Consider the following 72,089-nt stretch of genomic DNA (forward strand, 5'->3'; position numbering starts at 1 on the left):
ATAGGTTTATAGTCGGAAAAATAAGTTACAAGTCATTTTTTTAAAGGTAGTCATTTCAGTCGAAAGAACGACGTCTAGATGACCATTTTAGAAAACATACTTCCACTTTGAGTTTAACCATAATTTTTGGATATAGTTTCATGTTCATAATAAAAATCATTTTCTCAGAATAACAACTTTTAAATCAAAGTTTATCATAGTTTTTAATTAACTAACCCAAAACAGCCCGCGGTGTTACTACGACGGCGTAAATCCGGTTTTACGGTGTTTTTCGTGTTTCCAGGTTTTAAATCATTAAGTTAGCATATCATATAGATATAGAACATGTGTTTAGTTGATTTTAAAAGTCAAGTTAGAAGGATTAACTTTTGTTTGCGAACAAGTTTAGAATTAACTAAACTATGTTCTAGTGATTACAAGTTTAAACCTTCGAATAAGATAGCTTTATATGTATGAATCGAATGATGTTATGAACATCATTACTACCTTAAGTTCCTTGGATAAACCTACTGGAAAAGAGAAAAATGGATCTAGCTTCAACGGATCCTTGGATGGCTCGAAGTTCTTGAAGCAGAATCATGACACGAAAACAAGTTCAAGTAAGATCATCACTTGAAATAAGATTGTTATAGTTATAGAAATTGAACCAAAGTTTGAATATGATTATTACCTTGTATTAGAATGATAACCTACTGTAAGAAACAAAGATTTCTTGAGGTTGGATGATCACCTTACAAGATTGGAAGTGAGCTAGCAAACTTGAAAGTATTCTTGATTTTATGTAACTAGAACTTGTAGAATATATGAAGAACACTTAGAACTTGAAGATAGAACTTGAGAGAGATCAATTAGATGAAGAAAATTGAAGAATGAAAGTGTTTGTAGGTGTTTTTGGTCGTTGGTGTATGGATTAGATATAAAGGATATGTAATTTTGTTTTCATGTAAATAAGTCATGAATGATTACTCATATTTTTGTAATTTTATGAGATATTTCATGCTAGTTGCCAAATGATGGTTCCCACATGTGTTAGGTGACTCACATGGGCTGCTAAGAGCTGATCATTGGAGTGTATATACCAATAGTACATACATCTAAAAGCTGTGTATTGTACGAGTACGAATACGGGTGCATACGAGTAGAATTGTTGATGAAACTGAACGAGGATGTAATTGTAAGCATTTTTGTTAAGTAGAAGTATTTTGATAAGTGTATTGAAGTCTTTCAAAAGTGTATAAATACATATTAAAACACTACATGTATATACATTTTAACTGAGTCGTTAAGTCATCGTTAGTCGTTACATGTAAATGTTGTTTTGAAACCTTTAGGTTAACGATCTTGTTGAATGTTGTTAACCCATTGTTTATTATAACAAATGAGATGTTAAATTGTTATATTATCATGATATTATGATATATAATATATCTTAGTATGATATATATACAGTTAAATGTCGTTACAACGATAATCGTTACATATATGTCTCGTTTCGAAATCAATAAGTTAGTAGTCTTATTTTTACATATGTATTTCATTGTTAATACACTTAATAATATATTTACTTATAATTTAAAATAATTAACCAAGTGTATCAATATCTTAATATGATTCATATGTACCTAGTAAGATGTTGTTATAACGATAATCGTTATATATATCGTTTTCGAGTTTCTTAAATTAATAGTCTCATTTTTATGTATATAACTCATTGTTAAAATACCTAATGAGATACATACTTATAATAAAATCATGTTAACTATATATATAACCATATATATGTCATCGTATAGTTTTTACAAGTTTTAACGTTCGTGAATCACCGGTCAACTTGGGTGGTCAATTGTCTATATGAAACCTATTTCAATTAATCAAGTCTTAACAAGTTTGATTGCTTAATATGTTGGAAACACTTAATCATGTAAGTATCAATTTCATTTAATATATATAAACATGGAAAAGTTCGGGTCACTACATTTATAACCCCCTGAAATATGACGACCCTCATTTTCCGATTTCTGTTTATACTATTTTACTGTTAAGACTTTGTGCGCGCGTAAACTTTATTTGATCAAACGTTGACTCAATAGTAAACTTTTAGTCGACATTCTCTGATAATTTAAAGTTTATGTTTTTCCGTAATATTATTAATATATAGTCTAGGTAATAAATAAAAAATGTGACAATTATGTAAATAACAACAATCAGGAATTAAAGAAAATGAATGTAAGCCTTGGACAAAAATTAAGAAGACTAAATAATACTGGTTTAAAATATATATATATATATATATATATATATATATATATATATATATATATATATATATATATATATATATATATAATTCATATTTATATAAATGAGCTGGAAAAAAAATATAGATATATAAAATAAATAAATAAAAAAAACTGGCCAAAGTTTTTTTTAAAAAAAAAAAAGAAATTTAATTAAACTTAATTACTTGGTCCATAAGCATTTTAGATCATTCCAAATTACTTGGTCCCTACTCTAAGTAATCCTAATCTAACCCTAATTACTCCCCTATAAATACCCCTAACTCCAACCCATTCATCTCATTCAACTCCCTACTCTTGTTTTCATCGAATCCCAAACCCAAAAAAAAAATAACCCATCGACTAAGCTACTGTTGTTGCTTCATTGGTTTTGTCAAAAAGGTATGAACAAAACTTCTAACTTTTACGTTTAATATTGTTAAGATTCTTAAATAATCAGTTTATAATTTTTAGAATTCAACCATGTAACACTCACGTATTAATTAAATTAATACGATGTAATAATATGGATGCATCACATGTTTGGATATAATGCATCGTACCACAAATATTAATACACCGTAATAAGATATAATGCAATGCATGTTGGATTTATAATACCTGCATGATGCGGCGCATCATGGATTGAGATGTTGCGCATCATATATTTTTTTTATGGTGCGTCGTATCGAATTCGTGTTGCGTCGTATCGTTTTATGTTTCGGTATAATTATTAAACTGTGTTTTATTCGAACGAGTATAGTAATATTATTTATTTTAAACTAATATAATTATACTAGAAAAAAAATATAGTTTTCATAACTAATTGGAGTATACACTTTTAATGGAGTGGGACTAAAGTATATGTTTAAGATAATGAATTGATTATGATCATTAATATTATGAATACTTGAAGATGTTAATAAAAATAAAAGGTTATGAATATGGTTTGAAAAGTTAAAGATGATTAAAAAGATTTAGAATTATTGACTATGATAAAGGTTATGAGATAAACGAGATGATAATAGTTAAAGGTTTACGTTTATGATTAAAGAGATTTAGTTGTTGAATATGATTAAGTATTGTAGTTAAAAATATAATAAACTTGAATAGGTTTAGTAAATAAAAAGTTATGATTTTATGTGATATTGATTAATGAATAATGATAATGATACATGCATGCATGCATACGTATGTACATGTCTATTGTAGGTATATGCTTGTGTATATATGTATATATATACATACGTGTATATGTATGGGTATATATGTATGTATATGTACGTGTGTGTGTGTATGTATGAGTGTGCATGTGTAGGAATATTAGGTTAGTAAACCATAAAAAGCAAAGTAGTAATAAGTGTATATATATGTACCACCTTTACATTAATGAATATATAACACTTACATATAATATATACATATATATCATATAGTTAAACATATACATAATATACTAATAAAGATTATATGTACATGTAACATAATAGCAGATTAATTAAATGATAATACTATTATTAGTATAACCTATACACTTATCTATATAGCAACACTTAGGTACACTAAGTATATTATCACTTATATAAATATAACTTTTCTCGGGAACGGTCACTGTTAATATAGTTTGCTATATTAATAAACAAACTTTATGTCTATTAGACATTAACTAATCGAACATAATATCTCTAGGTTGAGATCTTCGATTTCATACTCCGTTCATACTTCTTGCGTGGAATATCTATCTGCTATTAAGGTGAACTACATAGCCACACTTTTTACTATTTTTTATAACTTTGGGGTGAGACACATACTTGCTTTTAAACTGTTTTACGCTTAGACACAAGTACACGAAAACTTTCTTTTGATTAGTTCAAACTGTTGCTAACATGCTTTGATTCATGCTTAATCCCTACCATGATATCGTTAATTGCTACGTATAAAGGCAAGCTTAGTTATTGTGATAGGCCTATTGAGAGTGACATCTCTATCTGGATGACCGTTGGTCAATGGATACATAATAATGATGAACGACACGAACGTGATGTGTTTAGGGTAACTTATGGTTAGTATCGATATCATATACACCAGCACTACTACCGAACTAATTAAACCGCTTATTTAAATCTTGTGGTCTAAAACTTGTTTTAATTATTAAACCTATGTTGTTCACTCAACCATTTTGGTTGACACTTTAAGCATGTTTTGTCTCAGGTGAGGATTGCTAAAGATTATTTGCTATTTAGACTTTGGTGCTTTTGGAGTCCGCATTTATACAATCATGTTATTGCATTAGAACATTAAAGTTTACAATTGTAATGACTTAACACTTTCCGCTGCTTTAATATATTGGTTATTAAATAAAACGTCTCATATAGAGTCGTTCTCGTTTATACATGCTTGTGTTGTGATATTGTGAAGTCATATTTCCCCGGCCCTATTTTGGGGTATGACATGAAAGTACACTTGGCGAGTGCGTATGTTCACGAAGTATTAAACACCCGTTAAATGCTAGCGCGACTAGCCCGAGTGGGGATGTCAAACCCTATGGATCCATATCTAAGATTCGCATTCACCGGTTCAAAAACCAATGACTAAACGTTACCGTGCTAAGGGGAATGTTTATGCCGTTGTATAATCCACACACATATAAAGTTTAAGTACTCGTGCCTAGTATGTAAAACATAAAAAGTGCATGTATTCTCAGTCCCAAAATAGTTAAAGTAAAAAGGGATGCTATAACTCACAGTGATAAAAGCGGTAAAGTCGGTAATGAAAGTACGCAAGTAGTAAGTCGGTCCGAAAGGTCGTCAACCTAAATTAAAGGTTACTAGGTCAGTAGGTTGTCTTTATAAATTCTAATAGTGCATAAAATAAGTTTAAGTGTCATCATCATCATCATAAAAGCTAAGTAAGCTCGACAAGAATAGAGATCGAAACAATAGGCTGACTTCGGTCAGCTGCTACGACCTCTACGTAAATCAAAAAAACGCGTAGTCAGTGGCTATGGCTCCGTATATGAGTCCCCTAACAGCTGACCAATTTTTAGAACCTAACTCGTCTTCGTTTGACCGTGGCAACGGTTTAAGTGCGAGTAGGTCAGAAATTTCAGCACAACGTTAATAGGGTGTAGTGACTCTCGGAGGGCCATAAATCCTAAACCGTAACTCGGATTAAGACGAGGCCTAAACAGAAAATCATCTACTCGAACCGAACTAACTGAAAATCAAATTTCCAGTAGCTTAAGTGGCCTGATCAGATACAAAAATCAGTGGACAAGTGCTCCGGTGGGGTTCTTGGTGCTTGATGCTCATCACGGTTCTCATCCTTGATGCTTGTAGCTTCAAGTGTACAACTCGTTGATGGTTTAGCATCACTTTTGACCAAGATTCTACCATCAATACACAATATGTTAAAACCAAGTGGTAACACAACTCATTTAAGAGTCTTAGATGAATGATGAACCAAGGTTACATCATATCCTTAGTCTTAACACAATTACAAGTCCTATTTACAACAAAGTTACAAACTTTACATCAATCAAACAAGTATGAACATGATCTAAGTCAAATGAAGTGATGGAACCCTAAGCTAGAGAGCTTGGATCCATTTCACACAAGTTACAAGGTTACAAAGCTAGAAAGCTTGAACCTTTGAGTGTTCTTGAAGATCTTGAAGCATAAAGCTTGGATCTTGAAGATACATGAAGATTACAAACAAAAGTTTGAATCTTTTTCACAAAACAACATGATCAAAGCAAAAAGAACTTAGATCTAACAAAAAGACATGAAGATTCAAGCTAGAAAGCTTGCATCTTGATTGTTCTTGAAGATCTTGAAGCATAAAGCTTGGATCTTGAAGATGCATGAAGATTACAAATAAAAGTTTGAATCTTCATCATAAAATAACAAGATTAAAGTAAAAGAAAGATGAATATACAAAGTTGGTGAAGATTCAAAGCTAGAAAGCTTGAATCTTCAATGTTCTTGAAGGATTCATGCTTGAATCAACAAGATATAAGCAAGATCAAAGCTAAAAGGAACTTTGATCTCCATAATATGATGATGATGGCCACGAAAATGAAAGGAAAGGAAGAAGAAAAAGAAGACTTACAAGTAATGCTAGAAAGGAAAGAAAGAAAGAACAAGTGTGTGTGAAAACCAAATGAGCAAGTGTTTGAATGAGAGGCAAATGGCTAGTATTTATAAGCAAGGAAATTGACATGGATTGATGAGGTGGCCAAGGCCTCATGGGCCGTTGGTTTTGAGAGGGGAGGGGGAGACAATTTGTTACTTTTTAGCTAATGGTGTCTAAAGTGTGTCCTTATGCTAGAATCCCATGAGACAAAGTGGATAATCCTTATCCAAATAGCTAGTATGACTCATTAATTAATTAATTATTTATTTATTTATTATCATGGGTCACTAGTAATAATACTTGGGCTAATTAATTGGGTCACTAGCTAGAGTAGGGTGGGTTTGAGCCCATCAAGGTAGAAAGTCCAACAAGACTAATTATTGGGCTCTAGCAATTAAATAAATAAAATTAAGCATCCAAAGGCCCAAGTAATTATTATTATAAAATAATAATTAATATTTCGCTGTCCAAATATTCCGGTTCTGACAAAAGTCAAACGTGCGCGCAGTAACTGCAAGTAACACTAACGGTTATAAAGCATCCGGTGGACAAGTTAAGCATTCTACATACACCAAGAAACGTTTTAAAGTATATATATGAATATAAAACACGTGTGCCAAGGTTTCGGAGTAATAAAGTAACACAGTACGCACAAATACGCAGTTTCGCTAAAATACAAAGCATAAAAGCTAGTCGAAAAAGTCGGGTCGTTACACATAAGCAAATACTTTTTTGTTATATATATATATATATATAGTGAAAGGATCCCTGAAGAACTCTCCTATGGAGAGAACCCAGCGAACCACTATGTGATTTTACCAAACATCAAAATCAATAAAATTAAAAGTTAAAATTTATTGAAACAAGATCTTAAGGTAACGATTATCAACTTCCTTGAAGGATTATACTCCAAATCATCATCGAATTCCTCAATGATGAACAGTGTCGAATGATGAAGATGAACTGCAACTTTGATTTTTACGATTCAGTTGTTTTCAGACCTTGAATCCTTCACAAAATCTTCTAGTCGCTGCTAATGGAACAAGGTAACATTAATTTCAAACATTAATTCGATTGATTTAAGAATCTGCACATTCGATTGAGTAGGTGAATTTTGTAGATGAACTCAATCTCTGTGTAGATTAAACTCAATCTGTGTGCAGATTAGGTTCAATCTGTACGAAGATTGAGTTCAATCTGCATACAGATTGAAGATCAACCTGCAACAGATTGAATGTCATATGTTGATTTCATATGGTCGATCAATCTGCACATAAAATAAGCTCAATCTGCAAGCAGATTTGTAACGACCCGTCAAAATCGCTATTGACGCGGCACGTTAATCATTGATTCCACAGTGAGGTTTTGACCTCTATATGATACGTTTTGATAAAATATTGCATTCATTAAAATAAGTGACTTTCTAAACATAGAAAGTTATAAACATGTGGGCGAGTGCTTAGGTATAAGCAAAACCCCAAAATACATAAGTCTTTAATTTACAGGTTGACATCACAGTCCAATTATTTATTACACAACGCAGTTTTATTTTGAATGCAATAAACTTTGTACAAAGCATGAGAGACTCCATGCAGGCAATAAGCACATCACAGCGGAAGCAGTCTAAGGACCTGAGAATAAAACATGCTAAAAAGTCAACACGAATGTTGGTGAGTTATAGGTTTAATTGCTCGAGTCATAAACATATATAAAGATAGACCACAAGATTTCATCAAAAGTTTATCAATAGATTCTACGTAACAGAGCACCCTGGTAACTAAACTTAACGCTATAGTGATAATTACCCCATTCGTTTTAATACACGCAAACCAACATGTCTTAAACTCAAATAACATACGTCCGCTAAAAGGCTAGCGCTCTAGCTCGGACGGGGATGTCAAGCCCTATGGATCCATATACAATTATTCGCGCCCACCAGTCCATATCCTATGTACTGGCAGCTACTAGTTACCAAAGCTAAGGGATTTTCGGTTTAACTCAGTGTAGAATTTAGTATGTACTTGTGTCTTATTGCGTTTAAAATAAATTGCATGTATTCTCAGCCCAAAAATATTTAACGTATTTAAAAAGGGAGACTATAAACTCACGGTTCAATATTGAGACTCAATATTATAGGCAAATTGCGTAGACGTAATGATGGTAGACGACTGTATGGTTGGCCTTGGATTCAAGAACAATACCCAATATTTCCTTATTTTAAAACGGTTTGAAACCCGAATTAAAAACACCCTCGCATATAGCTTATTATTATTAAAATTAAATTTAAAATTATAATTATAATATAAATATAAATTTTGAGAGAAGAAAAAAAATTAAGTAAATACTTCGTCGAGTAAACTGCCTTTTATAGGCATGTTTCCTGATTTTGGTCCCCATGCGATCGCATGGGTTTTCAGTGCTTTTGCCATGCGATCGCATGGCGTTTTGTTTGCTAGTTCGTCGACATAATATTTACTGTAGCAAATAGTGTTTTTGGTCCCCATGCGATCGCATGGGTTTTCAGTGCTTTTGCCATGCGATCGCATGGCTAGGCTGAACAGCTCATTTCTACTTGTTTTCTAGTTCGTCGACATCAAATAGTGTTTACTGTAGCAAATAGTGTTTAATGTAGCAAATAGTGTGTTACTGTAGCAAATCACTGTAGCAAAGTCGTTTTCACTGTAGCACTTTAGCAAAATACGGTTTCACTGTAGCAAATAGTGTTTTACTGTAGTAAATAGTGTTTTACTGTAGCAAAGTCGTTTTTACAGTAGCAATTAGTGTTTTACTTGTACATCTTAATATATATATATATATATATATATATATATATATATATATATATATATATATATATATATATATATACATAATATTAAATCATATAGAGAATTGGTTTAAATAAGTCAAAATTTTCCGGGTCATTACAGTACCTCCCCGTTAAAGAAAATTTCGTCCCGAAATTTTGAGTAGTACCTGTTTCATGAGCGATATCAGTGAAAAATGTGGTTACTTTTGCTTCATTTGATCCTCACATTCCCAAGTAAACTCGGGTCCTCGTCTAGCATTCCAACGAACCCTAACTATCGGTATTTTGCTTTGTTTTAGTTGTTTGACCTCACGGTCCATGATTTCAACAGGTTCTTCGATAAAATAGAGTTTATCATTGATTCGTATTTCGTCAAGAGGAATTACGACATCCTCTTCAGCTAAACATTTCTTCAAATTTGACACGTGAAATGTGTCGTGAATACTACTAAGTTCTTGCGGTAGCTTTAATCGATAAGCAACTGCTCCAATTCTTTCGGTGATTTCAAAGGGTCCTACATACCTAGGACATAGCTTTCCTCGTTTACCAAATTGTACAACGCCTTTCCAGGGTGACACTTTCAACATGACTTTGTCTCCCACTTGAAATTCTAGCAGTTTTCTTCTTACATCAGCATAACTCTTTTGACGACTCATCGCCATTTTCAATCGTTGTTGTATTTGAATGATCTTTTCGGTGGTTTCATGAATAATTTCTGGTCCAGTAAGTTGTCTTTCTCCTACTTCACTCCAACAGATAGGAGATCTGCACTTTCTACCGTAAAGTGCTTCAAATGGCGCTGCGTTGATGCTCGTATGATAGCTGTTATTCTATGAAAATTCTGCCAACGGTAAGTGTCGATCCCAACTGGTTCCAAAGTCAATCACGCATGCCCGTAACATGTCTTCCAATGTTTTTATTGTTCTTTCACTTTGACCATCTGTCTGTGGGTGATAAGCGGTGCTCATATCTAATCGAGTTCCCAATGCTTTTTGTAATGACTGCCAAAAATGTGATGTGAATCGGGTGTCGCGATCAGATATGATAGAGATGGGTACACCATGTCTGGAAACTACTTCCTTCAAATATAGGCGTGCTAATTTCTCCATACTGTCTGTCTCCTTTATTGGTAGAAAGTGAGCTGATTTAGTAAGACGATCAACTATCACCCAAATAGTATCATGACTACTTGCAGTCTTTGGCAATTTCGTAATGAAATCCATGGTTATTCTTTCCCATTTCCACTGCGGAATTTCTGGTTGTTGCAGTAATCCTGACGGCTTTTGGTGCTCAGCTTTGACCTTTGCACACGTCAAACATTTGCTAACATAAGTAGCAATTTCTGTCTTCATATTAGGCCACCAATAGAACTTCTTGAGATAGTGGTGCATTTTCCCATTTTCTGGATGAATTGAGTACCTCGTTTTGTGTGCTTCATCCAGTACTAGTTGCCTTAGGTTACCATGTCTTGGTACCCATATCCTACCAGCAAAATACAGGGTTCCATCGGCTTTTACTTCAAGTTGTTTTTCTAACCCTTTGCTCATTTCGCCTTTTTTGGTTTCTGCTTTTAAAGCCTCTAACTGTGCTGCTTGAATTTGCTTTGTGAGATCAGTACGAATTGTAATGTTCAAAGCTCGGACCCTAAGAGGTTTTACTCTTTCTTTCCGACTTAGGGCATCAGCTACAACATTAGCCTTTCCGGGGTGGTAACGAATTTCACAATCTTAATCGTTTAACAACTCTACCCAGCGATGTTGTCTCATATTGAGTTGTTTTTGATCAAAAATATGCTAAAGACTCTTATGGTCGGTGTACACTGTACACTTGGTGCCATATAGATAGTGTCTCCATATTTTGAGTGCAAAAACTACTGCTCCAAGTTCCAAATCGTGCGTCGTATAGTTCTTTTCATGAATTTTTAGTTGTCGTGAGGCATATGCGATAACTTTAGTGCGTTGCATTAATACACATCCTAAACCTTGGTGCGAAGCGTCACAATAGATCACGAAATCATCATTTCCTTCCGGTAATGACAAAATGGGTGCAGACGTTAACTTCTTCTTTAATAACTGGAATGAGGATTCCTGTTCCGTGGACCAATCATACTTCTTTCCCTTTAGAGTTAATGTAGTTAAGGGTTTGGCGATTCTAGAGAAATCTTGAATGAATCTTCGGTAGTAACCAGCAAGACCTAAGAATTGGCGGATTTGTGTTGGAGTCTTCGGTGTTTCCCATTTACGAATGGCTTCGATCTTGGCAGGGTCAACTTTAATTCCATGTTTACTGACAACATGGCCCAAAAATTGTACTTCTTGTAACCAGAAATCACACTTCGAAAATTTTACGTACAATTCTTCTTTCTTGAGTATCTCTAGTACCAGTCTTAAGTGTTGCTCATGTTCTTCCTTGTTCTTCGAGTAAATCAATATGTCGTCGATAAAAACAATGAAAAATTTGTCTAAATACGGTCTACATATGCGATTCATTAGATCCATGAATACTGCTGGAGCATTAGTTAATCAAAAAGGCATGACTAGAAACTCATAGTGACCGTAACGGGTTCTGAACGCGGTTTTAGGAACATCTTCTTCCTTCACTCTCAGCTGATGATATCCGGAGCGTATATCAATCTTGGAATAAACACTTGATCCTTGTAATTGATCAAACAAATCATCAATCCTCGGTAATGGGTACCGATTCTTGATCGTTAATTTGTTTAATTCTCGGTAGTCTATGCACATTCTCATAGATCCATCCTTCTTCTTGACGAACAGAATAGGAGCACCCCAAGGTGAAAAACTGGGACGAATAAATCCATGGTCCGATAATTCTTGCAACTGGTCTTGTAATTCTTGCATTTCTGAAGGTGCAAGTCTATATGGGGATCGGGCTACAGGTGCAGCTCCTGGTATGAGATCAATCTGGAATTCTACACATCTGTGTGGAGGTAGCCCCGGTAATTCTTCTGGAAATACTCCGGGATATTCTCTTACAACCGGCATGTCATCAATGCTTCTTTCTTCAGTATCGATCTTCTTTACATGTGCCAGAATAGCATAACAACCTTTTCTTATAAGTTTTTGGGCCTTCATACAGCTGATAAGGTTCAGCTTCAAGTTACTTTTCTCCCCATAAATCATTAATGACGTTTCATCCTTTCGAGGGATGCGGATCTCTTTCTCAGCGCAAACAACTTTCGTTCTTGTTTTGGACATCCAGTCCATGCCAACGATTACGTCAAAACTTCCTAATTCTACGGGTATCAAATCAATTTTGAAGGTTTCACCAGCGAGATTTATTTCGCAACCATGGCAAATTTTATCAGCTTTTATCAGTTTACCATTAGCTAATTCAATAGTATATTTATCGTCTAGAGGCAATGATGCACATTTTAGTTTAGAACTAAAGTATTTACACATATAACTTCTATCAGCACCCGTATCAAACATAATAGAAGCTAGTTGATTATTAACGGTAAACGTACCCGTGACAAGATTAGGATCCTCACGTGCTTCACTGGTACTAACATTAAATGGCCTCCCATGTGCGGGTTCTTTGTTCTTCTCCTTAGCAGGGCATTGATTTATAAAGTGACCAGACTTCCCGCATCCAAAACATTTCTTGACATCGGTCGGTTTTGTCTTTACTTCAGAAACGGTGGCATAACAATCTTTCGCCACATGTCCTTTCTTGTTGCACTTATCACAGACCACTTGGCAATAACCTGCATGATGTGTGTAACATCTTTTGCAGAACAGATGGGGTCCCTTATAGTTTGGACTTGCAGTTGCCTCATCTTGTTTACCTTTAAAAGTTTCTTGTTTCTTCAGTTGTGTACTTTTGCCCTTATAGTCTTCCCATTTCCTCTTTCCTTCAGTTGTCTTGACTTCGGTAATTGGTGCCTTAATCAAACTCTCTGTGATCTGGTCCATGAGTTGGTGTGCCATTGTCATGGCTTCCTACATCGTATTCGGTTTGGACGATGTAACATTTCCTTTGATATTGATCGATAAACCGTCAATATACATTTCTATTTTTCGTTTCTCGTTTGGTACCAATTCGGGACACAACAAGGCTAGTTCCATGAAACGCTTTTCATAGTTATTGAGATTCGCACCGAAAATCTTCAGATTACGTAACTCAGATTCCATTTTTCTGATCTCGTTTCGAGGACAGTACTCCTCGATTAGCATCTTTTTCAGTTCTTCCCAAGAGATATCATATGCCATATCTATTCCTTCTGCTTTAGTATAATTGTTCCACCAAGTAAGTGCACCGTCTTGCAACGTGCACGAAGCATACTTTGACTTGTCTCCGTTCGCACAATTACTGATTTTGAAAACGGACTCCATCTTTTCAAACCATCGGGTTAGACCAACTGGTCCCTCGGTTCCACTAAACGTCTGTGGTTTGCATCCTTGAAAAGTTTTGTATGAGCATCCGTTTTGTGAGTTTGTGTTCACAGCTGCTGCTTTGGCTACTGCTTCGGCTGCTGTTTTTGCTGCCTCGGCTGCAGCAATTCTTTCATTCACATGTTTCTCGACTAGTTCCTCGAACTCAGCATCCGACATTTGAGACATGTTTCTTCAATAAACACAACAGAGATAATTTAATCATATAGAATATTATAGGTAAAATGAGTTGTCAATAGTTAATCGTAGCATATTAATAATATGAACCAATTATTATAAAAGCCTTTTCTTCTTATTAGCATTTTATAATTATTTCTAGGGTATTACCTACCCGTTAAGTTCATACATAATAGCTAGTACAAGGAATTAACTACTAAAATCCTAATAATATTCCACTATGAAAAATTATAGCAAGTTACTACATTATTATGTAATAATAATAATAATAATAATAATAATAATAATAATAATAATAATAATAATAATAATAATAATAATAATAATAATAATAAGAAGTAGTAATAATACAAATAATCATTCCATGCATTTATTATTAATAAACCAAAATAATACAATACCATACAATACTGATATTTTACATATGCTTATTTTACATAACAAGATAGAGTAGCACACATAAGCAATAGAATAGCGCATGGAAGATTTATGGTTGCGAGGTCGTTTATTCAGAACTATCAGAAACTTCTTCCCATTTGGTTCTCTCTGCCAATTGTTTGTGTGCACATGGTCCGACAGACATTCTGGCAGTGTATTTAATTTTTGGTTGGGGTTTTGAGGTACCCATTGCCTCAGTGGGTTTAATACAATAAGGGTGGTTACGGATCGAATGGTCCTGTTCCTTTTTAATAATTAATGACATTTTATTGTTGTGGTTGTTTTTATTATCTATAGCAAGTTGGAATTTCTCCTTAGTGATTTCTTTTATTTCATTAGCGAAATCCTCTTCCTCACTGATATTGTCTGATTACGAACTGTCTGAGTCATGTGTAGGAGAATATGATGACGAACTATCTGCATCATGTGTACGAGAATATGTACCGGTGGTCATGAACCGAAATCTGCCAGGCAATATATTCACAACCCGCCCGTCGGCGGTGTATCTGGCCCAATGTCCATGTTCGTTTAGAAATGGACGATCCTCGTTTGCTCCAGGGATCATGGGTCCATGCCAACGATACTGTGGCTCCGAAAAACTAGAGTTGGGTGGAGCTGGGACCTCCTCTGGGTTTACCGGGATTTGAGATTCCCCGGCTAACACAATTTCTTCTTTAATAGGTATTGGAACGCCCTTTTCAGTTGTGGATAGAATAGATTCAGTGTCCGATTCCGAGTCGTACATAATGATAGGATTAGAAGAAGTCATCTATCACATAATTGAAACAACAATTACGTTAGCATATAAATATATCACATATAATATTTTTGATCAAATGATAAGCAAAAATCAGTAAAAACAGATATGGTCATAGTCCAGACTCACTAATGCATCCTAACAATTACCAGTTAAACACACTAATGTAATTTCTGGTTCCCTATGACCTCAAGCTCGGATACCAACTGTAACGACCCGTCAAAATCGCTATTGACGCGGCACGTTAATCATTGATTCCACAGTGAGGTTTTGACCTCTATATGATACGTTTTGATAAAATATTGCATTCATTAAAATAAGTGACTTTCTAAACATAGAAAGTTATAAACATGTGGGCGAGTGCTTAGGTATAAGCAAAACCCCAAAATACATAAGTCTTTAATTTACAGGTTGACATCACAGTCCAATTATTTATTACACAACGCAGTTTTATTTTGAATGCAATAAACTTTGTACAAAGCATGAGAGACTCCATGCAGGCAACAAGCACATCACAGCGGAAGCAGTCTAAGGACCTGAGAATAAAACATGCTAAAAAGTCAACACGAATGTTGGTGAGTTATAGGTTTAATTGCTCGAGTCATAAACATATATAAAGATAGACCACAAGATTTCATCAAAAGTTTATCAATAGATTCTACGTAACAGAGCACCTTGGTAACTAAACTTAACGCTATAGTGATAATTACCCCATTCGTTTTAATACACGCAAACCAACGTGTCTTAAACTCAAATAACATACGTCCGTTAAAAGGCTAGCGCTCTAGCTCGGACGGGGATGTCAAGCCCTATGGATCCATATACAATTATTCGCGCCCACCAGTCCATATCCTATGTACTGGCAGCTACTAGTTACCAAAGCTAAGGGATTTTCGGTTTAACTCAGTGTAGAATTTAGTATGTACTTGTGTCTTATTGCATTTAAAATAAATTGCATGTATTCTCAGCCCAAAAATATTTAAAGTATTTAAAAAGGGAGACTATAAACTCACGGTTCAATATTGAGACTCAATATTGTAGGCAAATTGCGTAGACGTAATGATGGTAGACGACTGTATGGTTGGCCTTGGATTCAAGAACAATACCCAATATTTTCTTATTTTAAAACGGTTTGAAACCCGAATTAAAAACACCCTCGTATATAGCTTATTATTATTAAAATTAAATTTAAAATTATAATTATAATATAAATATAAATTTTGAGAGAAGAAAAAAAAATTAAGTAAATACTTCGTCGAGTAAACTGCCTTTTATAGGCATGTTTCCTGATTTTGGTCGAGTAAAACACCCTCGTTTTCACTGTAGCACTGTAGCAAAATACGGTTCACTGTAGCAAATAGTGTTTTACTGTAGTAAATAGTGTTTTACTGTAGCAAAGTCATTTTTACAGTAGCAATTAGTGTTTTACTTGTACATCTTATTATATATATATATATATATATATATATATATATATATATATATATATATATATATATATATATATATATGTATATATATGTATATTTACATAATATTAAATCATATAGAGAATTGGTTTTAAATAAGTCGAAATTTTCCGGGTCATTACAAGATTGACTCAATCTGCAAGCAGATTGACTCAATCTGCATGCAGATTGACTCCATCTGCACGCAGATTGAAGGTTAGTCTGTGCAGATTGAACTCGATCTTCGCTGGTTCTCTTGGTTCTCTACTACCTTTGGTTCTCCATGGATCCTCACCCTATATATATATATATATATATATATATATATATATATATATATATATATATATATATATATATATACACACATTATTATAAAGCATGTGCCATTATGCTTATGTGTCATCTCCTCAATTAATCAAATTTAAATTTTCCTATGTGTCACTCTATTATTAAACCCGATTAAATATTAAATTAATAATTAATAAAATCTGGCAATGATCTTAAATTAATAGAAACTCGGTGATTGTTACCTTAAATAAAAGATAAAGATAAATATATAATAATCAAATTAATTTATTAATTAAAAAATACCCCGTGATTATCCATAAATAATACTTATAAGCAATGATTTAATACATGGAGTATAACAATATTTGTATGTAATAAGGATTGACAAAATAATCTAATAATAGTTATCTTTAGGTAATATATAATATTTTATCAATATAATACAGTATTACGTAATCAATGTTTTAATAGTAAGCTTTGTTGTTATTACAACATTTTATTTATTAAAACCATATAATATATCAAAATTTAAGATAATGATGATTATTATTGAAAAGTGAGAATTATTCTAAATATATATATTATTCTAAATATATATATATATATATATATATATATATATATATATATATATATATATATATATATATATATATATATATATATATATATATATATATATATATATATATATATATATATATATATATATATATATATATATATATATATATATATATATATATATATATATAATTGGCATAATATCTTATGTACTCATCCGTCCCATATTCAGTATTTTATTTTGAGTTGTTTCAGATTAATAACTCACTTCTATAAATTGATAAGAATAAAAAGGTGAAGTTATTTTATGGCATTAACTTTTGCATATAGTACAAAAAAGATAGGTAAAAGGTAAGAGGTAAAATTGTAAAGTAAATAAAAAGAACAATGTAATAACGAGATTTCTTAAACTATATTTTTTATATGTGGACTATTAATATGGGTTGGAGGGAGTAATATTTTTAATAAAATTTATTTTTCGATATAGATATATCACTTGACGTGTGAATTTATTTAATATATTATATAATAACTTACACTATATCAAATAATGTATAATATTAATTATCTAAATATTGGTATATCAAATACACAAATCCGATTCCTTACTTTAACTTTAAATTTGAAATTGAAGTCTCAAAACCCGCTTGGTATATATATAAGATACGATTTAATAATTATTTTATAATTAATTTAAATACCATGCAAAGTACGGGCTCTTCTACAAGAACTTCCATAAAAGATTATCATGTAACGTTTCTATTTTATTTACGTTTTATGTTCTTAATTATATTCTACATTTGATCGATAATATCTTTAATTATCGTCAATACTAACGATTTTAAATACTGAGATATAAAATTTCCGTCCAACGGACGGGCTCATAAAACTAGTATATATATATATATATATATATATATATATATATATATATATATATATATATATATATATATATAAAGTCATAATTTTGTATAGTCTATTCGTATATAAGTACACAATGTAACATATTTGAATGATCAGGGAATAAATTCTTTTGTCGACACTTTAAATCATATTTGAATTTGAATTTGAATTTGAATTTGAATTTGAACTATAATTATTTAATTTAAAAATTATATTTGTATTTCTAGAAGCAAAAAGCTAGGTTAAATTCTTTTCATATTTTTTTGGTGAAAAACAAAGGGTGCATGCATCCGTACAAATGCAACTTTCGTATCCATGTTTCTACATTATATTTATATTGTTTCATGCATGCTATTGCTTAATTGCTTATGTAAGTTATCGAAGTACGTAGCAACTAGCTTGTATTACTCTGAGCAGCAGTTGGAGACATGTTATGCAACTGCAAGGAGATGAACGCGTGAGTAGTTAAGTCCTCTGGTGATCCGTACTACTGTTAAAAGAAAAAAAAATAGCTTGTATTTCATAATTGCATTGTATCACTCCTCGGCAGATTTTAAATTATTTTCATGGGAGGGGCGAAATCGATCGATTCATATATTATTAACGAGGAAACTACCAAAAAAACACAAAATAAAACAATACGTGATAAAAACTACTCCGTACAAATTAGAACTATAAAAGGAAAAATGTACTTTATATATGAAACATAATGTCATTAGTTAGCAACTCAAAACAAATATAAAACAACCGAATAAGTGTAATTATGTGAAATCATATGACATACTAGCAATTTCATACTCCGTACTTCGCTGGTTAAGTTTTAGTTTTCTCGAAAAAATATACTAATTAGTTCATTATACCGCACAATTGGCAACATGATTGATTGGACAAAATTTGTAGTTAATTTACACTATTAGCTTTGTTCATGTTATAATTTCTAAATTTGTCTCTGGTAATGAAGTTTAGGCATCTACAAGATCTCATCAAGATATTCAAGATCATATCAAGAACATATTCATATTCACTCATAATATTTTCAGGGAGATGTACACCAAGAACACATACTCAAATGTAGGTTCACACTCAAATTAAGGAGCTTTAATGTACACCAAAGATATACTCCGTAATCTTTCTTGATTACAGATGATATATCGGATTAAACACACAAAAGGAATTAATTAATTAATTAACACACATGATAAGATACATTCCACACAAGCTTAAGTTAGGTATATTATCTTCATTTAGTTTCTTGGGCAGAAGCTTCCATCATCCATATGCGTATCTTATTTAAATTTTATTCGAAAAAGCAGCAAAATAATTACATCATCTATCTTTGTGTTATTAAGTGTTAATGACTCATACTTTTTTGTTAGAGGTTAGGAGTTCGATTTTCTGGTGTGACAACATTACATTCAAACTCTAATTAATTTGTTTAAAATTTAAAACTAACCATAACCATAAGAAAAAATTACTCCCGTCGTCCTTGAACTTATATTGAAATCACTGACGTCGTTCTTAAACTTTTTTTTTTGCTCACATCGTCACTGAACTTTCAAAAAATAACGTTCGTCGTCCTTCTGTTTAGTTTCCGTCTCTTTCCTCTGTTAACCTAAAACATGTGCCAAACATGTGAGGCCAATTCTGTCATTTTATCTCTTAAGGACGACCGACGTAATTTTGTTTTCTTCCCTGATCTTCATCTTCTCCCCAATTTTTCACAAACCCTATTTTCTTCTTCACCCAACATTCTCATGTTTTTCATTACAAAATTATAAATGCTAGTATCTTAACAAATTCAAATCCAAACTAAAATATAAAATCAAATATAAATCAAGGGGATAAACAATTGGCAACAGTATAATCAGTAAATGGAGGATAATTCTTATAATTAAAGAGAGAGAAAATCGTACAAAAATTGAAACAGGCCGGAATCGTAATCTCTCAAACACAAATTAAACAAAAATGAATTCGTAACCCAAAATTCAACACCAAACAATTTTAAGATCTGAAACTACATCAAAACAAATCGGATCTGACTTCCGTAATCTGAAACTACATCAAAATCAAACCCCAAATGAAGGTCACGATCGTTCGACGGGGTTAATAATGACACAGCCACCAAAATCCATTCGAAGAACAGGAACGTAATATTCATATGAACATGAAATCGGATTTTGAAATTCGAACACTTTCAGGTTACGGTTTCCACGTGAAAAACGTTGTAATATCACCACTGAGCATTCGTCAATCATCAACATCATCTGCAAAACACCAAATCAATTGAATTAAAACGTTGACCGAGGACCTTCGAACGTTGACTGTCAGATCTGGAATTTTTTGTTAAATTTCAATGAGATTTGAAGGTTTCTATAGTACAAACAAACATCAAGGAATCCAAATATGTGCCCGAATCGATCTGAGAGTTGCTATATTGTTCGGATCACCAAAAAGTTAAACGTTTTCGGTTTATGATGAACACGGAACAAATCTCAACGAATTCGTTGTTGTTAATCGCATCTGATGATGATCGAATGTTAGTTTGATGTTGAAGATCACGTTTTTGTGCTCAGATATCGTTTAGAAACACCAGATGAAGAAATCGAATTTGAGATTATGATGTATATGAACGTACAATAACAGTGGGAAGATATATTTATTTTGTGAATTTTGTATTATTTTTTTTTTTTTTTTTGAAAATGAAACTAATCTGATAATTAAAAGTGGAAAAAGGAATAAAGGGGTTAACAAGAATAAAAAGATGAAAATATCCTCATGTGCCTAGCACATGGGATGACTTTAACGGAAATAATAGACGGAAGTAGACAGAAGGACGTCGCACGTTATTTTTTCAAAGTTCAGTGACGACGTGAGCAAAAAAAAAAGTTTAAGGACGACGTCAGTGATTTCGATATAAGTTCAAGGACGACGGGAGTAATTTTGTCTAACCATAATAAACAAATGCACCCTTTCTTTTCAGATCTACATATCAAAATTAGAAAATGTTGGAGTTTTTAGATTTTCGTGTAGGGTAAAATGATCGATAACCGGATATATCACTGAATCGTGGTATCACTTTTCGAAAGTAATTATTCGACCTTAATTGATTGAGTTACACGAATATCACTTTGGGATAAGACAGAAATGATGTTATTGTTTTTGACAGAAAATAAGAACCCTTTGCAAAAGAGTATTTAGGGTTTTGTATTGTGTATCATCACATGAATAATCATCTATGTATTTATAGTCACCCGTAATTATAAAAGAAGATTTATTTGATTCAATTGGCCGATTGACTCTCCATAAATATCTTTCATAATATTCTTTGTGGTTAAGATAATAATCTTTTCCATAAATAAGAATAATCCTTGTCATAAGATAATAATCTTTTCTATAAAAAATAATTATCCTTTTCATAAGATAATAATTTTTTCCATAAATAAGAATTATCCTTTCTATATTTACTTTGACTTGGACAACAAGCTAAAACTAACTTGGACAACAAGCTATTACTTAACTTGAACAACAAGCTAAAATTAACTTGGACAACAGGCTAAAACTCAACTTGAAGAAACCACTTTTGGGTCCGGGTAATCTATCACTTAATAGGTGTACACTCCGCACCTTCTAACCCATTTACAAGTGTGTAAATTAAATCTCTCGATTACACTAAATTTTTTCAACAAATGACTCTAGATGTGACATTAAAACAAGTTTGCTAATGAATATGTTGAACTCGTATCTAAAACAAAAAACTTTAATATGGTTAAAGAAAATACACTTTATGCTTGTTTTGCTTAAACTCTTCCTCTTAGTTTTGTTTAAACAAAATACACTTAAACTCAAGTGAACCCTTTCCCCTTGTTTTGCTTAAGAAAAACGCTTAAACAAAATACACTTCAAGTATGCTTAAACAAAATACACTTCCAGAAATCAAATACTTCCATTTAGAAACTGAATTTGTAAAAATCAATAAAGAACAATGTCTCAAATACCTTATCGTTAACACAGATCTGAACGAATTTGCCTTGGATCTGAAGAAAAAAAACGGTGTCTAAACTGCTTGCTTCAAACAAATTTGTATCAAACGAATTTTTGTAGAAATCACTTTTTTTGCCTTGCATCAAGAAAATAATAACGCTGCTACAGCTTGCCTTAAGCCCTAATTGCTGTTACTGCTTGCTTCAATATTTTGCAGGTGAATTGATGATGATGACATCCTAATTGATGCTCGTAACATTCAATGTTACTTCATGCTCATAAACCACTTCAATTTGAAACGACGTTTGTTTGGGTTTTTCATTTTTGGGTTTCATGAATTTCATGGTTAGCAACCGTTGTTTAGGGTTTCGTAATTGAAACGACTCGTCCATATTACTATAAATGCGGTACGTTATTCATTGGTCCCATAGCGAGGTATTTGACCTCTATATGATACATTTTAGAAAATATTGCATTCGTTTCATAAAAAGACACACCCTTATTATACATAATGCATGTTTTAAACAAGTGAGCGATTATTTAAGAAATATTTCCCATAATACATCGGTTTTCAAATACTACACACGTGACATAACAGTCGAATATAATACATGACAAAGGTTTTATTGAATGCAACATTTCATTTAAACAAAAGCATGAAACTCCATGCACAGCTTGCTCAGATAATGCAACAGCGGAAGACTTTCTTAAGGACCTGAGAATAAACATGCTTAAACAGTCAACACAAAGGTTGGTGAGATATATAGGTTTAAAGCTAGCATCGATATAAATATAGACCACAAGATTTCATAGTTATAAATATTTCAATAAAGATATTCTATAAGTTGTTGAGCGCTTCGGTAACCATACTTAACCATAAATGTAGCATATTCCCTTTATTATTAAATCTCCCTACACTGTACCAAGTGTAGTAAAAATGAAGTACTATGCAACCGTTTACGATACTAGAGCGACTAGCCCGGTTGGGGTTGTCAAATCCGATAGATCTATCAATAGGATTCGCGCTTACATGTTCTTACAACATGTAAATATTAGTTACCAAGCTATTAGGGAAGATATGCAAGGTGGTACAACTCAACGTAGAATATATTTTAAGTACTTGTATCTATGGCGTAAAACATAAAATGCATGTATTCTAATCCCAAAATATTTTTAGAGTTTAAAAATGGGACTATATACTCACGGTAGTAAAAGTATATTAATAATAAGTTTTCAGCTTATTAAAAATATGGCCGTCGTCCTTGGCTTCACGAACCTATAACAATAATAATGATTCAGATAATAATACGACATGTGAATAAAATAAAACAAGTTCATAGAATACTTATATATTAATTTTTAACATTTTTATGTTAGTAGTCCTTTGTTAGTAGTCCAAAATAGTCTGAAATGTCCAACAGTCCAATAATCGGTATATATATAATCTTAGAATTACCCCACGACGTATTGTATACGTATTGTCTTTGCATCAACCCAGAGACGTATTGTATACGTATTGTCTTAGAATTTATCAAAACGTATTGTATACTTATTGTCTTAGGATTTATCAAAACGTATTGTATACTTATTGTCATGGAATGTACCAAGATTATTATATATATATATACAATCTCGGAATTAACTAAGATTATAATATTTTGTTATACTAATGATAACATGTCCAACTATATATAGGAAAAGTTAGCAAGGATATGGTTAATATAGTTTTTACAATATAAATTTCGTCCATACAACGTTAATTTTAGCAGATTTTGTTTTGCTCGCCAAATATTCATTACAACTCAGTTTAAAGTGAATCAAATTGCTATGGTTTCATAATGAACTGTAGTATTTAGAACTAAACTGAAAAATTAGTGGTTTATAGTCAGAGTTACAGGTTACAATTCATATTTGAAAGAGGTAGTCATTTCCGTCGAAAAACGACATCTTGATGACCATTTTGAAAAACATACTTCCACTTTGAGTTTAGCCATGATTTTTGGATATAGTTTCATGTTCATAAGAAATATCATTTTCTTAGAAGAACAACTTTTAAATCAAAGTTTATCATAGTTTTTAATTATCCAACCCAAAACAGCCCTCGGTTTTACTACGACGGCGTATGTCCGGTTTTACGGTGTTCTTCTTGTTTACAGGTTTTAAATCATTAAGTTAGCATATCATATAGATACAGAACATGTGTTTAGTGGATTTTAAAAGTTATGTTAGAAGGAATAACTTTGTTTGCGAACAAGTTTAGAATTAACTAAACTATGTTCTAGTGATTACAAGTTTAAATCTTCGAATAAGATAGTTATATATATATGAATCGAATGATGTTATGAACATCATTACTACCTCAAGTATAGTAGGTAAACCTACTGGAAATGATGAGAAAATAACTTGAGCTTTAAAGGATCTTTGATGGCTTGGAAGTTCTTGAAGCAGAATCATGACACGAAAACAAGTTCAAGTAAAATTACTACTTGATTTAAGGTAGTTATGTTTATAGGAATTAAACCAAAGCTTGGATATGATTATTACCTTGACTAAGAATGAAAATTTACTGAGATTATATGAAAGTTCTTGATCTTTGATGAGTTGTTGGATTGGATTAAAAAGATTGGAAGTAATCTTGCAACTTCTTGATTCTAGGTTGTTTTTATGATGATTAAAGCTTGTAATTGAAGCTAAATGATGGGGAAAATACTAGAAGATGATCAAGTATGAAGTTAGAAGTATTTTGAGAGAGAATTGGGAGAGTAAGTATGAGAAAATGGAATGAGGAAATGGTGTGTATGCATAAAAACGTTTTTAGTTTATAAAGAAAGAAAAGATTCCTAATTTTGTTTTCTTGCTAAATAATTCATGCTACTTGACAAATGGTTGGTTCCACATGTTCCTTAATCATTTAAGGCTGCTAAGGAGCAGATTTTTATTGGTATATACCAATAGTAAATATATCTAGAAGCTGAGTATAATACGAGTGCAAATACCGAGCGAATACGAGTAGAATTCTTGATGAAAACAAATGGGAATACAATTGTGATTATTTTTGTTAAGAGTGTTTTGATATATGTATTGAAGTCCTTCAAATGTGTATTAATACATCTTAATACACTATATATATATACATATATATATATATATATATATATATATATATATATATATATATATATATATATACATATATATATATATATATATATATATATATATATATATACACACACATTTTAACTGAGTCGTTAAATCATCGTTAGTCGTTACATGTAAGTGTTGTTTCGAAACCTTTAAGTTAATGACCTTGTTAAATGTAATTAATCCCATTGTTATTATATCTAATGGGATGTTAAATTGTTATATTATCATGATAACATAGTGTGTTAATATATCTTAATACGATATATAAATATTAAGACGTTATTACAACGATAATCCTTACGTGTATATATCGTTTCGAAATCCTTAAGTTAGTAGTCTCATTTTATGTATATAGTTCATTGTTAATATACTTAATGAGATACTTAATTATCATTTCATCATGTTAAATATATATATATATATATACTAGGTGCAATGCCCGTGCGTTGAACGAATACTTATACGGCGTGCTTATCGTAGTTCGAGTTTTCATATGGTGTTGAGGGTTGTGGACATTGAATAGTAAATGGAAGTTGTGTATATGAGATAAACAAACATAGTGTGCATTGAAAATAAAACAGTAATGTAGGAGCATTGTTTAGTAATAGTTTTTTACATTCCATATTATTAATGATACAGAGAAGCTTCGAATTTGATATAATAGTTGTTTCTTATTTTGTCGTGGATGGATGTTACAATAGCGTAGACATTTTTGCTCCTTTCCCTGAAAATAAATTCAATGATAATTGATATATTAGTAGTAGAGAAAGGTTTGAAAAATTATATACCATTAGTCAGTTGTTGGATTGTAAGAACAATTTACTACTAACCTTATAAGGTGTTGGTCAAGTTGAAAAAAGTCTCCTTGTAGACTACATTTTTTGTGTGATCTCTTAAGCGTTCTTCCCGATCATTCAGCATTACTATTTTGAGACCGGCGGGGTCGGTGACTCTTGAAAGGGCAACATATAATTGACCGTGACTGAAAACAGGTTTTGGCAGGTAGAGGCCGACAAATTTTAGTGATTGGCCTTGGCTTTTATTAATTGTCATTGCATAACAGGGCCTGACTGAAAATTGTATTCGTTGCATGATGAAGGGCCATTTTGATTCGGTGGAAGTGAGAACTATACGTGGGATGATCACAGATTTACCGACATGGGACCCAGTAATAATTCGAGCTTGGAGAAGAAAAAATTGAAATGCAGTTATGATAAGTCGGGTTCCGTTACACAGTCCTGCACTTGGACAGAGATTTCGTAACAACATTATTGGTTAGCCTATTTTGAGCTTTAGTTTGTGTGGGGGGGGGGGGGGGACTCCAGGGAAATTAAGTTTATTTAAGAATTCTACCGTGTATGAGTGTTGTTGTTCGATGGCGTCAGTTGAGCCCTTGTAAATTTCGTCAGAGCTTTTAAACGTCTTACTTGTACCCTGTAATTTCTTGAACATATGTTTGTTAATCTCATACGCATCGTCATTCCTTGGCGTTAAAATAGCCCGTTCACGCAAATACTCTTCATCCTCTTGCCTTTCGATATAATTTGGGAATATGACATCGACTATTGTGTCAATGGGAGGGTTTTCAGATTTCACAATGAATTCGTCCGGAATCTTTATCCATGTTGGTTCATCATCTCCTTCCTTAGAGGTTGTGGGGACTTTACCTTCTCCAATATCAAGTACCCATTTGTTGAATTCGTGTTTGCGAGTATCAAGTTGACCATCAGTAGTGTATTCGTTCACCCTCATGATGCGTGACAGGGTATGGAGGTGGCAATGCTGCCATAAATCAGATCTATTAATACATGCATGAACAATCTCCTGTCGCTTGCCCTTTGGTATCACTGGGAGGATCTGCCTAAAGTCCCCGCCTAGTAAAATAGGCATACCGCCAAATAGCTTGGCTCTATTTGTTTCATCTTTAGCACCTAAAATGTCTCTTAAAGTTTTGTCCAATGCTTCGAAATCAAATTTTTGAGTCATTGGCTCTTCATCCCAAATTATTAACCTCGCCTCTTTAAGTAGTGCGGCCAAATGTGTGTTATGTTTTATACCACATGTGCTATTTTCCATTAATTCGAGTGGGATCACGAATCTGCTATGGGATGTCCGCCCTCCAGGCAGAAGCAAGGAAGCAATACCTATGTGTAATGGTTATTAGTCAGGGATGTGCAGGTAGATGAAAGTTTTGTATTAAAATTGAAAATTAAAAATAAGTGTGGGTAGTATTTTTATAAATAACGTTGCAAGTAGTTAAATATACCTGATGATGCAACTGCCAGAACAATCATTTTTTCAGATCTTAATTTTGCAAGGACGGTATTGTATAAGAATGTTTTCCTAGTGCCACCGGGACCGTATAAGAAAAAAAGTCCGCCTTGTTTTGTAAGGACAGCATTCATAACTTGGTGATAAATTGCTAGTTGTTCTGGGTTGAGAGTGTTGAAAAGGGTGGCATGTAACGTTTGCAATTCTATTATGTTGTAGTTTAATTCCTCTCGAATCAAACGATTGTCCATCTGAGTTAGCAAAGATTGGTCGGGTTGTGGCAGATCTGGGTAATCAGCTAATGACTTTCCATTTTTATTTAAGATACTTTGTAGTTTGAAGTGACCCGTCCTAATCCATCCGGACGAAGTCCATATCGATTATAAACGATTCACAATAGTTGATTACATCGCGAGGTACTTGACCTCTATATGATACATTTTACAAACATTGCATTCGTTTTTAAAAGACAAACTTTCATTTACATTGAAAGTTGATGACATGCATACTCTTTCGTAATATATCCATCTATAATTGACTTAATAATAATCTTGATGAATTCGACGACTCGAATGCAACGTCTTTTGAAATATGTCATGAATGACTCCAAGTAATATCTCTAAGATGAGCAAATGCATAGCGGAAGATTTCTTTCGTACCTGAGAATAAACATGCTTTCAAGTGTCAACCAAAAAGGGTGGTGAGTTCATTAGTTTATCATAAATAATCATTTCATAATTTTAATAGACCACAAGATTTTCATTTCTCATAAATATACGTCCCATGCATAGAGACAAAAATCATTCATATGGATTGAACACCTGGTAACCGACATTAACAAGATGCATATAAGAATATCCCCTATCATTTCGGAAAATCCTTCGGACATGATATAAAACAACATCGAAGTACTAAAGCATCCGGTACTTTGGATGGGGTTCGTCGGGCCCATAGATCTATCTTTAGGATTCGCGTCAATTAGGCGTGCACTAATTCTCAAAATTAGTGATGTTCCCTAATTCTTAGGCTACCAAGCTAAAAAGGGCATATTCGGCTTCGATCATTCAACCATATAATGTAGTTTCGATTACTTGTGTCTATTTCGTAAAACGTTTATAAAAATTGCGCATGTATTCTCAGCCCAAAAATATAAAGGGTAAAAAGGCAAATGAAACTCACAATACTGTATTTTGTAGTAAAAATACATATGACGACATTGAACAACTGAACGATGCAGGGTTGGCCTCGGATTCACGAACCTATATCATTTGTATATATATATATATATATATATATATATATATATATATATATATATATATATATATATATATATATATATATATATATTATATTAAAACATATAATCGTAATCGAACAATTTATCATATCTTAATTTATATATTATATATTTAATTTGTGTTTATATCCAAAATCGTTAATATTTATATAGTTATATTAATGTATCCATACTTGTTTAATGTTATATTTAAAAATCGATAGTTTGTTATTTGTAAGTATTTATATAAATAATATTAGTAATAACAATAATAATAACAATAATTATAATTGTAACTAGGGTTATGATAATGATAATAATAGTTGGTAACTACTACTTATATTAGCAGTAATAACAATAATAACTAATATTCATAATACTAATACTAATAAAAATTTTATTACTTAATAATAATAATAATAACAAATAATGATAAGTGTAATAATAATAATAATAATAATAATAATAATAATAATAATAATAATAATAATAATAATAATAATAATAATAATAATAATAATAATAATAATAATCATAATAATAATAATAGTAATAATTCTTAAATGATAAAATTGGTAGTATTATTATTAATACTTATAATAATAATATGATAAATTTAATAATAATTTTAATAACGATAATAATAATAATAATACTTAAGGACAATACTAAAATGATAATATTATCAATGATAATAATATTTATAAGGCTAGTAATAATAATGCTAATAATATATACTAGTAATAATGATAATGATAATAATAATTATATTAATGATAATCATAATATTAATGTTAATAATAGCATTACTTATCATAACAATAACATTAATAATAACAATAACACAATAACAACAATAATTTATAATAATAATAATAATAATAATAATAATAATAATAATAATAACAATAATAATGATAATAAGGAAATAATAGATTAAAATGACTACCTCATAGTGTAAGTTCTTTTTTTTTTTAAAATTTGACGCAGCCTAGGTTCGAACCCGTGACCCCTCGCTGATGTGTGTAGCGTGGGGTTACGAAATATACTATATTTTTAATACGGAATGCTACAAAATTTAACAAGTTTTAATTAAATATTTACAAAATGGATATACCAAAACCTTGCTACAACACAATAGGCAGTGTACCTAGTCGCGGAGTAGTATAGTTTTTAGTAAGTTCGGTTCGTTCCACAGGGAGACGGGCTTATGAAACACTTATTTTTATATAATTATATTTGTACAAAAATATATAAATATATATATAATAATATATAAAAGTGGGGGTTTTACCGTTTAATGACCGGTTTGTCGATTTATATTTTAAGCGAAGCGTATAGTAAATGACGATATTTAAATAACAATATAAAATAAATAACAATAATTGAAATGACAATAAATAAAAGTACGAGAAAAAAAATGAAATAAAATATATTATGCTTATTTAAACTTCCGTAATCATGATGTTTGACGTGTTGATTTTAGTTTATTGCCCATGGGTTAATTGTCCTTTGTCCTGGATTATTTAATATGTCCGTCTGGTTTTTGTCCATAACAGTCCATCGGTCATAAATTTAAAGTGCGAGTGTCCTCGTCAAATTATCCTTATACCCGAAGTCAAATATTCCAACTAATTGGGGATTCGAATTGTAACAAGGTTTTAATACTTTGTTTAATGAATACACCAGGTTATCAACTGCGTGTAAACCAAGGTTTTACTACTTTGTTAGCAATTACACCAATTACCCTTGAATGTAATTTCACCCCTGTTTTAATTATTCTAGTGGCTATTAATCCATTCCCGTGTCCGGTTAAATGAACGATTATTCGTACATATAAATACTCCGCCCATCGTGTCCGATCGAGTGTAAATGGTAATTTATAGGGACGCCCAATTGTAAATCTTTATATTAAAATTAACAAACTATCATTTAGTTAAACAAATATAAAGCCCATTAATAGCCCATAGTCTAATTTCCATAAGTGTCGTTCTTTTATCCAAACCCCAATTATGGTACAAAGCCCAATTACCCCGTCTTTAATATTTAGTCCAACATCATGATTACTTTGGCTCAAATAAGCATAATAATAACTTAAGTACGAGACATTAATTTAAAAAGGAGAACATAACTTACATTGAGTATTTATCGCGTAGTGTTACACGGACAGAGCTCCGACTTTAAAAACCCGTAAAAATAACTTTTACATAACCCAAACTAATCTAATATAACACTAATCTATACTATATATATATATATATATTTATTTATTTATTACATTATTCTTACAGAGTATTATTATGTATTTGTGTGTGTGGTGTGTTTAAACTCGGACGAAAAATGGCAAATTTATAGACCAGGCCTGATTCTGATCCTCATGCGACTCGCATGGGAAATAGCCTTCTGGCCATGCGACTCGCATGGCCACCAGAATCCAGCTCAATCATTTTTGTTTTCTTGTTCGTCGACATAATTTAAAATAAATATAAATATATAAATAATTAATATAATTATTTATATATTATATTTTATTCTTGTGCATAGTAGACTAGATATTTTTGGTCCGTTGCGTCGGGCGTTTCTTCTTGGCTCGGGTCCCGGTTCCGGATTTTCGAACGTCCTCTCGTACTATTTTATATCGTGTACTTTGTGTTTCGCAACTTGTACTTTTGTAATTTTGAGACGTTCCTCATCAATAAATTGAACCTTTTTAATTGTATCTTGTACATTTGAGCATTTTGGACCTTTGCGTCTTCAATTCGTTGTTTTCGCCTTTTGTCTTCGCACTTATTAAATATAAACGAATATTACTTGAATATGGAACAATTACAACTAAAATCTTGTCTTTCTTGGGGGATAATGCTATGAAATATATGTTCCTTTTTAGTCTTATCAATATCCCCACACTTGAGCGTTGCTTGTCCTCAAGCAATACAGTCTTGAAATAAAAACATACAAATCACTTCTTTATTCTTCACACTTTGTACATCAGTGATTTTGATAGAGTGGTATAAACAATGATAGTAACAATATGATTAAAGGTGGGTGTGTCTTTTATAGTTGCCTCGGGTTTAGGTCAACGACACTGGCAATCAAATAGCCGATTTACTTTCGGTTTCCAAAGCAAAGTGCACATTTGAAAGGCGGTTTACAGTCCCACATGACTATAAAAATTTAGATCCTTTAGGAAATTGGATCTTTATGAAAACATTTGATCTTTTGAAAATTCAAGCTAGATTTTACCCTGAACAAGTTTTCTGATTTGACCCACCATTGTTGTTGCAAAATATATTTGTGGATCAATATTTTGGCTAAAACTTTTAGGCTCGTGTAATCCACTGCTATCCCGGTATCGGAAAGCACACATCCAGTTTACTTGTTCCGTATATTACCTTTCGGTAAACTACCGTCCGGTTGTAAAGGAAAGCGATGAACAAGAAACTGTTAAGGCAATGTCTAATGACATGCAAATTTTCATGGTCTTTTTAACGTGTCGGATGCTAGAACTATCCTTGGTAGGAGCAATAGTAAAGATCATCCTATAATTTTTCGGTCTGGCACAAGGTCCTGTCTCCGACCATGCTATGCAACCACCGTTCTTACGGTTGACACCCGATTTGGTTCAGGTGACCTAATGAATTCCAGGTGAATTCCTAGGATTTTACGTTCAATGGTAATGAACGCATTGAAAATGGGTTTTCAGAAAACAAATCGGTTTGTAATTTTGATCAAAATATTTTCTCGTTCAAGCTCGAGTTTAGATTTCATTGAATTCCATGAGTTTGAATTCTCAATCTTTAAGGTCAATCTCAAGGATTGAGTAATATCAGGCTTAAAAGCTGATTTTTAATCTTTAAGGAGATTATCCTTTCTGGGGATCTGATTCATTAGTCTTATCAAGCTAATTTGCACGGTGCCTCCCCATTGTACGAGATAAATCCTTCTCATGGTTAGGATAAATCTGACCACTTGGCGACCCTGTTTGATGCTGAGGTCCGTGGATTTCCTGCTGATTTTAGAGATGACTTTACTAGATTTTTCGTCAACCTACAGCTGGTCTGGACGACAACTTCCTGACCTAAATCAAGAAGCGCGTGTCTTTTTCGGAAGACTTTACTTCCTTCTAATGATGGAATTGATTCATCGTGTAGATCCATCTTTCTTTCAAAAGTATCACAATAAACCGGGTAAAACTATTAATTTAGTTCAAAACAAAAACACCTGTAATAACTTTACAGAAACATGTGATAGATATTTTTGAATAACTTGGTACATTCTCCCCACACTTAGTTTCTTTCTTTGCCTTTTTATTCTCCTTTATTTCATTTTAAATGAATTCAAGCGTTTTGGGTTGTTTCTCAATTTATGTCCTTTTCGAGGTAACGATAATTTCGGTATTAACACCTAGTTTTCATCGTTCATAAATATGTATAAACATGATTTTGAGTTCATTTAATTGAAATTTTTTCAAATTTTCACAAAATTTCGGCAAATAAACCAAGTATAAACCCAAGAGAATTTATAACCCTTCCCCACACTTGAGATCATGCAATGCCCTCATTTGCATGAAATCAGACTATAATTATAAATTCATGAGGGTGATTAGTGTAGAAAAGTGATTAAGAATACCTGGTTTGTACTTACAAAGCTCGTCGAATGATAGATGGCGCGCCTCACCGTTCATTCCTTCTTGTTTTATCACACATGTTTTTCTTCAAAAATGGTTACTTTTCTGAACTATTTGCTAATCTTTGAAAATGCGTATTTTACCCTAAGTTATCATGCATGTTTATTAACGAGTTATGCACTAACCCGAACCCCTAATTTAACGTTAAGTGGGGTTAGACTTCCCTACACTTTAGCTGACGATATGTGAAGTCGGTGGAATAAGTTCCTCGAATTAAAATAGTGAGCCAGTTATTTATATCTCGGGTGGTGTATAATATATCAATGGGTTTAAAGTTTAGACTCACCCGATCGTCACTACTTAATTCTTTTTTAAGTGTAGCTTTTAGTAAATGGATATGTCTCTTTTCTGGTTCTTGGTCAAATGGATCGATATACACCGACATACCTATTATAGGGCGGACAATTCCTAATATTTCCTTCCGTTTATTCTTGGGATCAAAGTTTTCACCTCTATTACCTAATTGGGTAAAATCCGAGGTGTCATTATCTATTACATCTCGTGGTTCATCTTCAGTAGATGACTCCTCTATTGAGAATATTGGGTTGGAAGGTTGTGGAATGGTGAAGTTCGGTTTGGTCTCGAGGGTAAAATTTTCAACGTTATCGTTTTCCCAATAGTACCAATTTGTCTCCCTTACTTCATCTTTATCCATTGATGGACTGATGATTTCGTCGGTAGAGGCTAATGTGTCGATATGTTGTGAATTTGGTAAGACTGAATAAAAAGTATCATCGGGATAGTTGGTGATTTCGGAGCTCTCGAATTCATCAAAATTCGATGATTTGAGATTTTCTTGCACACGACTCCTCAGATCAACAGGTGTGTAATCTGATAGAGTTTCAGCTTGCCGGTTTACAAACTCTCTCATTTGTTCCTTTTGAGCATCAAGTTCTTCGAGTTTGATTTTCATATTGTCTAAAGAATTTTCGGACACGTAATTTTCCTCGTCTTCTGGTTGTTGAGTTTGGATATATTCTTGGGAATAATCCCAGTTTGAATTGCGTTCTTCATAATCGTTCCATTCAGGTTCTGTGGGTACGTAATTTTCCATAGGAACGTAATAATAACATTCCCATGTTGAGTGATAATCTCCACAAATTTCACAACCAGTTATTGTTTCGTCATTTGTGATCCAAGATTGACTGAACGAATTATCATCAACACTCGGTTGAGAGTATTGATTTAATTGATTTTGGAGTTCAAAAAGAGTTTCCAAGGCCTTGTTTTCAAAATTTTCCATTTTATTGCGACGGCCAAATTTTAGCTACATTCACAAATGATCCTATTAGTTATAAAAATAGAAAAACTTATATAAGTTGTCCAATTAATAGACTTTTCTGATTTTTGCCCACGTTTCGAATAGCCAAAAGATGCAGCAGGTAGCCAGGACCCTTTAAATCGGAAGCCCACAACTAGCCACTAACAAATCCAACTATTACTACGAACCAGAAAAATGTCAACGTCCATTAATTTAACCACTTAAATAATTTTTCTTTCCGTTTGAGATATTAGATAAGAAATAGAGAAAATTCTAGGTCCTAAAAATTAGAGTGTCGAGAAAATAGAAAGAAATAGATTGCGCGTCGAAAAGTGTCGAAAAATAAAAATAAGAAAGAAAAACGTCGAAACACGGCGTCGCAAAATTCTAAAGCACCTAAATCTTAGTCTAAGGAATGAGCACTTAAGGGATTTTACGGCAAAGCCTAAAAATTCTAGAAATAAAAATTAAAACTACGACAAAAACTAGACTTAAAACTAAGCACGAACGAATAAAAATACACAAATTACGCTAAAACGATAAAAAGATACAAAATATAAAAATATATAAAAAAAAATGGTAAAAAGTACAATTTTTATAAAAATATAATTTTTATATTATTTTTATTAAAGATATCAATTTATATATTAATAAAACTAATTAAAAGTAAAATACAAATAAAACTAAAAACTAATTATATTAAACAAATAAACTAACTAGGGTTAAATATAATAAAATTAAATAATATACCGTATTTAATGCAAAAGTAGGGTTGTATGTGGCCCTGTCAGACCCCTCATGCGACTCGCATGGGGTTCAGGCTAAGGGTCATGCGAGTCGCATGACCTCCAGAGCCGGTTCAAATGAGGGGGGTCAAATGACAGGTTCAACCGTATTATTTATATTTATTTATATTTTCTATTTTATATATTAAATAAAATATATATATAATTTAAATAAAAACTTAATATTTTTATAAAACTAAAAATAGAAATATTTGATAATTTTATAAATAAAAATCTTAAAACTATATAAAAATATATATATTTTTTTTCGGTTTTTTTTTTTTTTTTTTTAAGTTTTTTAATTTTTAGGATTTTATATTGTTTTTCTAAAAATGATATAAATATTTCGCCGACTCCCCGGCAGCGGCGCCAAAAACTTGATGTGTGTAGCGTGGGGTTACGAAATATACTATATTTTTAATACGGAATGCTACAAAATTTAACAAGTTTTAATTAAATATTTACAAAATGGATATACCAAAACCTTGCTACAACACAATAGGCAGTGTACCTAGTCGCGGAGTAGTATAGTTTTTAGTAAGTTCGGTTCGTTCCACAGGGAGACGGGCTTATGAAACACTTATTTTTATATAATTATATTTGTACAAAAATATATAAATATATATATAATAATATATAAAAGTGGGGGTTTTACCGTTTAATGACCGGTTTGTCGATTTATATTTTAAGCGAAGCGTATAGTAAATGACGATATTTAAATAACAATATAAAATAAATAACAATAATTGAAATGACAATAAATAAAAGTACGAGAAAAAAAATGAAATAAAATATATTATGCTTATTTAAACTTCCGTAATCATGATGTTTGACGTGTTGATTTTAGTTTATTGCCCATGGGTTAATTGTCCTTTGTCCTGGATTATTTAATATGTCCGTCTGGTTTTTGTCCATAACAGTCCATCGGTCATAAATTTAAAGTGCGAGTGTCCTCGTCAAATTATCCTTATACCCGAAGTCAAATATTCCAACTAATTGGGGATTCGAATTGTAACAAGGTTTTAATACTTTGTTTAATGAATACACCAGGTTATCAACTGCGTGTAAACCAAGGTTTTACTACTTTGTTAGCAATTACACCAATTACCCTTGAATGTAATTTCACCCCTGTTTTAATTATTCTAGTGGCTATTAATCCATTCCCGTGTCCGGTTAAATGAACGATTATTCGTACATATAAATACTCCGCCCATCGTGTCCGATCGAGTGTAAATGGTAATTTATAGGGACGCCCAATTGTAAATCTTTATATTAAAATTAACAAACTATCATTTAGTTAAACAAATATAAAGCCCGTTAATAGCCCATAGTCTAATTTCCACAAGTGTCGTTCTTTTATCCAAACCCCAATTATGGTACAAAGCCCAATTACCCCGTCTTTAATATTTAGTCCAACATCATGATTACTTTGGCTCAAATAAGCATAATAATAACTTAAGTACGAGACATTAATTTAAAAAGGAGAACATAACTTACATTGAGTATTTATCGCGTAGTGTTACACGGACAGAGCTCCGACTTTAAAAACCCGTAAAAATAACTTTTACATAACCCAAACTAATCTAATATAAAATTGGTGTACGACCCTAATTGAATTTGGATTCATTCATATAATTCCACACTGATTGTACGAATTGGAGACTAAAAATGATTCCTTCACAGGTCTGAAAGTGATTTGAAACAGAATAATGTAATTTTCTGTATTTATTTATATAAGTAAGCGTATTTATATTTATATATATATTATATATATAATCAGTATATTTATATATATATCTGTATTATATGTATATATATATATATATATATATATATATATATATATATATATATGTATATATATATATATATATATATATATATATATATATATATATATATATATATATATATATATATATATATGTATATATGTATTTATATTTACCTGTTTATAATTTTGATTATATATATATAGTTCATAAATTTAATATTGATAATGTTATGAAATATTAATACTAATAAAATAATAAGTATTAATAATAATACTATCGAAATATTAATAATAATACTAATAATTATATTAGTAATAATAATAATAATAATATCAAAATAAATAACAATAATAATACAGATATGATGATATTAATAAATTTAATAATAACTAATAATAATGATGACAATATATAATAATAATCTTATTAATGATACTAATAATAATACTAGTTATAATAATATTATTAATGATAATAATAACATTAATAATAATAATAATAACACAACTCAAATTTTATATATATATATATATATATATACATATAAATATATTTTATTTTAGAAGTAATAATATTACTAATACAAATATTAATATGAATATTAACAATAATAATAATGATGAAATTAATGATAACAATATTAATATATCAATTATATTCAAACTTTTAATTAAATTTAATATAATAATAGTATTACATATTATTAGTTATGTAATACATATAATAATACATTTGAATATTTAATATTTTTATATTAGATATATTACAACATACATATAATATTAATTGAGTACAGAATTCATACATATATATTTATATATTTATTTTTATAACATTTTATTTATCTTGTATATTACTTTACATATTTAAATCAAATGATTAGATAGTATTACTTCAAATTAATATATACACACACACACACACACACACATATATATATATATATACATATATATATATATATACATATATATATATATATACATTTACATATATATATTTATTTACATATTTATTTACACACAATTGTTCGTGAATCGTCGGGAATAGTCAAAGGGTAATTGGTTACATAAAATAGTTCAAATATTTTGAGTCTCGATTTAATAGACTTTTCTTATCGTGTCAAAATTATATAAAGATCAAGTTTAAATTTAGTTGGAAATTTCCGGGTCGTCACATAGTTCTAGTAAGCAATAATTTCTTAGTTGAGAATCGGATAGGATTAAATCGGGGAAGTTATAAATTTTCCTTTTTTTTATGAAGAATGTTGTCCGACAAAGCTTCCCAATTTAGTTCCCATAATTTGAGTGGATTGCTTACATTGCAAAAGAGTAACATTGTGACAAATAACTCACGAAGTTGTGAACCTGATGCCCAGAGTTTTGCTTCAGAAATAGCTTCTGTCCATTCTTTATCGTCATTAACTAAACCATATGCGAAGCACGCATCTTTAAAAGTGGGATGTAATGTACCGTCTACCGTTCTAATTTCCTCAAAAGAGCGGGGGCCCTTTACTATATTCAACAACATACGCAGATAGTAACGTTCCCCTGATGCAGGATTTGAGTACATAATACGGCCAATGCAGGTTCTAACTTTTCTCGGGGTCCAGATTCTGGCGTCTTGATTCCATACATATTGTGTAGGGATTTTGACATTAGTTAATGTGCGTGCATTTGTATCTTGCTTGTTTAGCTCAAACCATTGTGTGAACATTGTTTCTTTGATGCTCTCCCTGCGAAGTAGAGCAGGCAGCTGTTGTGAATCACGTAACGTGATGGATTGTTGATTGGGTAGATTGAATGACAATTTGATCACAGAGGGTCTAGAGTAATGAATGTCGTATGAAAATAATCTCCAAACAGCTTCACATGGAGATAAATACCGGCAAACTAAATAATTCTTAATTTCGTCAACGGCAAGAACATTTGTGCCACTTGAGTGTTCCGTGGGAATCAAATTTTCTTGTATGACAATTGTTGCGTGGTCCGGCCCTTTGTTTAAGTATTTGAAAAGGTACTTTATCGCACGAGATCTGTTACACCACTCTACATTTATGTGCGCATTGTATTTCAATAGAAGATATCTGTTGTAGGGCACAACAAAACTGTTATCAAGGGCAATGTTGTTTTTTTGAAATTTCACGTTGTTGTTTCGGCGCCTGTAAATAACGTACCCTTCTTCATCAATTGTGGTTTCGGTGTAAAATGGTTTTGGAAAGTGTTTTGAACATTGTTTATCAATAATGCAAGGAGCATCCATATGTCGGTCACCACATGGACCATGCAACATATGTTCAGTAACCACTCTGAAACCTTCTGGGTCATGCATTTACGAGGGGATTTCTGCTGAAATTAGATCATCAATGTCCGATGGTGTTTTGCATTTGTAGGCACGTGTTAGCCATATTAGCATATGAACATGAGGTAAGCCACGCTTTTGGAATTCGATGATATATATACCTGTAACAATAAATTTGAGTTAGACAATTAAGGTGTGCGTGTATTGTAACAATAATGAAAAACATGAGAAAATATGGAATTATTATTCTTGTGATGATTTTTGATCACCCTACCTGCTTGACATGTGCCGAAAATGTGGGTCTTCATTATATCAGTCATGAGAGCATCCAGTTTTTGCTTGAATAATCTAGCGACAATATCAGGACGATCTGCAGCTCTTTGGACATCAATAAAGGAGAGCATATCTTCTATTTCAGGCCATTTGGGATTAGAAGTAAAGGTGATGAATAAATCGGGGTTATCGAACTCACGACATAAAGCCATTGCGTCTTGGTAATTTTGTACCATGTACCGTGGGCTACCTGTATGAGATGACGGCAAGATGATCCGCTTTCCAATTGAAGTGGCCAAGGTGTCACCCCTTGTAATAGCATCGCAAACGTTATTGTATAAGTCACTGCGTAGTTCATTTTGGTGGTGCCGGAGCCACTGTAGGCGTTGTTCTTCAACGGATGTATAAGCGTCGACCAAATATTATTGGAATAACCGGCCGCCTCTTAGGAGGGTTGTCCCATCGGCTTCACGTTGTTGAATTCTATAACAATAGTACTCTCGCATGGTAACGTATCCGCGGTTCGTTTGCCTTCTTCAACTATTATTTTGGTATGGTATCTCTTCATGATAGCCGGTCTCACCATATGGAAAGAGGAGAGGGTACTGTAATGCCATGTAAAGTTGGTGTAATTTGGATATCCTTTGTGGTGGACAATTCTTTTTTTTTGCACAATGAATTCACGTAAAGAATTACAATGACCAAAGTCAATTGTAATTAATGCCGCAACTTCAGCAACGTTTGGTGTATTATATTGGTGTGAGTTGGTTATCATAGCAAGTAAGCGCAGCTGACAGTTGGATGTTCTGTGGTTAGCGCACCAATCTCGTGCCATGCGGAAAGCTTGTGTAACAGCATTGCATTCATCAAACATGGTAATGAGATTGTGGGTGAGGTTTTTGTCTATTGAATCACGTGAATCGGAACCTAGAAAAGCAGACATGCGATTTCTAGCTTCGTTTTGTGTGTCATAAAAGTAAAGTTGTGCATATCTTGGTGGCCCTCCTTCCTGGGGCAAAAGTGAACCAATTTTATGATACGTTTGACCGCTTATTCTAAATGTATAAGGGCCTCGGCCCCGGTTCACAGAGTGGTCTATTTTTGCCCCGAAAGAAGTAAAAGAAAACATGCTGTTGTATATCCTTATTTGTTCTCTGAATTTTGCCGTAGATGGGTTGTTATAATCAAGTTATGTCCGCAACAACATTGGAGGTTCCATGAGTTTAGGAAGTTGAACTTTACCATTTTGGCAACACATTGAGAAGGACGGCTGTGTAGTGTTTTTAGGTTTGTTGTTCCTTTCTTCATACCACATTGTTGCTCCACAACTCTGGCACTTAAATGCAGGGGGACCTTGATTATGATAAGAGATGTTAACACCTGCACAATTAATAAACACATCAAATGGAAGGAACAGTGGGGATACGTCTGTAAAATATGACAATTTAAAAAAGATGAAAGGACCCGTTCATATACATTATAAACGATTCACAATAGTTGATTACATTGCGAGGTATTTGACCTCTATATGATACATTTTACAAACATTGCATTCGTTTTTAAAAGACAATCTTTCTTTACATCAAAAATTGACAGGCATGCATACCATTTCATAATATCCACTATCCAACTATAAATTGATTTAATAATAATCTTTGATGAACTCAATGACTCGAATGCAACATTCTTCGAAATATGCTATGAAAGACTCCAAGTAATATCTTTAAAATGAGCAAATGCACAGCGAAAGATTTCTTTAACACCTGAGAATAAACATGCTTTAAAGTGTCAACCAAAAGGTTGGTGAGTTCATTAGTTTATCATAATCATTTATTTCCATCATTTTAATAGACCACAAGAATTTCATTTCCAGTTCTCATTCATATGGTGAACACCTGGTAACCGACATTAACTAGATACATATAAGAATATCCCCTATCATTCCGGGATCCTCCTTCGGACATGATATAAATTTCGAAGTACTAAAGCATCCGGTACTTTGGATGGGGTTTGTTAGGCCCAATAGATCTATCTTTAGGATTCACGTCAATTAGGGTGTCTGTTCCCTAATTCTTAGATTACCAGACTTTAATAAAAAGGGGCATATTCGATTTCGATAATTCAACCATAGAATGTAGTTTCAATTACTTGTGTCTATTTCGTCAAACATTTATAAAAGCGCATGTATTCTCAGTCCCAAAAATATAAAGGGTAAAAAGGCAAATGAAACTCACCATACTGTATTTCGTAGTAAAAATACATATAACTTCATTGAACAAGTGCAAGGTTGGCCTCGGATTCACGAACCTAAATTAATTATATATATTTATGTGTTGGTCAATATTTGTCTAACAAATTAGGTCAAGTCATAGTGTACCACAATCCTAATGCTCGAGACTAATATGCAAAAGTCAAAAAAAGTAAATTTGACTCAAAATAATTTCCAAAAATCTATACATGATTAATATATAGTTTAAATATCGTCGTTTTATATTTTTAAATATTTTTAAAAGATTTATTAGAGTAAATAATATAATTTATTTATTAATAAATAAAATTTTATATTATATTTATATAATAAAATATACTTTTATATATATTAAGTAATAAAATTTATAGGGTTCATTTAATATTATAAAGATAATATGATAGGTATTATTAAAGTAAGTTATTACACGTAGTAAAATATGTTTGTAACAAATATTTATTTGATAAAATAATATCTATAATGATAGTAAGTAAAAGTTGTATTATTTTGTAATAATAATTATTATTATAAAAATATCAATATTTATAATTACTAAGATGACATTATGATAAAACGATAATTCTAATTATGATAACTTTAATATTTACGATAATTTTAAAATTATCTTTAAAATAATAATTCTATTTAAAATAATAATAATAATAATGATATTTTATAGTAACAATGACATTTCTATTAAAATGATAATTTTTGTTAAAATGATAGTTTTAATACTAATGATAATTTGAATAATAATAGTAATGATAAAAATAATAAGAACGATAATTTTATCTAAATCAATATCTTATAATATTTTAATTTCATCATGATACTCTTACCCATTATTTCCTTATCGTTTTGTTTAATTGCTTTTAATCGTCTTTTATATCGTGTTCGTAATAATGATAATAATAGTAATCAAAATAATTAGGTGTTACAAATATTTGTTTTAATTACACTAATATTAATAATGATAGTTACTATAACATTATTAACGATAATACTAATAATTATCTTAATGATAATATAGTAATAATAATATTAACAATAACAATAACCATTTTTAAATAATGATATATATATTAATAATGATAATAATAATAATAATACCAATAATAATAATAATAATAATAATAATAATAATAATAATAATAATAATAATAATTGGATAATAATAATAAAACTAATTATAACTTTAACGATAATAACGATAGTAATAATAAAAAAATAACAATTTTTTAATGATAAATCCTTTTATTGATAAAGATAATAATAATAATAATAATAATAAGATAAAACTAGAACGACGATAATAACGACGATAATAATAATCATTTTTAATAATAATACAAAAATTCGATGGACTATAACTTCAAATCCGTTCATCGAAATCATTCGATATCTAAATGAAAAGTTCTTAATTTTTTTGCTAGCTTTCCAACGACATGCATATCTTATACCTTATCTCAGTCGCATATATAACTAATTCAGGATTCAACATAACCTAACTAAAGGCAATATCAAAAGTATAAACATGCATAATCCTATATACTCGAGCACTAGTCAGGGATACACTATTAGTATGTAAAAGTTAAATTATGAGTACTCACGTATCAATATTGAGATTCAATATTGCAGGAAAGGTACGTAGACGCAACGGAGATGATAAACACTATATTGACCTCACGAGCATACCCATGAACCATACCCAATCACCTCCAAGCTATAACCCATAATTTCCTTAATCCAATCCCACTCGAAAAATAATTTCAAAATCACTCGGACAGCACTCTGACGTAATATTTTATGTATACTAATAATATCTTGAAATAATACGGAGTAAATATATATATGTAAATCGCTTGAGAGAGTTTAGAGAAAAATATTTTCAAGTTTCTATGAAATAATGAAACCTATTGAATTCTATTTATAATATATTTTTGAATTATTAAAGTGAATTATTAAAGTATGAATTATTAAAGTGAATTATTAAAGTATGAATTATTAAAGTGAATTATTAAAGTATGAATTATTAAAGTGAATTATTAAAGTATGAATTATTAAAGTGAATTATTAAAGTTAAAGTAAAGTAAAAATAAAGTAAAGGTAAAGTTTAAGTATAGTAAAAGTATAAAACTATGTACGTATAATACGCGTATAAATATATATAATATTAATTTAAATCTTTATATATATTTAATTAAATAAAATATAAATATCGTTATCTTTATCATACTGGTTAAGTAATGAGTTGTCAAAAGTGGTTCTAGATATTTATAAAAGTTATATACGTTTTAATAATAAAGTTCTTTTTAAACTGAAAACGTTTTTGTACGTTTGAAACTAAATCAAATAAATATAATAATTTTGTTTTCCAAAACCAAATATATTTTTAAGAATCATTTTGTTTAAAGGTTAAAATAATAGAAATCGTTATATCATAAAATGTTTTAGAAAAGTAGAATCATATATATTCATAATAGGTTTCAAGTTTTTAAATTACAGTTTGTTGGTGAAGCATGGGATAAAGTTCAAAGGTTAAATAAATGTATGAAATCATCTTAATGAAAAATGTCGAGTTACTTAACTTGTCGATATCCAGCATCTAAGTTATTTACACTTCACGTTCTTACTTATAAATCACTTTACCATTTTCCGAATGTTGTCAAAAAGAATAGATTTCTTAAATCACAGTGGACCTCATAACATAGACCCGTAATCATATCATAATGTATCTGATAAATCAATCATTTGATATTATCTTCTAATTCCATCGATAAACATATTGAAACAAATACGTTCATGTAAAGTATTATACGTTTAATACTTTATTAATATTCTCAAGTTATAATATATATATACATATATATACATATTTATTTATATATAACGGTTCGTGAATCGTCGAAATTTGGTCGAGGTTATAATGAATGTATGAACACAATTTAAAATTCTTGAGATTTAACTTAACAAACTTTGCTTATCATGTCGGAATAATATAAAGATAAAGTTTAAATTTGGTTGGAAATTTCCGGGTTGTCACAGTACCTACCCGTTAAAGAAATTTCGTCCCAAAATTTGAGTGGAAAGGTCATGAATGATAATAAGTATGTTTTCATGATGCATACAGGCTGAAAATTAGAGTTTTATCATCAGCGAATAATTTGGATAAACAATCCGTTTATATGAAGAGTACGAATGAAGCTAACATAGAAGAGTGAAATGAGTAAGTGTAGATTCATCTTATCATTTGACGTAGATATGATTGATTTCCAGATTTCAAGGGATTTGAAGAAAATCTTTGTAATAAGATTTGATTCTCCGGTAACAAAAGGAATTAGGATCCGCTTTAAATGCGATCGTCCATTTTAATTGTTCTGTCGGAGATTTTGTTATAAATTCACCTCCTTCATTTTCTTACAACTCACACCTTCTGTTGATGCATTTTATGCAAGTCCCTAGACATCTACCCACGTCCATTGCAGGTACAACAGTTTACAGGCCACCATGATCGTTCGTTATTATCCTATCCGTGTTTGTATGTGGTTACAGCAACTGCAGGAACGAGATTTGGATGTTTGACTATGTCCGAGTGAAGCCTCACTCGTACGGCTGATAGGCTCATACGCAATGTTGATACTGAGCTAAGTCACAATTACAACCTAAATGAGAAGACACGAGTGAGTGATCACCCGTACGGCTGATGAAGCCAACTCGTATGTGTGATGGATGAATCGTACGGGTGAGTCAACAGTAGGGGTATATAAAGTCTTATGTTCTTCATTTTAGGTTAAGCCTCTCATTTGTTACACACACTCAGATCTGGTGAGCTCCTCCGATTCTCTCTCAACCCAAATCACCCAGGTGGTGAATAATAGCTCTAGGTGTTGATCTAATCACACTTGATTTAGTTATGGTATGACTAAATTAATCCCAAAAAGCTTAACCTATTTAATAGAGGGTTTGATTCACTTATTTCGTCATTGTGTGAGTTACATCTGTTGATTTCTAAGTTCCTAGTCATGTTTCATCACCTTCTATTCTTTCCCCCTCAACTCATATTTTAAAGTGTTCATCAATATGCTCCATCCAGTTCTGATTCTCGATATACTTATAACTTTCATATCGGTCATTCTTCTTTTTCATCTACCGCCGGAAGAATCTATTTACTTCTACTATACTCTTGGGTTTATAGTGTTTCTAGTTCTTCCGTGTCTTTATATTGCTATTTGAATCGATATATATGGTTTATAATTTTTGGTTTGTCGTTGGGCTTTATATCTTCCCTTATATTTCAAAGTCTCTGTTTCTATCTTCTATAATCATTATCATCCACAGTTAATTCTCTCTTTTATTTGCTGCAATTTATACCCCAATTTCTATTTCAGAGTTTTGTCCTTTCGTTTCTTCTTCTTGCGATTAAGCACCGCTTGTAATGGTCCAGAATTCACAGATATGAATTTCGGAATGAACATTGTTAATGTTCTAGGAAGGAAATTGTGATGGCACGATCTTGACTTGTCAAATTACTAGAATACCTTGGAAAAGGCCGAATCATCAAGAAATATTTTCTTGATATTTTAGAAGTTAAATAGAATACAAGAGTCGTATAACATGGCACATGATGATGTTATAATCTGTGAATCATCACGTTCCATTTAGAAACTCAGCATGAATTACTGTAATATAATCACGTTGATCAAGTGTCATTATATTATACTAATTCATGCTTCAGTTTCCAACACTACTTCAAAAACATTCATATTTTAAACTCAAAGGTTTACAGAGTATAGGAACTAAACAGTTTCCTTTTTGATGTAATACAGATAGCGCAAAGAGATAAATGATTCCAGATAAGAATAGTTATGGAAATATCTTCAGAAATATGGAGGATATTTATAATGAAAGATACGATGATATCTTAGAATTTCTAATATCAGAGGATGATGAAGAATATTGTCTGTAAGGGTTTAGTGTGAGGAGCAAGGTATTCGTTAATGACTTCAGCAGACACTGAATTATTTGGATTCTTTGAAGGCAGGTTCAGTCTTTGTGATTTGTCCACAGCCTCCTTCATACTTTGCTCAATCCGTTTTCCAGTTCCAAAACTTCTTTATTTCTGAGCTTTGTTAATACACTAATCTTTATCATCAAACTTTTTACTGCTAAGGTCGTTTACAGTTTTTGTTGCTTCATTATCATTTCGAGAACTAGTTCGCGGTTCAGAGTGTTTTTCAGAAACTTCACATTCGAAGTATGTAAGCCTTAGAAATAGACGTTATGTATAACTGTTGGCGTCAACATGCTGTGAGATTTCAAAATACTGATTTGCTAATTCCCAATGATTCGTATGGAAATTCTCGTTACAAGAGGCAGATGAGTAAATGATGAGGTTTCGATAAATATAAAGATTCTTCGAAATGCCCAAGATCAGTGAAGTTGTTGGTAAGTTTATTGCTAATGTGGTGGAATATGAAAGGTTCTCCGGTAACAAAAGGGTAATCACATATATCAAAATTATGGTAAGGCTACTCCGAATGAAAAAATCGAAGTTGTCTTGCTGGAGCTGTGATATAATTTGCTACTTTGCAAAGGAATTGCAAGGTTATTTTTGCTAATAAATACCAAAAGATCTGACACAGATATGTGTTGAATTATGACTTTGGTTTCGAGAGCTTTTTAAGTACATAACTGTGGGTAATATGTGGTTAGATCATCATCTCGATTGCTCATTATTTGAAGTGTCTTCAGAGATTTTCGAAGGGTTTGAACACAGATTGTAATTGTTTGTATACATTTGATGTTCTAACACACTTTAGAAGTCAAAGTATAGCTTTGAAAGATGTAGGAATCTAAAAGTGATTGTACCAGTTATATCTCGAATTGAATTCTGAGATTTTAAAATCAGAATATGTAATTGGGTTTGAATGAGTATGGTTGTTTTGATTTCTATGAAAGAATGTATATTATTGTGAAAGTAGGAAGTATAATTGATAATTTGCTTAATCTGATTCGAAGAATGTAACATATTAATTGTGAATTTATATATATCTCTCGGGTATTACCTACCCGTTAAAAAAAATTTCACAATTAATACTTTGTACATAAGAATTTTATTACAGTCTTTATGAATATATATATATGTATATATTCTCCTCAGATGTAACATAGATTTTAATGAGTTAATACTAAATTAAACTCATTCGATTTACGGTTGGAACTAGAATTGGATAATTCCTTGAAGGCTTTAGAGGTTACATAAGTATTTCTTCAATAATATTGAAATTATGAATCAATACTTCGTTATTTGTTGAGATGTGATGTTGGTTTTCGTTAAATTCTCGTGAACTTCGCAAAGTACGAATGATGTTATCTGAAAAGTTTCGGTTACATCAATGATGAAGTGTAAAATCAAATATATACTTGATTTATTAGGAATTGGAATTTGTTGAATTGAGACAGAGATTGTAGTTAACGATGGTTAAGTCGCGGGCGAGGGACGTACATTATTGCATATTTGTAATATGAATTAACCGAGTAGTTAAGATTCACACACAATAGCTTAGCACGGAAAGATTTATTTTTTATTTCAAAATATATATATATATATATAAAATATATATATAATTTCTTCAGAGGGAATGAGTTAATTCTTCATAACTTGTTGATACAATATACACGTTATTGATTCGTAATGATGTCCACAGTGATTCTTGAACTGACGGAGTTTGTGATATTATAGGTGTTGTTGATTCTGATGTTGACTGTACTGACGATGCTGGTGACGTTGACGGTACTGTTGATGCTGTTGGTAAAACAAGTTTAACTTTTTAATCACACACCATTTTTGTCAGGGTTTCTACTCTTCCTTCTATCATTTTGGTTCGCTTAACTGATTTATGGTTAGGGCTAGATTAGATAATCTCTAAGACTTTAGAGATTATATAATCGCCGCAGAATGTTTCTCCAATGAAGTTATGAATTAATACTTCATCAGTTATTGTTGTTGGTACTCCTTGGTATCTATAGTGCGTATGACGTTGATGCTAGTGGCACAGATTGTGAAGTTGAGGTTTACAAACGCGGTTGTGGTTGGAGGTGGTAATGGTACTGTTGCCGTTGATGATGGTGGTACTGGTTATGCTGCTGGTGCTGCTGCTGGTGTTTGTAATCTCTGTACCATATTCTCCAAAGCCACTACCCGAGCGCGAAGTTCGTTGACTTCTTCTATTATTCCAGGATGATTGTCGGTCGGAACGAGTGGATAAATAAAATCTAGAATTTGATGTAGTATATAATCGTGACGAGATACCCTGGAAATGAGAGAGAAAATGGTGTCTCGAACAGGTTCCCCGGTAAGTGCTTCAGGTTCTTCGCCAAGAGGGCAATGTGGTGGATGGAAAGGATCGCCTTCTTCTTGTTTCCAATGATTGAGGAGGCTACGAACCCATCCCCAATTCATCCAGAATAGGTGATGACTGATTGGTTGATCCATTCCGGTCACACTGCTTTCGGAGCTTGAGTGAGATTCCATTTCGGAATCCGAGTGACTTGAACTGATGACAAATTCCATTTCGTACGATTGGATAAAGGATTTTCGAGATAAAATGATTTTTCAGCTATCGGGTGGTATTCTATTTACATAGGATATCTATATATAGAGATCAAAAGATTTCATAGATTATGAAGGAATTTGCGGGATATGTCAGGGAAAGTTTAAAGTAACAGATACGATAAGATATGATTTAGCAGATACGCTAAGATATGAATTTTGTCTATACACTACTCATGCAATTAATGTAGCAAGACGTGTCTAGACTAATAATGATAAGCAGGTAATTTCCTATGGATGATAAGCAGATGATTTCCGACTAGAAATGATAAGCAAAACTTTTGACATGCAGACACGGTCAAAGTCCAGACTCACTAATGCATCCTAACGACTTATCAGTTAGACACACTAATGCAGACCTGGTTCGCTAAGACCACCGCTCTGATACCAACTGAAAGGACCCGTTCATATACATTATAAACGATTCACAATAGTTGATTACATTGCGAGGTATTTGACCTCTATATGATACATTTTACAAACATTGCATTCGTTTTTAAAAGACAATCTTTCTTTACATCAAAAATTGACAGGCATGCATACCATTTCATAATATCCACTATCCAACTATAAATTGATTTAATAATAATCTTTGATGAACTCAATGACTCGAATGCAACGTTCTTCGAAATATGCTATGAAAGACTCCAAGTAATATCTTTAAAATGAGCAAATGCACAGCGAAAGATTTCTTTAACACCTGAGAATAAACATGCTTTAAAGTGTCAACCAAAAGGTTGGTGAGTTCATTAGTTTATCATAATCATTTATTTCCATCATTTTAATAGACCACAAGAATTTCATTTCCAGTTCTCATAAATATACGTCCCATTCATAGAGACAAAAATAATCATTCATATGGTGAACACCTGGTAACCGACATTAACTAGATACATATAAGAATATCCCCTATCATTCCGGGATCCTCCTTCGGACATGATATAAATTTCGAAGTACTAAAGCATCCGGTACTTTGGATGGGGTTTGTTAGGCCCAATAGATCTATCTTTAGAATTCGCGTCAATTAGGGTGTCTGTTCCCTAATTCTTAGATTACTAGACTTTAATAAAAAGGGGCATATTCGATTTCGATAATTCAACCATAGAATGTAGTTTCAATTACTTGTGTCTATTTCGTCAAACATTTATAAAAGCGCATGTATTCTCAGTCCCAAAAATATAAAGGGTAAAAAGGCAAATGAAACTCACCATACTGTATTTCGTAGTAAAAATACATATAACTTCATTGAACAAGTGCAAGGTTGGCCTCGGATTCACGAACCTAAATTAATTATATATATTTATGTGTTGGTCAATATTTGTCTAACAAATTAGGTCAAGTCATAGTGTACCACAATCCTAATGCTCGAGACTAATATGCAAAAGTCAAAAAAAGTAAATTTGACTCAAAATAATTTCCAAAAATCTATACATGATTAATATATAGTTTAAATATCGTCGTTTTATATTTTTAAATATTTTTAAAAGATTTATTAGAGTAAATAATATAATTTATTTATTAATAAATAAAATTTTATATTATATTTATATAATAAAATATATTTTTATATATATTAAGTAATAAAATTTATAGGGTTCATTTAATATTATAAAGATAATATGATAGGTATTATTAAAGTAAGTTATTACACGTAGTAAAATATGTTTGTATCAAATATTTATTTGATAAAATAATATCTATAATGATAGTAAGTAAAAGTTGTATTATTTTGTAATAATAATTATTATTATAAAAATATCAATATTTATAATTACTAAGATGACATTATGATAAAACGATAATTCTAATTATGATAACTTTAATATTTACGATAATTTTAAAATTATCTTTAAAATAATAATTCTATTTAAAATAATAATAATAATGATATTTTATAGTAACAATGACATTTCTATTAAAATGATAATTTTTGTTAAAATGATAGTTTTAATACTAACGATAATTTTAATAATAATAGTAATGATAAAAATAATAAGAACGATAATTTTATCTAAATCAATATCTTATAATATTTTAATTTCATCATGATACTCTTACCCATTATTTCCTTATCGTTTTGTTTAATTGCTTTTAATCGTCTTTTATATCGTGTTCGTAATAATGATAATAATAGTAATCAAAATAATTAGGTGTTACAAATATTTGTTTTAATTACACTAATATTAATAATGATAGTTACTATAACATTATTAACGATAATACTAATAATTATCTTAATGATAATATAGTAATAATAATATTAACAATAACAATAACCATTTTTAAATAATGATATATATATTAATAATGATAATAATAATAATAATAATACCAATAATAATAATAATAATAATAATAATAATAATAATAATAATAATAATAATAATAATTGGATAATAATAATAAAACTAATTATAACTTTAACGATAATAACGATAGTAATAATAAAAAAAATAACAATTTTTTAATGATAAATCCTTTTATTGATAAAGATAATAATAATAATAATAAGATAAAACTAGAACGACGATAATAACGACGATAATAATAATCATTTTTAATAATAATACAAAAATTCGATGGACTATAACTTCAAATCCGTTCATCGAAATCATTCGATATCTAAATGAAAAGTTCTTAATTTTTTTGCTAGCTTTCCAACGACATGCATATCTTATACCTTATCTCAGTCGCATATATAACTAATTCAGGATTCAACATAACCTAACTAAAGGCAATATCAAAAGTATAAACATGCATAATCCTATATACTCGAGCACTAGTCAGGGATACACTATTAGTATGTAAAAGTTAAATTATGAGTACTCACGTATCAATATTGAGATTCAATATTGCAGGAAAGGTACGTAGACGCAACGGAGATGATAAACACTATATTGACCTCACGAGCATACCTATGAACCATACCCAATCACCTCCATAGCTATAACCCATAATTTCCTTAATCCAATCCCACTCGAAAAACAATTTCGAAATCACTCGGACAGCACTCTGACGTAATATTTTATGTATACTAATAATATCTTGAAATAATACGGAGTAAATATATATATGTAAATCGATTGAGAGAGTTTAGAGAAAAATATTTTCAAGTTTCTATGAAATAATGAAACCTATTGAATTCTATTTATAATAGATTTTTGAATTATTAAAGTGAATTATTAAAGTATGAATTATTAAAGTGAATTATTAAAGTATGAATTATTAAAGTGAATTATTAAAGTATGAATTATTAAAATGAATTATTAAAGTGTGAATTATTAAAGTGAATTATTAAAGTATGAATTATTAAAGTGAATTATTAAAGTATGAATTATTAAAGTGAATTATTAAAGTTAAAGTAAAGTAAAAATAAAGTAAAGGTAAAGTTTAAATATAGTAAAAGTATAAAACTATGTACGTATAATACGCGTATAAATATATATAATATTAATTTAAATCTTTATATATATTTAATTAAATAAAATATAAATATCGTTATCTTTATCATACTGGTTAAGTAATGAGTTGTCAAAAGTGGTTCTAGATATTTATAAAAGGTATATACGTTTTAATAATAAAGTTCTTTTTAAACTGAAAACGTTTTTGTACGTTTGAAACTAAATCAAATAAATATAATAATTTTGTTTTCCAAAACCAAATATATTTTTAAGAATCATTTAGTTTAAAGGTTAAAATAATGGAAATCGTTATATCATAAAATATTTTAGAAAAGTAGAATCATATATATTCATAATAGGTTTCAAGTTTTTAAATTACAGTTTGTTGGTGAAGCATGGGATAAAGTTCAAAGGTTAAATAAATGTATGAAATCATCTTAATGAAAAATGTCGAGTTACTTAACTTGTCGATATCCAGCATCTAAGTTATTTACACTTCACGTTCTTACTTATAAATCACTTTACCATTTTCCGAATGTTGTCAAAAAGAATAGATTTCTTAAATCACAGTGGACCTCATAACATAGACCCTTGATCATATCATAATGTATCTGATAATCAATCATTTGATATTATCTTCTAATTCCATCGATAAACATATTGAAACAAATACGTTCATGTAAAGTATTATACGTTTAATACTTTATTAATATTCTCAAGTTATAATATATATATACATATATATACATATTTATTTATATATAACAGTTCGTGAATCGTCGAAATTTGGTCGAGGTTATAATGAATGTATGAACACAATTTAAAATTCTTGAGATTTAACTTAACAAACTTTGCTTATCGTGTCGGAATAATATAAAGATAAAGTTTAAATTTGGTTGGAAATTTCCGGGTTGTCACAAAAGAAAGATGGTAGATTCTAAAATCAATACTAAATAGAAATTTATAATACTAATACCAGGATAAAATCAATACTAATGACAATTTGAAATCAATACTAATGACAATTTAAAATCAATACTAATACCAGATTAAAAAAAACCAAGATGTCAGATTCTAAAATCAATACTAATGGGGATTTAAAATCAACACTAATACCAGGTTCTAAAAAAGCAAGACGTCAGATTCTAAAATCAATACTAATGACAATTTAAAAAAGCAAGATGTCATGAGAATATGACAATCTATAGAAATTAAAGTTAAAGTCAATACAAGGGAAAAAATCACAACCCTACCACGACTGAAATAACTCATATAGCATGAAAAGAAATTTAAATGCACAATCTACAAATTTCTAATACTAATGCCACAGCAAAATTTCCTAACAAACGGTAGGTAAAGCCCCGACTGATATTTCATATGTATTTCATATGACGCTTAATGGGAGTAAACTGCATGCTGTGGAAGAATGTAACGAATTTAACCAATGAGAATTACCTGAGGAGTAGGCTGTGCTCTGGACGACTGGTGTAGCACGGTGTTGTTTCTGCCAAACAACTGTTGCTGCAACATTTAAAGGAAACTGAGCAAGTATATCGGGCAAGTTTCAGGAGGTTATTAAGAAATGTGTGTTTTACCTGCCACTCTAGCTTCCAGGTTTCGGGAAGGAGGTGTGATACTTGCAGCTGCTGTGTCAAACAAAATCTAAGGTCAGGTGCCGGTAATATGGAGTAGGTCGTGGTCCATTATATTCAAAAATAGGGTTAGTAGAAATGCAGATGGTATTACAGGGCATTTCAGTAGTCTAAAAGTGAATTATATATTTGAACGAGAGTAACTTTAGATTAAAAAAAAACTTTCTTTATTTTTTGACCCAATTTTACCTGAGGAGGTGGAGGGGGTAAGTTTGACGGGTGTAAAACAGCAATCAACGCGGGCACCCAATGCTCCTGCAACAGTGAATACCAAGTGAGAAAACCCGTGGATCAATGTTTACAACGTCGTTAAGTTACATGATTCTGACCTGTCGATACAGCTGGATGGTTCTGGGAAGAAGACAACCGAGTGTGAGGACCTGCGGAAAGGTTCACGTGATGTCAAGGGTTAATTCGTTCAAGAGCAGGTCAGAGATCGAGTAACGTAGTGTTGTCATAGTGGGAAAACTGAACCTGCTTGTATTGAAGGGGAATTATTTAATTTGAGGCCACAATATCTCTGTGGTTGGCCATATGTAGTGTTTGTTGATGCCGAGTGAAGTGACAAAGGACCATTAAGCAGAGTAGAGAGGCCGAGTTGTGGCGGAGTAGTCACTAATGATAACAATATTAAAGTGATCATAACACATATGTAAGAAACCACAAAATGCTACAGTAGGACTCGATATTCCTTAGTTGGTGGCTTGTTTGGTTGTAGCGGCTAATGATAATAATATAAAAACGACCATGACAGAACCGTTTAAAATCTGAAAATGCATCAGCGGGTTGAGAAAAACAGTTGTTGGGTGGTCTGGATATTGTGGGGGGGGTTTTTTATTTTTTACTATTACCTGTGTTTTTGTGGAATTCAGAGATGGGATCGTATTTTCGGCCAAAGAAAATTCTGGAGCAGGTTAGTTACTGGGTTTGTATACGGGTTTTCTATCATGCCAATAAAATGAGTTGTAGGTGAAAGGACAAAAGAATGTGACAACCCGGAAATTTCCAACCAAATTTAAACTTTAATCTTTATATGTTTCCGACACGATAAGCAATATTTGTTAAGTTAAATTTCAAGAATTTTAAACTATGTTCATACATTCATTCAACCTCGACCAAGTTTCAACGATTCACGAACCATTAAACGAATATGATTATATATGTATATGTGTATATATATTATAACTTAAAACGTAAACAAAATATTAGATTAAATACTTTACATGATTGTATCTGTTTCAAAATGTTTATCAATGGAATTAGAAGATAAGATCAAATGATTGAATTATCAGATATATTGAATTATGATTACAAGCAAGGATGAAAAAGACGCGAGACGGGGCCGAAACGGTAGCGACCTCAAAACGTCGCAACGGAAAAAACGGGGCCGAGACGGGGTCGAAACGGATGTTGACTAATGTTGACTATTCTATATATAAATATATATTTACACATATTTTAGAGCTAAAAAATCTCCGTTGACAAGTTTGTACCTATAAATACTATTATCATTAATATAATACAAAATGGAATACTAAACTAAGTCAATTTTGATTGATTTGACCGACTTATAACCAATTTTAACAGAATTTCAGACTTTTGACCGGCGTTGACCCAATTTATCCTGCATTTGACCTGACTTTTGACCGTTGACCAGCTTATAAGAAAACGGGACGGGGTCGAAACGGTTTAGTCATCAAAACGCCGCAACGGGCGTCGCAACGGATGCAACGGACGCCGTTTACAACAGTGATTACAAGTCTCTGTTGAAAGGCCCGCGTTGATTTGAGAAATCTTTCCATTTTAACAATATTCGAAAAATGGTAAAGTGATTTATAAATAAGAACAAATTGTCAATCATTGAGAACTAGACAAAGGATAGTGGAAGATTGAATCTCATAAAGACTCGATTGATCTATTTAGTTTCAAACGTACAAAAACGTTTTCAGTTTAAAAAGAACTTTATTATTAAAACGTATATAACTTTTATAAATATCTAGAACCACTTTTGACAACTCATTACTTAACTAGTATGATAAAGATAACGATATTTATATTTTATTTTATTAAATATATATAACGATTTAAATTAATATTATATATTTATACGCGTATTATACGTACATAGTTTTATACTTTTACTATACTTATACGCGTATTATACGTACATAGTTTTATACTTTTACTATACTTAAACTTTACCTTTACTTTATTTTTACTTTACTTTAACTTTAATAATTCACTTTAATAATTCATACTTTAATAATTCACTTTAATAATTCATAGTTTAATAATTCACTTTAATAATTCATACTTTAATAATTCACTTTAATAATTCATACTTTAATAATTCACTTTAATAATTCAAAAATCTATTATAAATAGAATTCAATAGGTTTCATTATTTCATAGAAACTTGAAAATATTTTTCTCTAAACTCTCTCAATCAATTTACATATATATATATTTACTCCGTATTATTTCAAGATATTATTAGTATACATAAAATATTACGACGGAGTGCTGTCCGAGTGATTTCGAAATTGTTTTTCAAGTGGGATAGGATTAAGGAAATTATGGGTTATAGCTATGGAGGTGATTGAGTATGGTTCATGGGTATGCTCGTGAGGTCAATATAGTGTTTATCATTTCCGTTGCGTCTACGTACCTTTCCTGCAATATTGAATCTCAATATTGATACGTGAGTACTCATAATTTAACTTTTACATACTAATAGTGTATCCCTGACTAGTGCTCGAGTATTTAGGATTATGCATGCTTGTACTTTTGATATTGCCCTTAGACAGGTTAGGTTGAATGTTGAATTAGTTACACTTTCGTTGAGATAAGGTATAAGATATGCATGTCCTTGGAAAGCTAGTGAAAAATTAAGAATTTTTCCTTTAGATATCAAATGGTTTCGATGAACGGATTAGAAGTTATAATCAATTAAATTTTCGATATTTTTATTAAAAATGATTATTATTATCGTCATTTTTATCATCGTTCTAGTTTTATCTTATTATTATCATTATTATTATCTTTATCAATAAAAGGGATTTATCATTATAAATTGTTATTTTTTTTTATTATTACTATCGTTATTATCGTTAAAGTTATAATTAGTATTATTATTATTATCCAATTATTATTATTATTGTTATTATTATTATTATTATTGGTATTATTATTATTATTATTATCATTATTAATATATATATCATTATTTAAAAATGGTTATTGTTATTGTTATTATTATTATTACTATATTATCATTAAGATAATTATTAGTATTATCTTTAATAATGTTATAGTAACTATCATTATTAATATTAGTGTAATTAAAACAAATATTTGTAACACCTAATTATTTTGATTACTATTATTATCATTATTATGAACACGATATAAAAGACGATTAAAAGCTATTAAACGAAACGATTAAGAAATAATGGGTAAGAGTATCATGATAAAATTAAAATATTATAAGATATTGATTTAGATAAAATTATCGTTCTTATTATTTTTATCATTACTATTATTATTAAAAGTATCGTTAGTATTAAAACTATCATTTTAACAAAAATTATCATTTTAATAGAAATGTCATTGTTACTATAAAATATCATTATTATTATTATTTTAAATAGAATTATAATTTTAATGATAATATTAAAAATTATCGTAAATATTAAAGTTATCATAATTAGAATTATCGTTTTATCATAATGTCATCTTAGTAATGATAAATATTGATATTTTTATAATAATAATTATTATTACAAAATAATACAACTTTTACTTACTATCATTATAGATATTATTTTATCAAATAAATATGTGATACAAACATATTTTACTACGTATAATAACTTACTTTAATAATACCTATCATATTATCTTTATGATATTAAATGAACCCTATAAATTTTATTACTTAATATATATAAAAGTATATTTTATTATATAAATTTAATATAAAATTTTATTTATTAATGAATAAATTATATTATTTACTCTAATAAATCTTTTAAAAATATTTAAAAATATAAAAAATCGATATTTAAACTATATATTAATCATGTATAGATTTTTGGAAATTATTTTGAGTCAAATTTACTTTTGTTGACTTTTGCATATTAGTCTCGAGCATTAGGATTGTGGTACACTATGACTTGACCTAATTTGTTAGACAAATATTGACCAACACATAAATATATAATTAATTTAGGTTCGTGAATTCGAGGCCAACCTTGCACTTGTTCAATGACGTTATATGTATTTTTACTACGAAATACAGTATGGTGAGTTTCATTTGCCTTTTTACCCTTTATATTTTTGGGCTGAGAATACATGCGCAATTTTTATAAATGTTTTGCGAAATAGACACAAGTAATCGAAACTACATTATATGGTTGAATTATCGAAATCGAATATGCCCCTTTTTATTAAGTCTGGTAATCTAACAATTAGGGAACAGACACCCTAATTGACGCTAATTCTAAAGATAGATCTATTGGGCCTAACAAACCCCATCCAAAGTACCGGATGCTTTAGTACTTCGAAATTTATATCATGTCCGAAGGAGGATCCCGGAATGATAGGGGATATTCTTATATGTATCTAGTTAATGTCGGTTACCAGGTGTTCACCATATGAATGATTATTTTTGTCTCTATGCATGGGACGTATATTTATGAGAACTGGAAATGAAATTCTTGTGGTCTATTAAAATGATGGAAATAAATGATTATGATAAACTAATGAACTCAGCAACCTTTTGGTTGACACTTTAAAGCATGTTTATTCTCAGGTGTTAAAGAAATCTTCCGCTGTGTATTTGCTCATTTTAAAGATATTACTTGGAGTCTTTCATAGCATATTTCGAAGAACGTTGCATTCGAGTCATTGAGTTCATCAAAGATTATTATTAAATCAATTTATAGTTGGATATTGGATATTATGAAATGGTATGCATGCATGTCAATTTTCGATGTAAAGAAAGATTGTCATTTAAAAACGAATGCAATGTTTGTAAAATGTATCATATAGAGGTCAAATACCTCGCAATGTAATCAACTATTGTGAATCGTTTATAATGTATATGAACGGGTCCTTTCAGTTGGTATCAGAGCGGTGGTCTTAGCGAACCAGGTCTGCATTAGTGTGTCTAACTGACAAGTCGATAGGATGCATTAGTGAGTCTGGACTTCGACCGTGTCTGCATGTCAAAAGTTTTGCTTATCATTTTGTGTCGAAAATTAACTACTTATCATCCTCAGGAAATTACCTACTTATCATTTTTAGTCTAAGACACGTCTTGCTGCAATGTTTGCATGAATAGTGTATAGACAAAAATTCATATCTTAGCATATCTGCTAAATCATATCTTATCGTATCTGTTACTTTAAACTTTGCCTGACATATCCCGCAAAGTCCTCCGTAATCTACGAAATCTTTTGATCTATATATATATATATATATATATATATATATATATATATATATATATATATATATATATATATATATATATATATATTCTATGTAATTAGAATACCATCCGTTAGCCAAAATCATTTCATATCGAAAAAAAATCCTTTATCCAATCGTACGAAATGGAATTCATCATCAGTTCAAGTCACTCAGATTCCGAAATGGAATCCCATTCAAGCTCCGAAAGCAGTGTGACCGGAATAGATCAACCAATCAGTCATCACCTATTCTGGATGAATTGGGGATGGGTTCGTAGCCTCCTCAATCATTGGAGACAAGAAGAAGGTGATCCCTTCCATCCACCACATTGCCCTCTTGACGAAGAACCTGAAGCACTTACTGGTGAACCTGTCCGAAACACCATGTTCTCGCTCATTTCCAGAGTATCTCGTCACGATTATATATTACATAAAATTTTAGATTTTATTTATCCGCTCGTCCGAACCGACAATCACCCCGGTGTAATAGAAGAAGTCAACGAGCTTCGCGCTCGGGTAGTGGCTTTGGAGAATATGGTACAGAGATTACAAACACCAGCAGTAGCATCAGCAGCATAACCAGTACCACCATCATCAACGCCAACAGTACCATTACCACCTCCAACCACAACCGCGTCGTAAACCTCAACTTCACAATCTGTCCCACGAGCATCAACATCATATGCACCATAGATACCAAGGAGTACCAACAACAATAACTGACGAAGTATTAATTCATAACTTCATTGGAGAAACATTCAGCGGTGATTATGTAATCTCTAAAGTCTTAGAGATTATCTAATCTAGCCCTAACCGTAAATCAGTTAAGCGAACCAAAAATGATAGAAGGAAGAGTAGAAACCCTGAAAAAAATGGTGCGTGATTAACAAGCTAAACTTGCTTTACCAACAGCATCAGCAGTACCGTCAGAGTTACCAGCATCGTCAGTACAGTCAACATCTGAATCAACAACACCGATAACATCACAAACTCCGTCAGTTCAAGAATCACTGTGGACATCATTACGAATCAATAACGTGTATATTGTATCAACGAGTTATGAAGAATTAACTCATTCCCTCTGAAGAAATTATATGTATATTATATATATATATATATATATATATATATATATATATATATATATATATATATTGAAATAAATCTTTCCGTGCTAAATTATTGTGTGTGAATCTTAACTACTCGGTTAATTCATATTACAAATATGCAATAATGTACGTCCTTTGACCGCAACTTAACCAGCGTTAACTACAATCTCTGTCGCAATTCAACAAATTTCAATTCATAATAAATCAAGTATATATTTGATTTTACACTTTCATCATCGATGTACCCGAAACTTTTCAGATAACATCATTCGTACTTTGCGAAATTCACGATAATTCCATGAACCGAACATCATACATCAACAAATAACGAAGTATTGATTCATAATTCCAATGTCATTAAAGAAATACTGCGTAAAAGTTATGTACTTTTTAAAGCCTTTAGGGATTATTAAATTCTAGTTTCAACCGTAAATCAAATGAGTTTAATTTAACATTAACTCATTAAATCTATGTTACATCTGAAGAAAATATACATATATATATTTTCATAAAGACTGTAATAAAATTCTTTTGTACAAAATATTAATTTTGAAATTTTTTTAACGGGTAGGTAATACCCGAGAGATATATAAATTCACAAATAATATATTACATTCTTCGAATCTGATTCAACAAATCATCCATTATACTCCATACTTTCACAACAATATACATTCTTTTATAGAAATCAAAACAACCATACTCATTCAAAATTTAATTACATATTCTGATTTTGAAATCTCAAAATTCAACTCGAGATATGACCAAAATCATCACTCTTAGATCCTTACATCTTTCACAAGCTATATTTTGACTTCAAAACTGTGTTAGAACATCAAATGTATGTTAACGATTACAATCTGTGTTCAAACCCTTCGAAAATTTCTGATGACACTTCGAATGATGAGCAATCGAGATGATGATCCAACCACATGTTACCCACAGTTATGTACCCGAAAAACTCTTGAAACCAAAGTAAAAGTTTAAACAACGTATCCGCGTCAGATTCTTTGGCATTTATTAGCAAAAATAACTTTGCGACTCCTATTCAAAGTAGCCAGTTTTGTCACAGCTCCAGCAAGTCAACTTTGACTTTTCAGTCAGACTAACCTTATTATAACCTTGAGATATACACCATCGTTACCAGGAAACCTTTTACATTCCACCACATTATTAGCAGATGTACCAACAACTTCATTACCCTTTGACTTTAGCCTCTCCAAAAAGTCATTATAATTATTTATTGAAACCCCATCATTTACTCATTCGCATCTTGTAATGAAAATTGCCATACGAATCATTGGGAATTAGCAATCAGTATTTTGAAATCTCGCAGCATGTCTACGCTAACAGTTATATGTGTATATATAACGTCTATCTTCTGGACTTAATTTGAATGTGAAGTTTCTGAAAAACACTCTGAACTAAGAATTGGTTCTCCGAAAATGGAAAAAAAATGCTGATGAAGCAGCAAAAACTAAAAACGACTTTAAACGGTAAAAGCTAGATGATAATGATGAAGTGTGCTGGCAAAGAGCAGAAAAAGAGAAGTTTTGGAACTGGAAAATGGATTGAGCAAAGTAGGAAGGAGGTTTTGGACAAATTACAAAGACGGAACCTGACTTCAAAGGATCCAAATGATTTAGTACCTGCTGAAGTCATTAACGAATACCTTGCTCCTGACTCTAAACCCCTGCGGACAATATTCTTCATCATCCTCTGATATTAGAAATTCTAAAATATCATCATATCTTTCATTATAAATATCCTCCATATTTCTGAAGATATTTTCTTAATTTTTCTTATTTGAAATCATTTACCTCTTCGCACTATCTGTATTACATCATAAAAGAAACTATTTTAGTTTCTAAATTCTGAAACATTCAAGTTTAAAATAGAAATATTTTGAAGTAGTGTTGGGAACTGAAGCATGAATTAGTATAATATAATGACATTTGATCAACGTGATTATATTACAGTAAGTCATGCTGAGTTTCTAAATGGAACGTGATGATTCACAGATCATAATATCATCATGTGCCATGTTATACGACTCTTGTATTCTATTTAACCTCTAAAATATCAAGAAAATATTTCTTGATGATTCGGCCTTTTCCAAGGTATTCTAGTAATTTGACAAGTCAAGATCGTGCCATCACAATTTCCTTCCTAGAACATTAACAATGTTCATTCCGAAATTCATATCTGTGAATTCTGGACCATTACAAGCGGTGCTTAATCGCAAGAAGAAGAAACAAAAGGACAAAACTCCGAAATAGAAATTGGGGTATAAATTGCAGCAAATAAAAGAGAGCATTAACTATGAATGATAATGATTATAGAAGACAGAAGCAGAGACTTTGAAATATAAGGGAACATATAAAGCCCAAGGATAAACCAGAAATTATAAACCATATATATCGATGCATATAGCAATATAAAGACACGGGAGAACTAGAAACACTATAAACCCAAGAGTATAGTAGAAGTAAATAGATTCTTCCGGCGGTAGATGAAAAAGAAGAATGACCGATATGAAAGTTAGAAGTATATCGAGAATCAGAACTGGATGGAGCATATTGATGAATACTTTAAAATATGAGTTGAGGGGGAAAGAATAGAAGGTGATGAAACATGACTAGGAACTTAGAAATCAACAGATTTAACTCACACAATAGCGGAATAAGTGAATCAAACCCTCTAGTAAATAGGTTAAGTTTTTTTTGATTAATTTAGTCAAACCACAACTAAATCAAGTGTAATTAGATCAACACCTAGAGCTATTATTCACCACCTAGGTGATTTGGACTGAGAGAAAATCGGAGGAGCTCACTAGATCTGAGTGTGTGTAACAAATGAGAGGCTTAACCTAAAATGAAGAACATAAGACTTTATATACCCCTGATGTTGACTCACCCATACGATTCATTCATCACACGTACGAGTTGGCTTCATCAGCCGTACGGGTGATCACTCACTCGTGTCTTCTCATTTAGGTTGTAATTGTGACTTAGCTCAGCATCAACCGTGCGTATGAGCCTGTCAGCCGTACTAGTGAGGCTTCACTCGTACGTCTGACTAAGTCTAACATAGTCAAACATCTAAACCTCGTTCCTGCAGTTCCTGTAACCACATACAAACACGGATAGGATAATAACGAGCAATCATGGTGGCCTGTAAACTGTTGTACCTGCAATGGACGTGGGTAGATGTCTAGGGACTTGCATAAAATGCATCAACAGAAGGTGTGAGTTGTAAGGAAACGAAGGAGGTGAATTTATAAGAAAATCTCCGATAGAACAATTAAAATGGGCGATCGCATTTAAAGCGGATCCTAATTCCCTTGATTACCGGAGAGTCAAATCTTATTAAGAAGATTTTCTTCAAATCCCTTGAAATCTGGGAATCAATCATATCTACGTCAAATGATAAGATGAATCTACACTTACTCATTTCACTCTTCTATGTTAGCTTCATTCGTACTCTTCATATAAATGGATTGTTTATCCAAATTATTCGCTAATGATAAAACTCTAATTTTTAGCCCGTATGCATCATGAAAACATACTTATTATCATTCACGACCTTTCCACTCAAATTTCGGGACGAAATTTCTTTAACGGGTAGGTACTGTGACAACCCGGAAATTTCCAACCAAATTTAAACTTTAATCTTTATATGTTTTTGACACGATAAGCAATATTTGTTAAGTTAAATTTCAAGAATTTTAAACTATGTTCATACATTCATTCAACCTCGACCAAGTTCCAACGATTCACGAACCATTAAACGAATATGATTATATATGTATATGTGTATATATATTATAACTTGAAACGTAAACAAAATATTAGATTAAATACTTTACATGATTGTATCTGTTTCAAAATGTTTATCAATGGAATTAGAAGATAAGATCAAATGATTGAATTATCAGATATATTGAATTATGATTACAAGTCTCTGTTGAAAGGCCCACGTTGATTTGAGAAATCTTTCCATTTTAACAATATTCAGAAAATGGTAAAGTGATTTATAAATAAGAACAAATTGTCAATCATTGAGAACTAGACAAAGGATAGTGGAAGATTGAATCTCATAAAGACTCGATTGATCTATTTAGTTTCAAACGTACAAAAACGTTTTCAGTTTAAAAAGAACTTTATTATTAAAACGTATATAACTTTTATAAATATCTAGAACCACTTTTGACAACTCATTACTTAACTAGTATGATAAAGATAACGATATTTATATTTTATTTTATTAAATATATATAACAATTTAAATTAATATTATATATTTATACGCGTATTATACGTACATAGTTTTATACTTTTACTATACTTAAACTTTACCTTTACTTTATTTTACCTTACTTTAACTTTAATAATTCACTTTAATAATTCATACTTTAATAATTCACTTTAATAATTCATACTTTAATAATTCACTTTAATAATTCATACTTTAATAATTCACTTTAATAATTCATACTTTAATAATTCACTTTAATAATTCAAAAATCTATTATAAATAGAATTCAATAGGTTTCATTATTTCATAGAAACTTGAAAATATTTTTCTCTAAACTCTCTCAATCGATTTACATATATATATTTACTCCGTATTATTTCAAGATATTATTAGTATACATAAAATATTACGACGGAGTGCTATCCGAGTGATTTCGAAATTGTTTTTTGAGTGGGATAGGATTAAGGAAATTATAGGTTATAGCTATGGAGGTGATTGAGTATGGTTCATGGGTATGCTCGTGAGGTCAATATAGTGTTTATCATTTCCGTTGCGTCTACGTACCTTTCCTGCAATATTGAATCTCAATATTGATACGTGAGTACTCATAATTTAACTTTTACATACTAATAGTGTATCCCTGACTAGTGCTCGAGTATTTAGGATTATGCATGCTTGTACTTTTGATATTGCCCTTAGACAGGTTAGGTTGAATGTTGAATTAGTTACACTTGTGTTGAGATAAGGTATAAAATATGCATGTCCTTGGAAAGCTAGCGAAAAATTAAGAACTTTTCCTTTAGATATCGAATGGTTTCGATGAACGGATTAGAAGTTATAATCAATTAAATTTTCGATATTTTTATTAAAAATGATTATTATTATCGTCGTTTTTATCATCATTCTAGTTTTATCTTATTATTATCATTATTATTATCTTTATCAATAAAAGGGATTTATCATTAAAAATTGTTATTTTTTTATTATTACTATCGTTATTATCGTTAAGTTATAATTAGTATTATTATTATTATCCAATTATTATTATTATTATTATTATTATTATTATTATTATTATTATTATTATTATTATTATTATTATTATTATTATTATTATTATTATTATTATTATTATTATTATTATTGGTATTATTATTATTATCATTATTAATATATATATCATTATTTAAAAATGGTTATTGTTATTGTTATTATTATTATTACTATATTATCATAAAGATAATTATTAGTATTATCGTTAATAATGTCATAGTAACTATCATTATTAATATTAGTGTAATTAAAACAAATATTTGTAACACCTAATTATTTTGATTACTATTATTATCATTATTATGAACACGATATAAAAGACGATTAAAAGCTATTAAATGAAACGATTAAGAAATAATGGGTAAGAGTATCATGATAAAAAAATATTATAAGATATTGATTTAGATAAAATTATCGTTCTTATTATTTTTATCATTACTATTATTATTAAAAGTATCGTTAGTATTAAAACTATCATTTTAACAAAAATTATCATTTTAACAGAAATGTCATTGTTACTATAAAATATCATTATTATTATTATTATTATTTTAAATAGAATTATTATTTTAAAGATAATATTAAAAATTATCGTAAATATTAAAGTTATCATAATTAGAATTATCGTTTTATCATAATGTCATCTTAGTAATTATAAATATTGATATTTTTATAATAATAATTATTATTACAAAATAATACAACTTTTACTTACTATCATTATAGATATTATTTTATCAAATAAATACGTGATACAAACATATTTTACTACGTATAATAACTTACTTTAATAATACCTATCATATTATCTTTATGATATTAAATGAACCCTATAAATTTTATTACTTAATATATATAAAAGTATATTTTATTATATAAATTTAATATAAAATTTTATTTATTAATAAATAAATTATATTATTTTCTCTAATAAATCTTTTAAAAATATTTACAAATATAAAACAACGATATTTAAACTATATATTAATCATGTATAGATTTTTGGAAATTATTTTGAGTCAAATTTACTTTTGTTGACTTTTGCATATTAGTCTCGAGCATTAGGATTGTGGTACACTATGACTTGACCTAATTTGTTAGACAAATATTGACCAACACATAAATATATATAATTAATTTAGGTTCGTGAATCCGAGGCCAACCTTGCACTTGTTCAATGACGTTATATGTATTTTTACTACGAAATACAGTATGGTGAGTTTCATTTGCCTTTTTACCCTTTATATTTTTGGGCTGAGAATACATGCGCAATTTTTATAAATGTTTTACGAAATAGACACAAGTAATCAAAACTACATTATATGGTTGAATTATCGAAATCGAATATGCCCCTTTTTATTAAGTCTGGTAATCTAAGAATTAGGGAACAGACACCCTAATTGACGCGAATTCTAAAGATAGATCTATTGGGCCTAACAAACCCCATCCAAAGTACCGGATGCTTTAGTACTTCGAAATTTATATCTTGTTCGAAGGAGGATCCCGGAACGATAGGGGATATTCTTATATGTATCTAGTTAATGTCGGTTACCAGGTGTTCACCATATGAATGATTATTTTTGTCTCTATGCATGGGACGTATATTTATGAGAACTGGAAATGAAATTCTTGTGGTCTATTAAAATGATGGAAATAAATGATTATGATAAACTAATGAACTCACCAACCTTTTGGTTGACACTTTAAAGCATGTTTATTCTCAGGTGTTAAAGAAATCTTCCGCTGTGCATTTGCTCATTTTAAAGATATTACTTGGAGTCTTTCATAGCATATTTCGAAGAACGTTGCATTCGAGTCATTGAGTTCATCAAAGATTATTATTAAATCAATTTATAATTGGATAGTGGATATTATGAAATGGTATGCATGCCTGTCAATTTTCGATGTAAAGAAAGATTGTCTTTTAAAAACGAATGCAATGTTTGTAAAATGTATCATATAGAGGTCAAATACCTCGCAATGTAATCAACTATTGTGAATCGTTTATAATGTATATGAACAGGTCCTTTCAAAGAACACCATCACAATTTCAATCGTTATCGACATTACAACAAAACCTGAGAGCTAAGCATAAATTTTCTGGGAAGATGAAGTTGTACCTGATGATGTAGAAATGGTGCCATTTATTTTGAGAGCGTAAAACGGATGGCGGTTCCTCGAAATTGTTGCTCGTGATGAGTAAATTGAAAAACGACCATTTAATAAATTTGGTAGATCTGGGTGCTGGTAACTATCTGCAAGAAACATAGTCTAAATATATAAAATTATCTGTAAAGTCAAACTTTCTAGGTATAGTTTTTCTGCGTCCAAAATTATTAAGAGAATTCATTATACGTAGCCAAATATATTTTAGTTTTGGTGTACAAAAGTGTTGAGCAATAATCTATTAACAAAGCAAAGGTTTTTTTTTCCTACAAAAAAGTTTAACTAATTCCCACACTAAGGCACAGGGTATATGTTTTGGTCATGGTCAAAGGTTAATTTACAAAACCTATACACATGAGAAATTTGTAAGTCATCAGAAAACAGGGGTTGACTGTGCGGGGTCATTAGGCAGTTCGTGTGATGACCCGGGAATTTTCGACCAAATTTAAACTTAATCTTTATATGGTTTCGACATGATGAGCAAAGTCTGTTAAATCTGTTTCAAAATTTTTGAATAGTTTACATGAATGCATTGGCCTTTGACCATTACCGACGATTCACGAACAATTGTTTGTAAATAAATATGTATATATATATATGTAAATATAAGAATGTATAATAATTAGAAGTAATGAAACATAACTTAAATTAAATATGTAAAATAAAATACAATTTAATTAATTGAATTGAATAGGTAAAGTAGTATATAAAATAAATTGAAACAATAAGATATAATCATTAGTATTGAATATATATATAAAATAATAAACAAGGTAATAATGTGATTATTAAAAATAAAATTATATATAAGTGTATGTGACTTCTATAAATAGTTATTTAGATATGTATATAAAAGATTTAACTATTATATGTTATATATATGTATAATTATTAAAATATACATGATTAATAATGTGTAACATTAATATATTAAATTTAACTACAAATTTAAAATACTATTAATATTATACTTCTATTAAAATAAAAAAAAAATTGTTAGTAAAAATCAATAATAGTATAGTATTGTACATAATATATAGGTAAGAAATTTGTTTAGTATTTATTATTAACACATATAATTATTATTATTATTTCTATTAGTAATGTTATTATCATTATTATTAGTTTTAGTATATTTATTATATTTATTATAATTATATTTATAAATACTAATTGTTATATATAATAACCGATAGATATAGATATATGAATGAATGGAATGGGTATACATCACTATCTCCCTTCTCTTTTCTTATTCTACTCGTGAACCTTTGTCTCCCAATCATTTCTATTGCAGCTGTTTTAGGTACTTATCAATATCATTCACTAATTGGTGTTCGTTAAAAAAAAAAAAAAAAAAAAACAGAATCGATATTTTTTTTTCTTATAAACTCAAAACCCATTTAACCTTTGAATCGATTCAAAATGAATTGGTAGGAAGTAGAATTGCAGAAGTGTTCTAAATCATGTCGTGAATGTTTCCTCAAATTTGCAGGTCCTAATTCGTTATATCAAGCTCGAATTCGAAGAGTCAAATTTCAAACCTAAAAAGTCAAACATTGTTCTACAATCGAATTCGAGTTATATGTTATGTTTCTTGTCAAATTGACCATTGATAATGTTTATATGAATGATATACAACATATTTCATGTTGTAAGATTTTCCTAATTCGTATTAAAAATCAAAATCATTATATAATTTTTTTTTTAAACCGTAACCCAGCAGCAGCACTCTTTCTTATTTAAATATTTTTTTATTTATTTTGCTGTTGATTAATCCATTTAATCACAAACAAAACATGTTTCATTTTATAATTATATTGTAAAACATTCTTGAAATCAAAATCCAAATATTTTTTTTGTTACGAACAGCAGGTATTCTTTTTTGTTATTTTTTTTATTTTTATTTTTTTGTTTTGTTTTCTGTTAAATTTCTAAAATCAAATTAAATCGTTTTTATATATATTTGAAGTTCTAAAACTAAACAAGCAGATAGTTGTTAACTTGGCTTTGTCTTAGTCGATCGAAGTATATGAAGAAGGTGATAAATGGAAATAGGAACGTACGGGTTATACATATATGTTTCTGTTATATTTCAGAAAAAGGGCAGCAACCCAACTGGTTAAGTGTGGTGTCGGGTTAGCAAGGGTCACGAGTTCAAACCCCGGCATGGGCTGTTTTCAATATTTTTTTTTAGGACTTCATCCCTTTGAGGTAGTCTTCTTTTGTTATTTATTTATGTTTATTATTATTTCTTACTTATTAATGTTAATTAATATTATTAGTAATTTGATTATTATTGTTATGATTATTATTGTTATTACTATATCATGAAGTATTAGAATTATTATTATTAATTAGTATTATTATTAAATGTAATTATTATTATCACTATCCTAAATATTATCATTTACTTAGTTAATATTAATAGAACAAGTATTATTATTGTTATTATGATTACGATTAAGATTGTTGTTATTATGTATTCATTAATATTATTATTATTATTATTATATATATCAAAATCAATAAAAGTGGTTTATTTAAAAATCTTATAATTATTAGTATTATCAATATAGGTATTACTACTATCAATATGATTATGATTATTATTATTATTATTATTATTATTATTATTATTATTATTATTATTATTATTATTATTATTATTATTATTATTATTATTATTATTATTATTATTATGAGAATGATACAAATTATTATAATTTTCATTAATATTAGTACATGTATCATTTTATAATTATTAGTATTATTAACATTGACACAAGTATTATTATGATTATTAATATTATCATTTTCATTAATATGATTATCATTAACGAGTATTGTTATTATTAAAAATTAATATAATCATTACTAAAAAGTATCATTACTTTGAATATGTATTTTTTATATATATAAAAACTATTATAAATACTATTAACATTATTATTAAGAAAATTATTATTTTATCAGTATACTTAATCTACTATTATTATAACTATATTATGTAAACAAAAGATTTCTTAAATAAAAAGATATATAATATAAAACTTAACTATATTAAAATTGTTGTTATTTTAAATATATATAAAATAACATATAATTTATCAATATAAAAATTAATTCACTAATAATAATA

At 30.3% G+C, this 72,089-nt stretch overlaps 2 protein-coding genes across 2 annotated transcripts; both read right to left on the reverse strand.

The window, feature by feature from the left end:
• Positions 1–26,174: 26,174 nt before the first annotated feature.
• LOC139867448 (uncharacterized) lies at positions 26,175–27,865 on the reverse strand. Its single transcript, XM_071855845.1, has 3 exons — positions 27,610–27,865; positions 26,771–27,487; positions 26,175–26,581 (listed from the first exon to the last, which is right to left on the reverse strand). The coding sequence occupies exons 1-3, from the start codon at positions 27,863–27,865 to the stop codon at positions 26,175–26,177; spliced, it is 1,380 nt and encodes a 459-aa protein (XP_071711946.1).
• Positions 27,866–38,637: 10,772 nt separating this feature from the next.
• LOC139867547 (uncharacterized) lies at positions 38,638–39,693 on the reverse strand. The gene has a single exon (XM_071855945.1). The coding sequence runs from the start codon at positions 39,691–39,693 to the stop codon at positions 38,638–38,640; it is 1,056 nt and encodes a 351-aa protein (XP_071712046.1).
• Positions 39,694–72,089: the final 32,396 nt, after the last annotated feature.

This window comes from Rutidosis leptorrhynchoides, chromosome 1, assembly GCF_046630445.1.
Source record: "Rutidosis leptorrhynchoides isolate AG116_Rl617_1_P2 chromosome 1, CSIRO_AGI_Rlap_v1, whole genome shotgun sequence".
Taxonomy (NCBI): domain Eukaryota; kingdom Viridiplantae; phylum Streptophyta; class Magnoliopsida; order Asterales; family Asteraceae; genus Rutidosis; species Rutidosis leptorrhynchoides.

Bases quoted from the DNA above. Each gene is read 5' to 3' on its own strand.
- LOC139867448 (XM_071855845.1), bottom strand. From the start codon at position 27,865: ATGGACAATCGTTTGATTCGAGAGGAATTAAACTACAACATAATAGAA. The intron at 27,488-27,609 runs GTATATTTAACT...CATTACACATAG, and splicing joins TCTGGCAGTTGCATCATCAG to GTATTGCTTCCTTGCTTCTG. The intron at 26,582-26,770 runs GTAAGACGTTTA...GTCCAAGTGCAG, and splicing joins CAAGAAATTACAGGGTACAA to GACTGTGTAACGGAACCCGA.
- LOC139867547 (XM_071855945.1), bottom strand. From the start codon at position 39,693: ATGTTGCATGGTCCATGTGGTGACCGACATATGGATGCTCCTTGCATT.